A 68299-nucleotide genomic window follows, 5' to 3' on the forward strand; every position below is an offset into this window, starting at 1 on the left:
TTTAGCGATGCTAGATAAGTTCCGTATGAACCTGCGTTTGTAGCCAGCGAGACCTAGAAATTGATGAATTTATGTAGGTGTCTTCGGAGCTGACTAGTTCTCAATGGCCTTGATTTCGTAGGGTCCACATGAATTCTCTTCTCGCAAACAGTGTGGCCCAAGAATTCGACTCTTCGAATCCAAAACTCGCCCTTAGAGAACTTCACATAGAGCTTCTTCAATCGTAATGTTTCTAAGACTCTTCGTAGGTGTTGACTATGCTCCCCTTACTACAAGAGTAGATAAGTATGTCATCGATGAAAGCAATGACAAACTGATCCAAGTAAGGACGGCACACCCTATTCATTAGATCCATGAATATAGTTGGTGCGTTGGTTAATCTGAACGGCATCACTACAAACTCGTAGTGTCCATAACGAGTTCGGAAGGTTGTATTGGGGACATCCTCCTCTAGCACTCGTAACTGGCGATTTGGCTACTAGGGTAGTCTCTGGGACTAAGTCGATTCAGAACTCGACTTGACGCCGTGGTGGTAATCTTGGTAGTTCTTCTGTAAAGATGCCAGGAAAGTCGCGTACTTCTGGAATGTTCTGAATGACTTTCACTTCTTGGCTCTCATCGACGATGTGTGCAGGGAATGCGTGATATTCCTTTCGCAAGCGCTTCTGAGCTTGAATACACGAACTGATGTGAAGTTTCGTACTTGACTTGTCGTCGTAGATAACTAGAGTTTCGTTGTTATGGTAACACGAGTGCCCACCATGTCTTCCAAGTAGTTAAGCATCTCACCCTTTCCTATCAATGTACTTTTCATTGATCAAGGTGCTTGCGTTTTATGTGTTCAAATGAGAACTCATAAAACTCACATGCATAATTAACTCAATTGCAACGGCACAAAAACAAGATAGTGTCAACACGATAGGTTGTGAACCTCAAGTCGTGTGTTAGTGATGATCGATAAGGTTTATTCTTGATTTGCTCTTGAACTTTTCAAGACCATTAAGACTCCCACTGACTCCTTGACATATAAGATTCTCTTGTCAATAAACATTTCTCGACAAACAAATATTCAAGAGTTAGTGTAGCTTTTATCAAGACAAAACACTTCACAAAATTGGTCCTAGTTGGTCTTTGTCTTATCCAAGACATCACAACTTTCCACATTTAATGAATGTTATAAACCTTCCTAATACTTGTCACTCAATGTCACAATCTTAACTCTAAGACTTGTTTTGGAACGAAGTATGATTGACTTCTTGATTTAACCATTTCTTCAATTCTTGATTCCTCTTCTCAGACATACAATTATACTAAGACTCATTTAAAGGATCAATTGAGATATGGTTCTTAATCATTAAGACCTATCATAAAACATAATAAAACGTACTCCCTCTTCTTCTTAGAATAGAGAAACTTTTATCTTTCTGCCTACTTGATTCTTCTTATCCGTTCTGCTATTGATTGAAACTCTTTCAATCAACTCAAAATTACACTTAATCTCATAAGTATAATCATATTTACTAAACCTTTAGTAAATCATGACGAATATCTTTGTCACTCTTGTGGTGGACTTGATCAACACATAACTTGGTGTACTCGATCTCCTAGTCCTTCACTTGACACTTTGTCAAAGAATTAGTCTAATTTCCAAATATAGAAGTTTTCAATCGTCATACAACACTTGTTGCATGATTCCAAGTTTCTATCCACTTGAAACTTGGGCGATGAGAAACTTTCCCCATTTGGTAAATTCTTGACCTTTCCACATAATTAAGAATCAAATCCATTATTGCTAATATTAGAAACTTACAAACATCAATTTTTCATACACGCCATTGCAAGGATAAATAAATAATATAAAATCAAAATTTATTTTATTGCGGAAAAAATTTGTCCTTACAATGCAATTTAATTGAAAAACTATGTTAATACATATTTCTTAGCAATCTTATTCTAACTCCAAGTAGTAGCTCAAGATTCTAATCTTCAAGTAATGCAATTGAAATCCATTTCTTCACGATTAGATTCCGCTCACTTCTTCCCTTAAGCTTCCTCTCTTTTCTTCGATCCTACAAGGCATCGAAATGTAATCTTATCACATCATGTATTAAGAATCTAGAATAGGAACTTAAAAGAGTTAGTTGATGGATTTTACCTAAAGCAGAGCCATACGTTTTGACTCTCCCATCTCTTAGATCTCTTAGGTAAATAGGGCAGTTTTGTCTCCATTGCCTCTTCTCTTGGCAATAAAAGCAAATTGACTCTTTTGGAACAGTGCATGGAATTACTTGAGACTTTGCCTTTCTCTTATGATCAAACTTTTTGATCATGGCATGCCTTTCGTTGCCATTGCCTATATCCATAGAGGTCTGGAAGGCAGATCCACCAATCAACTTTGCTTTTCCAGTGCGCCAAATCATTGCTGATTCAGAAGAAATAAGCATATAGGTGAGATCGATGAGGGTTACATCATGGTTCATCATATAGTACTCTCTTACGAACTCACTATATGATTCAGGAAGTGACTGAAGAACCCAGTCAACAGCCAGCTCCTCATAGACAACAGATCCCAACATTATTAATCTATCAATGTGTGACTTCATCTCTAGGATGTGTGCACACACTGACTTTCCTTCTTCATGTTTACTTGCCAAAAGGGCTTGAGTGAGTTTGAAATTTTCAATCTTTTGAACTTGTGGGTTATGGAGAATAAGGGAGGAGGTGGAGGAAGTGAAGCATGATCTCGTGTTCCTCGATCAAATCGCGGAGTATCATCTTCATGTGAAAGGCTTGTTCCACGGGATTTGGGAAGACCATAGTTGTCATACTTTAACATCTACAAAACGAGAGAAAATTAAATTCAGTTTAGTTGATTGATTGAGTCCTTAATAAATCACCCAAATGAGATATTAAGGCTAGGACCCAACACAATACTCTACAACCTAGAAAAGGGATGTCGTAATCTAGTTGCAGAATATTTGAAGGTAAGTGAATGACGATTCACTAATTTCCACCATGAAAAATGAAAAGGAAATTTAAGTTTTAAATCTATTGAAAATTCCTAGATCTTTTGAGATTCATTGAACTTTTCAATGGCATGTTTAAATCTCGATATGCCCCTCTAGTTTGTGACTAGGATATCGAGGATCACAAAGCGGGTGTGAATAACCATGCAAACTTACATGGTGCCCCCACGTGTTACAGTCATCTATTCGATGTGCCGGTTAACCACACACGCTCCACCAAACTATGACAAACATTGAGTCACCCTTTGCTTACTTTGCTTAGAACCATTTAGTGTGTCGGTTAACCACACACGCTCCATTAGCGTCTTCACAAGGGCACAAAGTGTAATTTCATGGAATTGCATCAATTCACTTTTGCCTAAAGTAACTAAGATTGGGAATTTTATGAAAGCATTTAGTTACTTTTGTACTTCATTATACTTATAATGGAAGGTTTCTGTCATATCCTACCCGTTCGGCTAACGACCCTCCACTAGTCAAGAGTGCGGTGGGTAAGATTGGATACCTATTCAATCGCCATTTTATTGGCAATTTCCTTAAACACCCCTTATAGACCAGCTTCGTGAATGAGGCCTACTAACGGTAACACTAACTTTTACTCATACACATATATATAATGTTAGACTTTTAATGTTATATATAGTATATGGTGTATTTTACACTTTTAAAATACTAGGTGGTCTAATTTAATAAATTACACTTTTAATTTAACTAAATGTGAACCTAAACTTTATGGATTTATTAAATCTCCTTTAATTATACACCTTAATTAATTAATAAAACCATAAGGGTGTGATCTGAACTTTTCAAAACAATACTAGGGTTTTAGAATTTAACATTTCTAAATTAAACTATCAATCAACTTTTAAATTCCAAAACTTGAGGGCAAGTTTTGAAACATTTCAAAACATTAGGGTTTAACTTATTTAAATTTCAAAAACAAAACTTTTAAGTTCAAATTTAAACTATAAAACCTAAAGGGATTAATTTGAAACTTTTCCAAACTATGTCAAGAATATTCTAGATCACATAATTCAAATGAGGCAATTAACTATTAATTGGTGGTTATCTAATTAGATCTAGTTCAAATTCTTGTAAGATAATGATCAAATAATTCATATAATTTAACATTTATCAAATAAGGTAAGAGTTATCTAATTAGATGACCAAAATCTTTTATTTTTGACAAGGATAATCATAAGGGATCAACAAAATTCGAATTTTATTAATTTTAAACAATTATGGCAATTATCCTAAGTCAAAATAGGTAAAAATCCCGAAACTACCTCCTTCTGACGCTCGAACTCGCTGAGTTCCTCTATGGACTCGCCGAGTTGGAGCGACTCGCCGAGTTCATCAGACAGGGGGCCAAAAAATCGATTTTTTAAGCTTGAACAAATAACCAAGGCATCAATACAAAAGAAACCAATCAAGGCTCTGATACCACTGATGGGTTTTAGCCATAAGAACATCATATGTGCTCATGCAACCCTAATCAGAATGATCGAGTGCAGTTTTGATCGTCTTCGGTTCAATCTTGGAGACGAACGAATTAAACATGCAAAATTCAATTTTAGAGAATAGTGCAGTTTGTTTCGCTTTCAGTTGTGATAGTGTGAGAACTTTTTCTGATGGTGCACCAATAATTTGTGTTTGAGGATGATTTTTGGTCCATTTGGAGAGTAGTGGGTAACTAGGATCACAAGAGGGATCCAGTTCAGCATCTATTTCTTCTTCGAGTTCTGATTGAATATCATCATCGTTTGAATTCGCATTCTCCCACTCAAACGATGATACTACCTCATCTTCAGGCTTAGAATTCTCCCCATGTACTTGACTTTCGGTTGGTGTTGATGATGATGGACTCTCCACTTGGGATGATGAATCTTGGTTATTTGGAGGAGACGAACCCTCCCCCTAAACATAAGAACTATATCTTGGAGGTTCGCTTGAGTTAGGTTGTTCGGTTGCAGGTGGTTGTTCTTCTGCCATTTTCTTTGCAGCATCATCGATTATCTTCTTCAGGTTGTCGACCTTGTTATCTGTATCTTTTGATTCAAAGTGAATAGCTTTTTTTGGTTCATCGAACAGCTGCATGTATTGCTCAAAGAGGTTTGAGATTGGTACCGTAGCCTGACCAGATTTAGGAAAAATCTCCTCCACAAACCTTCGGTTGTCTTCAGTTTCTTAACGTAGTTATCATCGAAGGTGACATAGTAAGTCTCTTCGATTTTCTTCGAACGCTTGTTTAAGACTTGGTATGCTTTGGAGTTTCACGAGAAACCCAAAAAGATTCCTTCATCTACTTTGACGTCAAACTTGTTTCGGTGCTCTTTTGAATTAAAGATGAACCGTCTGGAACCGAACACATGGAAAAACTTTACATTAGGCTTTCGGTTGTTCAAGATCTCATATGGAGTGATGGAAAAATGTTTGTTGAGATAAGATTTGTTCTGCGTGAAACAAGCAGCAGCAATGGCATCTGCCTAGAAATATAGAGGTAAATAGGTGAAGCTAAGCATAGTTCGGGCCGCTTCACATAAAGATCGGTTTCGCCTTTCGACAATTCCGTTCTGTTATGGAGTATATGGAGCAAAGAAGTTGTGAGTGGTTCCTTTTTCTGCAAGAAAATTTCAAAGTCTTTGTTCTTGAACTCCAACCCGTTGTCGCTTCTGATGTTTCGAACTAACTTTCGCAGTTGAACTTTTACCTACTTGATGAAGAGTCTAAGCTTGGGAGTAGCCACTGATTGTTGTCTCAAAAAGAACACCAGGGTAAATCGAGAGAAATCATCCACTATAAAGAGTATATACTGATGGGTTTTAGCCATAAGAACATCCTATGTGCTCATGCAACCCTAATGCTTGGATCTAGGTTTCTCTATTGTACATGCAATTCATCCACTTTAAACCCTAGTTCTAGCATACAATTAATCATATTAACATGTGGAAGGGTTTTAGAACTCACCTTGATTGTTATGTAGAAATAACAATCTCAAATCCTCCTTGTAATGACTTTAGAAAGCTTAGAGTCACAAGTGTCACTCCTCTAATGGCTTACAAACACCAAGAGCAAGAGGATGAAGAATAAGGAGAAAGGAGGCTGCCCAAAACGTGTGGAAACCCTAAGGAACAAGTTCACCACGTTTTTGAGTCTCAAGGGTCCTTTAAATAGTGAGGCTATTAAGGTTATCTAACAAGGAAACCCTAATTTGGATGCTTAGGCCCTAAGCAACCCATGGACTCCTTCCTTAAAGGCCTAGGACGATTTCTAATGGGTTTCCCCATAGAATTCGTTCACTCCTCTAATATGGAGTCCATTAGCTCAATATTCAACTATCACACAATTGACAGTTCTAGTCCCTTAAGTTTAATTAATGTCTTTTAGCCACAAACTTAATTCTTATTAATTCTTTGACTAATATTAATTAAACAATATGATTTCTCCTTTAATATATTATTCTCATAATATATTAATAAATCATAATTAATCCTTTCTCTCCATAATTCATCCTATCAAGTTGCTTTGGTGAAGGCAACCCAAAAGGACCATGCACCATCGGGTCAAGTACATACCAAAATAGTTATGGACTTAGACACTAATCCAATATATATCTGTTACCACCAATGCTCTCGATTTAAGATGGACCACATAGACCAACGTGAAGTAATTCTAGTGGTTTAATAATCTTTGTATTTACTCGAGAAAGGTGACTTTGTCGACTTTGTTTTCCCATTTCACAAGCATCACACAAGTGTTCTTTGTCAAACTTCAGAACTGGAAGACCTCGAACATGATCCCCAAGCACTAGCTTGTTGATGTCTTTGAAGTTGAGATGGGAGAGTCTTCGGTGCCAAAGCCAGCTTTCGTCTGAATGAGCCTTCGTTATCAAGCAAACTGCTAGTTTTCCTCGTATGGGATTGAGATTCAAAGGATACATCTCTCCTTTTCGCTTCGATTTCAGCAGAATATTATTCGTCTTCTTTTCAATAATCTCTAAGCCATGGTCATCGGACGAAACCTTTAACCTGGTACCGACCACCAGTTGAGAAATGCTGGTGAGGTTGTCTTGTAGACCTTCAACGTACGCCACTTTTTGTATCGAGAAATCACCATTTGTAATCATACCATAACCTTTGATTGTGCCAAACGAATTATTACCATACTTGACACATCCATCATCTTGAAGGGACCGAAACTCCCTCAGCTCTTCCTTTCTTCCTGTCATGTGACGCGGGCAGCCACTGTCTATGTACCATTCATCATCGAACTGCTCGTCGCGCATACCATGCAAAAATTAAGCAAATTTAGGAACCCAAAGTTTCTTGGGTCCTTGTGAGCCTTTTACATAACAGGGAATTGTAAGAGAAACGTTAACCAAAAAGGTTCTTTTTATTAGTGTTGTTTCGTCTTTTCTTTTTATGGTGAAAACTTTGATTTTATTAGATTTGAGTATTTTAGGTTCAGTTTTTCATCCGATGTTAGCAGTCTTTCGGTTCTCCACTTTGGGTTCAAACGCCGTCTTATTTTCATTTTCTGGAAAGAGCTTTCCTTTTCCCTTTCGATCATTCTGTGAGTGAGAGTGAGAGTGAGAACTGAAACTACCTTCCCTTCGGTTCCTCTCAGTGGTTGATTTAGGATCGAAACCATCCTTTCGGTTTCTTACAACGAGGTCTGAAACTTCTTTTCCGGTTATCGTCCGTCTGATGACCGAAACTTCTCTTTTGGTTGTTGTGCCTTTGTGGACCGAAACTCTGTTTTCGGTTATCTTGATTTTGAGGACTGAAACTCCTCTTTCGGTTGTCTTGATTCTGAGGACCGAAACTCTTCTTTCAGTTGTCTTGATTCTGAGGACCGAGACTCTTCTTTCGGTTGTCTTGATTCTGATGAACATGAGAAGCTGAGTTTGCTATTGTTTCTTCTTTTGACTTAGAAGCCTTTTCATAGCGAACGTAACTAGGATTTTGAGATTACCAAAACTGCTTCCTTTCAGTAAGATTCCTCTTGTATCTCAAATTTCGTTGATGCTTTCTCTCTAACACTTGTTTTGGAGTTTTACGGATGTTGGCCTTTCGCTTCGGTATTTGAGCATGAGTTTCGCTCTTCAGCGAAGAGTTTTCGCTTGACACTCTGACTGGTTCGCCCGAGTCAATTTTAGTACCACTTGTATTTGGCACATCAAATCGTGTTGGATCATTAAGTGGTTCTGCCACATACCTACCTTTCACTCTCCCGGATATTTTCTGAGATAGACCTTCTATTTCATCAACGTTATCTATCGGTGCTGACTAGAAAAACTCATCACACCCATCAACATTATCTTCTTTTACTAATGTCGTTAGTTCGGCTGTCTGTTGCTGTGTAACTCCTTGAACTGTATAAACTTGATTTGGACCTTTTGATACACAATAGCCTTTGCCTTGAGAACTTTTGTCTTGTCTTTTGATGAGCGAGCGAACTCAACAGAGTTTTCAGAAATAAGATTTTTAATGGTTTCGGGTTCGCTCTTGACAAATTCAGAACAGTCCACCTCATCTTCTACAGATATTTCACTCGTATCATCGTTCTCATTAAATTCAGAAGTGTTTTCAATATCAATTTTATTTTCTGAACTCGACTTGGCATTCAAAGAGTCAAATTTCTGTACAATTTCGGTTTTGATTTTTAGTTTGTCATTTTCATCCAACAAATTTTTGAGCATGTCCTTATGGTCTTTTGACTTTATGAAGGACTCTATTTTGTCAAGACCAATTTTGTAGGAGGGAGAGATATCATCAAAAGAAATAACGTTTTCACAGTTATACGCATCGGCATCGATTTCATTCTCCTTGAACTCAAGGAAGGGTAAAATCATACGATGTATCTTCTTTCCTATATCACAATAAAGATGCAGTTGAGTAATGTTGGAATATAATCTTTTAGCAATCAAACAAAAAACATTTCGTTGTTTAAAAAGATTTAAATTATCTCTTTGCAAATAAATTGTTTCATCCCTAGACCTAATCAACTCCTTCTCCTTTTGCTCTATTCACATACGCCTCTCATCACTCTTCGATGATACCCTGCTGATTTGATCAGTTAGGTTAGAGTTTGTGACACGAGTTTGAGTTAAACTACCACTTATACTAGAAAATTTAGATTTTAATCCATTTAGTTCTTTTTCATAGTTTGTTATGGGGATATTTAAAGAAACAAGAACAGATTGTACCTTCTTGATCAACTCATCGCATTCATTGATCTGCACACTGATAGGTTTCGCTGCAAAACACCTGTTTTCACGCTCTTTCGCTTCATCTAGTCCCCCATCTGTAGGATAGTCTCTCATTTGTGATACGTCAGAGGTCACCATCAGACATCTTCCTGTAACATTCTCTTCTTTTACCAACAAAGCCCTGCCATGAGTGGGCCTCCTCACTTCTTCATCTTCAAAATCAGTCGACCAAACTTCAACATTGCCAAATTCATCATCAACAAAATTTCCCTGCACAATTAAAGCATTCATAGTGTTATGAGATCCAACTTTCTTCTTCTTGATTTCCTCCAATCGTCGTATGAGGTTTGCTTCCTCGTCATCATCGTCATTCTTTTCAGATTTCTTTCTTAACATACAATCTTTGGCAAAGTGATTTTTGCCTCCACAATAGTGACAATTAAAGCCTGAGTCACCACCAAGTTTTTCTTCCTTCTTTGGTTCTTCAGACTGAGGAACACTCTTCGGTTCCTCCTTCACCTTCTCAGCATTGTAGCTTCCCTTCCAGTTTCGGTTCTTATTGACTGGGAATCTTCTTTTGATGAACTTCTTGGGATTTGACACCATTAAAGAAAAATCTTCCTAGTTAGATCATATTCATAAAGATCTAAATCTTCTTCTTCTTCAACAACATTCTTTCTTTTGGAGATAAGAGCTAATGACCCCATGCTAGAAACCACGTTCATTTCCATAGTCACTACACTCTCATGTGACTTTAATATTCCCACTAGATTTGCTAGAGAATAAGCCTTGAATTGTTCGTGTGCCTTCACAGTAGACACCACAGCCATCCATTCGGGTCTAAGGCCATTCATAAATGTGACCTTTTGTTCAATGACTTTCTTTTCTATCCCATGCTTTATCATCTTACTAAAGAGATGATTAAAGCGATCAAAAGCTTGAATAAGCTTCTCTTCAGGCTTCTGGTTGAAGTCACCAAATTCTGAGAGCAATAAAGTTTGGATCGAATGCTCAAGATCTTCATCCGTAGAATACAGTTCCTTCAACTTGTCCCATATTCCTTCGTTGTTGTGCAAGAACTTACCAACTGAAACGTGTCTGATTGTAAAGCAAACCTAATCATCCTTAAAGCTTTGATATTGCACCGAAACTTCTCCTTCTCATCTTGGGGTATGTCTTTCACATCATTAACGAGTTGATTGTACTCCTTTTGAGTTTTAACAAATCTTGAAGTGCTTGAGTGAGCGAATGGACCAACTGTAATCGCTTCCCAGATCAAGTATCTATTGTCTTTTGAACCAATCATGTAGTCTTCGAAGTGATGCGTCCAAACGTCATAATCTTGAGTGTACAATAATGGAATCCTTGTCGTCGATCCAATACTATTGGAGATATTGATTGGGTTTGACTGGGAATCATCCATGGACATGATAATGTTCGTTCAAAAACCTGTTTAAGATCAGATTTGTAAATAACGTTAGGGTAAGATCGACTATTAAAGAACTACGTCAATAGTGAATGATGGCTCTAACAATATCAATCAAAGCGGAAAATCCCTAAGATCTTCTTCAACAGAAGAGATGTGTATGGATTACACAGTCTCCTGCTCTGATACCAATTGATGAGTTGAAAAACTCTTAGATCGATTAGATCTTTAACAGGTTAATTAGTAAAGCAAACAAATAAACACAATAAACACGAGATAGAATCAAAGTAATGCTTAATGATTCAAATGTAGTCATGCCTCAGCAAAGCTCGACAAAGAACTTCCACTGTAGAGGCGAGGTAGGGTTTGTAGTATAATTACTATGAATAATAATGAAAGCTATATTAACTAAGGATGCATGCATGCACCTTAAATACTAAACCCTAATACCATAATCACGGTTGGACAGGCCCAAACTGGATAACAAAATTGGGCTAAGGACCGAGCCCAAAGACGCAACACTTCTAGACCCAACAGGGAGTGAGAGAGTGAAGGAATTAGCAACTATGGTCGGCTGCCCTTCGATTTCTATTTATAGGGCCATTTTTCTGGATTCACGTCGTGGATCTCAAATATTCACGTCGTGAGTTCAGTAGTCATCAGGTGTGTCATCGCAACTTGTGTCTATCAGGCTCCAGAAGTCATAAATACTGAGTTCCCATCGTGAATATTGTATTCACGTCATGAACTCTGACACAGTGTCGGGGTTCGCGCCCCAAACTTTAGAAATTCATATCTTTCGCATACGAGCTCCGTTTTCGACGTTCTTTATATGCACGCGTATGTGAGATTATGCTCTACAACTCTCCTTTAGACTCTATTGGCTAATTTTGATTTAATTTTTATTAAATTATTTTTAGTAGGCCGGGACAGGAAAACTCCGTTAAGAATTCACAACTCCTTCATCTGACGTCCGTTTTCATCATACTTTTTACCGTTGAACTACTATCGACGAGATCTTCGATTCTCGTTTAGATTGTTTCGGCTAGAAATCCCTCGATCTCATATTCGAACTTCGGGCTGCATACCGCTAAGTTGAAACTTTGAAAAATCATAACTTCCTCATACGAAGTCAGATTTAGATGTTCTTTTTATGCACGCTCTCGATTTAATGTATTCTACAACTTTCGTTTAGATCACTAAGGCCAAATATCGCTCTATCGTAAATTAACTATTTACGTTGTGCTGTGTCGTGCCGGTTCTGTCGCGAAACTTCGACAGGTCATAACTTCTTCGTTATAACTTGGATTTCGGCGTTCTTTATATGTACGGAATCCATGTAACATATACTACAACTTAGTTAAGATTACTCCTTCTAAATAATCTTCCGTAAAAAAGTCATTTTTGATGCTCATTGTCTCTAAATTGACTAGCCCTGATCTACGGGCGTTACAATTATCTTCCCCTTAGGATGATTATGTCCCAGAATCATCAACGAAAATACGACTTGTATAATGATTCCATACGTTATCTTTTCATCCTAGGTAATAATCGTAACTTCTATGTTTCTTCAAATGAGTATCTAACTTTTGGACTTCTTGACCGCAGACGATGATCAATCTTGCACCTTCCCTTCGTACTATGTTGGACTTTTAATCGTAACCTACGAGTTACAAAATAAATCCTTATTAAGGACTCCTTCTTCTTCTTAGGATAAGTACTTTCATTTATCCATGTAACAGACCGATGAGTCATGTTCTAATGACCTCTCATCGTATGATGTAATGCTTAGACTCAAGTCTCTTAGAGTCAAATTCCAGAATGGAATATACCTTCCTTCATATTCTAATGTGATATAATCACATTTTAGCATGTAGCATTTCTAGCTACTAACTTCTTTAACAACGAGCGTGATACAATTGGTCGCATTGATTTCAATCTTCTGACTTAAGTCAAATGCTACATCGAACTCGATTCTCGGAACCACATAACAAAATCATCGTAGTCGGACTCAATTTGATATGACCACTAGGGACAGAATATCAATCACCTTCTTAGTCATTACCGAAACAATGGTAACGACATACTTGAATAAAAATGGAATCAATCACTAGCTTCTTGGTAACCTTGTGACTTTCCCTGATCCAAACGTAAGTCATGTGCTTCCAATAGTATAGATCTCTACTACTATTCACACCTACTCATAATAGTCCCAAGTATTGTCTCGCATCGCAGTCCCCAAGTCCTAAAATCACAAAACAATTTAACATATACGAATGTTTCCAATAAATCATACAAATTTTCCTAGACTCTACTAGGACTTCTTCCATGCGCATCTTCACTCATCAATTCTACTTCAACTCGGTTGGTGATGGAAATTTCAGACGGTGGGACAACTTCAAGAATTACACCAATCGTTCCATCATCCTGCCAACCGAAGGTGTACTTCAGACGTACTGTACCTCTCTAAACATTCTGTTATTTTATCAGACATATACTAAAGGCAAGATACCACCTTCGACATCTTCCGATAGGTGTCATTCACTATCATAATCGTTTCATTTCCTCCATTTACTCACTTCTCTACGAGTCTTCACCATAATGTTTTATACATCCAAGCAGAGGTTCGGTGTACCGGGCGAGAATTTAAGATAAAAAAGCTTTATTTACGATAGACGTATAAATCTCCTTATCACTTAGAAACATTTACATGCTAGTTCTAATACCGTAGTCGTACGCTTAGAATCCTAAACACATAAGTTTTCCAAACCCGGTCGGAAACAGACCATAGATCCGAACAAATAATATCATATATGGCAAACATATAACATTTAGCACATAAAAGTATTTTAGGCAACTTTCCTAAAATATACTAGTGATTGTGTCTTAAAATATGTTAGACACTCATCTCACAATCATCGCTTAGCATTCTAAGTTTAAGTCTAGAAATCCTACAAATTCCTAGTTCGCTTAAACTAATGCTCTTAAACCAACTATGACATCCCCTATTTCACGGCCAGAAAAGACCGATTTATTTATGCTTTGTTTTACATAATCAGAGTAATCCTTTGATTAAAAGACTTGCGGAATTTTTTCCCAAAATAAAATGTGATAAGAATTTATCAAAGCATTTCTTTAAAAAATGTATTTTCATTAAATAACAAAATCTCGGGATGTCATGTTCCGATACAGACCAAAAGCATAAACAGTATAAAATAGACCTTACAAAGTTATTTGTAACTACTGATCTATAATCCAAAATCTCTCGTCAAGTCCACCAACTTATACTCTTGTGCCATTACCTGTAATGCAAAGAAAACTGAGTGGGTTAGGCTTGGAAGCCTGGTGAGCATATAGGGTTTTCAACCCACAATCTAGTGAGAACATGGTCTTTGTAGCATGAAGGGGAGTCTTTCGCGAGATAGAGCTCATATGCAAAGAGGGTGGTGGGAGCACCATTGATCTTGAAGAAATTCAAGATTCAAACAATAAAGTAACTTCTGAAAATGCTAGCGCTCAACCTAAGGAAGAAATTCTAGTTGAACCGATTGACGAGTCATTGCCTCTTAAGCGTTCCAGTAGAGTTAGAATGCCACCTGAGTTTTATGGTTTCCATATTGCTATAGATGGTGATACGTTTATCAGTGATAGTACACTAGTAAATTTGGATGAACCTTCTAACTACAAGGAAGCAATGGTAGGCCCTGAGTCAGCCAAGTAGAAAGAGGCAACAGACAACGAGATCAAGTCCATGTATGAAAACCAAGTTTGGAATTTGGTTGACAATGTACCAGGTCGTAAGACAGTTGGGTGCAAATGGATCTTCAAGAAGAAGACCGACATGGATGGAAAGATGCACACTTTCAAGGCTCAAATGGTTGTGAAGGGCTTCATTCAAACCCCAGGGGTTGACTATGATGAGACCTCATCACCAGTAGCTAAGATTGAATTTATTAGGGTAATGCTAGCCATAGATGCGTTTCATGACTAAGAAATATGGCAGATGGATGTCAAAATTTCTTTCCTTAATGGGATGTTGGCTGAAGATGCTTACATAAGTCATCCAGAGGGTTTTATGGATGCTAAGTACCCCAATAGAGTGTGTAAGCTTGAGAAATCAATCTATAGATTGAAACAAGCTTCTCGCAGATGGAATCTTTGCTTTGACGAGAAAGTTAAAGAGTTTGGCTTCTATAGAAGTGCGGATGAATCTTGTGTATATGTCAAAGCTAGTAGGAGTATACTGACCTTTATGGTATTGTATGTTGATGACATACTTCTTATAGGAAACAACATTCCAACTTTTCAAGAAGTTAAGTCTTGGCTTGGAAAGTGTTTCGCTATGAAGGATTTGGGAGAGGCTACTTATATTCCAGGGATAAGGATTTTGAGAGACAAGAGTAAAAGGCTAAATGGACTTAGTCAAAGTACATGATTGGATAAGGTACTAAAATGTTTTAGTATGGAGAATTCCAAGAAGGGAGAATTACCAATACAAAGTAATCTATACGAGGAAGAGGATATCGGTTTTTGACAGTCAACTTGTTTAATTCACGATAATCTATACACATTCGAAAGGATCCATCCTTCTTCTTGACAAACAAAACCGGAGCTCCCCAGGGTGAGGAACTCGGCCTAATGAATCCTTTGCTAAGCAATTCGTTAAGTTGACTGGATAGCTCCTGCATCTCTGCCGGAGCTAAGCGATACGGAGACTTCGCTACAGGAGTAGCCCCAGGAATTAGGTCAATATGAAACTCGACCTGACGCTCGGGAGGGATTCCTGGAAGCTCTTCGGGAAACACATCAGGAAAATTGCAGACCTCGGGAATGCTCGCGAGGTTTTTAACTTCTTGATTTTCGTTGATTACGTGAGCCAAGAATGCAACATACTCCTTACGCAGGAGTTTTTGAGCTTTGATGCAGGAGATGATACGAAGATTGGAACCGAGTTTATCGCCATAGATCACTAGAGTTTGACCAGAAGGAAGGTTAAGACGGATGGCTTTTTCGAAGCAAAGGATATCTGCATGATTGGGGCTCAACCAATCCATGCCAATAATGACATCAAAGCTCTTTATAGATACGGGCATAAGATCGATAGGAAACGAATGGTCGTTTAAGGTAAGAACGCAATCTACGAATACTTCACTCGCACTCTCTTTCTCTCCGTTTGCCATTTCGACGGTAAATATTTCGGTTAGAGGTTGGGAATTATGTTTTAGGTTATGTTTGAATGCATGACTAACAAAACTTCTTTCAGCGCCCGAATCGAAAAGAATATTAGCATACGAGTTGTCGAGAAGAAACGTACCCGAGACAACATTGGGATCGGCAACTGCTTCTTCTCGTCCCATAGCAAGGACTCTTCCTGTGTTGCCAACGGTATTCTTCTTGGGGCAGTTCCTTTTAAAGTGTCCGACCTCACCACAGTTATAATAGGCTTGACCAACGCCTGTTCCAGATGATTGATTTGCTGATTGAGTCGGAGCTTTGCAATATCGAACAGTGTGTCCCTTCTTTCCACAATTGGTACAGGATAGTTCTCGACAGGGACCAGGATTGTGGTGATACTTGCATTTTTCACAAAGAGGGAGGTTACCAACATATCGGCTGGTAGGAGTTGAGGTTGTGGATCCCATGACAGAAACTGCAGTAACAGGAGTAACAGTAGCAGCATGGACTGCTACCGTCTGTTGTTTCTTGGAAGATCCTTGAGAAGATTGACCCTTCTTTTTCTTCCAGAATTTCCTCTTTTCACCACTCCTTTGAGTCGGCTCAGAAGTGGTAGTGATTTCCTTAATGTCGTCGCTGTGATCAATCAGAATTTGAGCTAAAGTCTTGGCACTATCGTAAGTATTCGGACGAGCAGCCAAAACATGACTCTTTGTTGGTTGGGATAATCCCCAAACGAACCTTTCGATCTTTTTGTTTTCAGGAGTGACTAATCCCGGACAGAGAAGTGCGAGATCATCGAATCGGGAAGTATACGCAGCAATGTCAAAACCTTTCATCTTCAAATTCCAAAGCTCGTGCTCTAATTTTTGCATTTCGCCACGGGGGCAGTACTCAGCAAGGAGAAGTTCTTTCATGGCCTCCCAGCCCATGGCATTGGCTACAGGTAAGGTCAGAGATTTGACTCGGCCATTCCACCAAGTCAAGGCTTTATCTTCGAAGGTACAAGCCGCAAACTTAACTTTATCAGACTCTGTACAAGCACAGATTTCGAAGATGGATTCGATTTTCTCGAACCATCGGGATAAGGAAATGACACCTCCAGTGCCATTAAAGGATGTTGGTTTCGCGTTCATGAAATCCTTATAAGAATTTCCTCTTTGGTGCCCCTGACTACCTTCAGGGTTTTGAGATTGAGAACCACCTCCTGAACCATTAGAGTTCATTTGCGACATAGCTGCTACCATTGCAGCGGTCATCATCGTCTGGAGTGATGCTAGGTCAAACTGAAGAGGGGGGTGGCGGCGAAGAGGGATCGTCGTTGTTCTTTGAGCTGGGTCTTTTTCTTGGAGGCATCTTGATCTAAAAAGATCAGAAAAGAGAGGATCATAAGTCCTCTGAATTGAATCAAGAGATATGGGACAGGAGATATCTCTTCAAGGCAATTATAGCATCATACTAAGCGATAAAGCAGAAAGGAGTTATCAAGATAGAACATTTTATCACTAGAGTAATTATCAAAGAATAACGCGTATACAAGAACTCCTACAAAGGATCGGCTCGAGAAATACTCCCATAGTATTTCATGGTTCACTGCAGCGACGATTTGTTGTTTGGGATATTGGGTAAGTTTTAGGCTTGCCGTATATTACAGTCACTCCCAAGCACATGTTGGCCGTGTCTCGAATGAATATAGTTGGCCAGGCTATATTGACCCTAGACACGACTACATAACTGCCCAGGTTTAACTGCAATACACAACACCCATTTACTTATGTTTTGTTCTACTTATAGGTACGAATCTCGACGGTTCGGTATACTTGTATATTTTTGAAAATACTTATAGTCTGAAGATACTTTTATTTCAGAGCACTTAGGCCCTTTAGTGTTTATAGTTTTATACCATGTAAGGTTTGGTATACTTTATTCACTATAAACAAGGGCTCTGATACCAATCTGTCACACCCCGAAAACCGAAGGCGGAAACATTTCCGGGGTTGACTCCACGTTGAGTATCAAATCCAATGCACATAGTAAGTAAAGTAGAACAACCATTACATTACATAATAAAGTTTTACAGTTGATTCAAAAGTAAAGTTTGCACAGTTGTGATACATAGTATATATAAACAAAATGAAACGGATCTTCATGTACTCCATCTTCTGATCAAAAGAAATCTCCGGGTACCTGTTCTAACGTTGACCTGAGAACACAAGCGGTTTGAAAATCAGCATAAAGCTGGTGAGTTCATAAGTAGTTTTGTTTTGTGAAAATGTTTATGTTTCCTTTCTGTTTCTGAAAATGTATCAGTATATTCCCAGGAAAGTCCCATACTTTCCTGAATAGTTGGTTATTGTAAAAGATGTAATGATATACAATTGGTTACACTTTTCTGGTTATGTGAATGTTACCCAGGAATGCCCCATGCTTTCCTGTATGTTGGTTTTTAATGTAAAAGATGTTTTCTGTCAAACCTGGTTATGTACAAAGTTTTCCCCAGGAAGATCCCATACCTTCCTGAATGTTGGTTATCATATGTAAAAGATGTAAAAGATGTAAAAGATGTAAAAGATGTAAACTGAATCCTGGTTATCCGAAAAATGTAGTATATGGTTCATTATTACTGTAAGTAAATCTCTGTTATCCTAATTGCGAGTTCCATAACCATGCTAAAGACTGAACCTGTGGCAATAAGTAGTCCACAATTTTCATGACTTTCGTCACCCTTGAACCATTTCGGTTCGGCTGTAGCTAGCAGCCAGGTGTGGGGTAGTCAACCCCGTATAGATCTATACACTCAAGTCACGCTCTCTAAATTCTAGAGATTCTGGTTACGGGTGTAGTCCTCCACTCGCGTATCTCTGTGGAGTGTTCGCCGAGGACGTGTCTCCAATCATACGGAATAACAAATTTACTAGTAATAATAGAATAATCCTCCATTCGCGTATCTCTGTGGAATGTTACCGAGGACAAGACAGTGTACGAATTATATTGTTCATGTGTTATAATGTCATGCTTTTAACTGATAAAATGTGGAAACCATTTGTGAAATATATATATAACATAACCATTTATAAAATCCATTTCACAAATAAATGTTTAAGTGAACTGTATGATCTACTGGTTATCAGTTACGTATATCAGTATTAAAAGCATAAGAAATGTGAAACACACACACGAAAAATAAGTTTTGAGTACAAGAAAACCCTTGTACTTTGCTTGTGTTCCCCCCCTGAAAACAGTGAAAAACAGTGAAAAAGGTAGGGGTATGAACTCACCGAACTCGGAAACGTGTCGGATTTGAATGCTAGACGTTGGTTCGGGGTTTGATTATTCGCGATGACCCTATGTAAAATGAAATAATGTCCATATATATACAATTAGGGATACATTCACTAATCATATGGAACATTACACTCCAATGAGGTTAAACACCTTAAAATGAGCGTTTGGAGTGACCCGGGTGGCGTTTAAGGACTTGTAATGGCACTAGGGACTTGGGACATGAGTTTTCTCCCCATAAGTAAACATTTTAAAGAGTTCACAACAATGGAACACCCACATACATGAGTTTACGGCCGTAAACTCATGTGGGTGAGGTTTTGGTGTTTTAAGGACTCAAATGGACTTAGGGATTGCTAGGAATGATTATCTAGACACCTTGGAACACTTGGAATGGATTTAAAACATTTAAAGCATGAGTTTACGGCCACACTCATGGAGTTTACGGCCGTAAACTCACCAAGGCTAAGAAAAATTGATTTGAGCTATTTAGGGCAATCACATGTGATTCAAACTAATTTTCTAAGCATTGTTATGAATTTAGAACATCAATTAAGACATTTATTGGAGTTTACGGCCTAGAGGTATGTTCTAAGGCCGTAAACTCTCCTTTACAATTGAACAAAGTAGTTTTTGGTGCTTAAAACAATCACATGTGATTCTAGAAATTTACACAAAACATTTGAGTGTGTTTAATGCCTCATAAACATTATTTTATGAGTTTACGGCCAAGAATATGTTCTTAGGCCGTAAACTCCCATAAATCATACTTTTGTTGTGTTTTAATCCTTTAAACCATTTTTAGATGCATCTAGATTTTACCACAAAGCCATATATTGAGTTTGGAAGCATTTGAACATGTTTAAAGGCCTTAAATCACTCTTTTAGAGGAGTTTACGGCCCAAGAGAGTGTCTTGGCCGTAAACTCTTCTTTGTTACACAAAAATCAAGTTTAAAGTGTTCCAAGTCTAGATTAGCAAGTCCAAGGTTCATGTCTAAGTCTCAACTAGGTTTTGGAAGGGTTAATTGGCTTAAATATCCCTTGTATATGAGTTTACGGCCCAAGAATGTTCCTTGGCCGTAAACTCACTTTTGTCCCTCTAAATCCATGTTCTACATGTTATAATTTCTTCCCTTTAAGCCCTTAAGTCATATCTAGTGTCCAACTATGCAAAGGAAGGGTTTTAGGGCTTAAAAACCCTTGAAATATGAGTTTACGGCCCATGAATGATCTATGGCCGTAAACTCATGAATGTTAGGCCTAATTCATGTCTTAAACTCGAAATTGGATGTCAAATATGTTATAGGTTAAGGCTAGGAAGGTACCTTAGATATTAGAAGCCTTAATTTGAGTTTTGGTCCCTTAAACTTGGATTAGGAGAGAGGTGGGAAATGTTTAGTGATAATTTGGCCAAAGGCTTCAAATGGAGTCTTAAACATGTTTATATAATGTTCGGGAATTGGACACGATAGAATTCTACCCGATGCCGACGTTAATTGAGGTTTTTGGTCGTACCCGATTGATTTACCGTAACTCGATATGGTAGTTTCTAGAAATATTCCGATCACTAAAGTTGGGTGTTTAAAATGATTTCTAATATATTAAGACACCTATTAAGTCATTTTAAGTCAATATAAATTAATGACCTAATAAAATGGCGAATATTGGGAACTAAATTGAGAATGACGTTTGGTTGATCGAATCGAGTTACAAGTTGTGGTACAGGAATTTACATGATATTTCGGGTTGTTACAGGAACCAAGAGATCATGGCCGATCAAGGCATATCGACAGAAAATACCATTTCATTAGACATAGAGTAGAAGAATGTCACCTCGTCATTAAGAGGTTATCGTCTGAAGAGAATCCAACAGATCCCCTCACAAAGGGTCTGAGTAGGATTAAGCACATGCAACATGCTAGGAGCATCGGTCTGAAGGATGATATTAGTTTTAGTATTTAGATAGTTTTTTAGAAACTTGTAACAAATAAATGTAATTGGCATTTGATGATTAAATAATGGAGAATTATTTATGAGTATTGTTTACTATCTTTTGTCGATTTTTTTTATTATTATGCTTCAATTTTGCATGTTTTACTTCCATAATAATTAGATTATTCAAACATCCACAGGCGTTCATACTTTTGGAAGTAGGTAGTGAATCAAGATTGTCATGAATTGGATTGTAGATTGTCTAAAGACTTTAGACATAGCAATGGTTTGCTACAACATTCATGAGTACTTTGAAATAAAGATTTAAGTATTGGATTAACCCACACTTAGGAGATACTTGCAACACGAATGTTTAGGATTTTTGGCTTATGTTGTTGATACTCGGACCGAGGATAGGAAGTCTATCGAGGACGTACATATTGTTCGGGATTTTCCTGATGTATTTCCTGAGGATATTCCGGGAGTGCCTCATGAGAAGCAGGTAGAGTTTCGGATTGACCTAGTCCTAGGTGCAACTCTGATAGCCAAGGCACCCTATCGTCTTGCACCTCCTGAGATGCAAGAGTTATCCACACAACTTCCGGAGCTGTTGGACAAGGGGTTCATCAGGTCAAGTAGTTCTCCTTATGAAGCTTCTATCTTGCTTGTGAAGAAAAAAAGCAGGTCTCATCGGCTGTGTATCAATTATAGGTAGCTGAATAAGCTGACAGTGAAGAACCTTTATCCACTCCCACGGATCAACGATTTATTTGATCAGATTCAGAGCGCATCTTGGTTTTCCAAGATTGATTTGTGATTAGGTATCACCGGATGAGGGTCAGAGATGAGGATGTTTAGAGGATGGCCTTCAGGACTCGCTATGGGTATTATGAGTTTATGGTGATGCCTTTTGGGTTCAACAACGCACCGAAAATGTTCATGGACCTCATGAACCGGGTTTGCATACCTATGTTGGATTGATCAGTGATTGTGTTTATTGATGATATCTTGTTCTATTCGAGTACCAATGAGCAACACACACATCAGTTAAGGGAAGTTCTTGAGACTTTGATTGAGTTTCTTTATGGGAAAAAGTGTAGGACCCCTATTAGTTTGGGTGAGTTTGGTCAGTGAGTGATAGGAAGCACTGAGGTGGCGCTCAAGACTACAGATTTGATACAAAAAGTACATGGTAGAATGTGGACCTCGCAAAGCGGACAAAAGAGTTATGTTAACCGACACCATTTTGATCTCGAGTTCCTGGTTGGGGATTTCATGCTTGTAAAGGTGTCACCATGGAAAGGTGTTATCCGGTTCCAAAAGCGGTGCAAGTTGGACTCCAGATACATCCGTCCTTTTAGGGTTATTGTCCGGGTGGTCAAGGTTGCTTTTTGCTTGGAACTTTTTGCAGAGCTTAGTCAGATCCACAACACCTTTCATGTTTCTCAGTTACAGATGTGATTAGCTGATGATTCCATAGTGCTACCCTAGGATGACATTCAGGTTGGCGAACGCCTAAATTATATAGAGCAACCGGTTACCATTATCGACAGGAAGACGAAGACCGATTGCCAAAAAAGTAAGAAAAAATGAGAGTTAGATCAACAATGAACATACTCTTAAGGAATATAAACTAATAAAGGAAACCCTCGACCAAAGTGCATGAGTTGGTTCATTAATGTTAACCAATTGTACCAATATTTGTTGGTAAACTTTGGAACTAGCGTTGGAGGAATAAGCCCAACCGACTACTTAAGGGGAATTTTAGAAATAGATTTGAAAAGGGGATTATTTTCGTTGTCAAAGTAAATTATCTATAACAATGTTTAATTTTGAAATATTTTTCAAGTAAGCACTTTTTAACACAAAAGCATACATTTCTTTTTATTTTGAACTTTAATTTGACCATATACTATGTTGAGAATAACTATGGAAGTTTTTGATTTTGTTGAGTCTTTCTCAAGACTATAGGTAGGTTTGATTGGTTGTTTTTTTTTATCACATTTAATACTTATTTGTACTAAATTAACTACAAAATGCCTGAGTATTCTTAAGAATAGCTCTACATTGATGTGCTTTTTTAAAATTTGTGTAGGTGCAAAAAAACGATGAAAAGATAACAAAATCTAAGTTTATAAAAGTTACGGGTAAAAATCAAAATACGAAGTCAAGGTTTGAGAAAAACGTCATTTTCAAGACTCATACTCTAATATTATTTGGAATTTGATAAAAAAACATTTAAATGCCAAAGATATAATGAAAATACAAATCCAATAAACCAAGGGTCAAGGGTGTCATTATGTGTGGTCACAAATGTTAAGAAGCATGAAAGTTTACTAAAATGCATTTACCAACATCATCAAACAAAAGAAATGTAAATGTCAAAGATATGTAGAGGGGAACTACTGTCAACATATTAACTGTCTACACAACTACATTTACATAGAAACATAACAAAAGAAGAATGCAACAACTGCCGCTCTCTCATTTCATTTTGTCTACAAATAAGAATTGCAAAAAATAAGAATCTTCGATGTTAAGATTGTCCTTATATTTCTCCTTCATGGAAAAGACCACCAACTTCCATTGAACCCACCCCTTCAATTCCTTTAATCATGACTATAAATGATTAAAAAGAAATGCACGCATAGGTGTAAACATGAAACAGAAAAAACATGCAAATTCGGAGAGTTTTAAGCAAGTCATAATCCTCAATACAAAGCATGCATCACAATCATCATCCTTATTATCAACAAGGACTACAAGACCCAAATCAAAGAACCAAGACTTTTAATACCTTGTTAATGCAAGTTGGTGACCCTTTTTGATCGAGTATTAAAAAGCTTCCACACTCTCCATCACCATTAGATTATCAAACTAGAAATCAGATTCCAATGTTTCCGACTTGACATATGATAAACTACTTTTGATATTCAAAAAAATATACTTAATATGGTAAGGCACTTAGAATCCTTTTATGAGACCAAAAAATGATGAAGCCACTAAAGATTTTTGTCAAAACATATTTATGTATGTAAAAACCATTACATGTTATTCAATGGACAATTACTTGATGTGAATCCTTAACTAGTATGTAACGAAAATAGATAAAAGAAAAGAGGGAATAAGATGCCTTATTTGGTCATAACCTACATGCTGATTGGAGTGAGACTTCATAGATTGTTTTACTCAAAGGAAACAACCTTACATTTGACTTGGCACACCTATAAACCACGACAACTATAAAAGATGATACATCCTAGATTCCCAATGATGGTCAACCTCGTCCTTTGTTGAGTATGCATGATGATAATAGTGAACATACTTATTTTATAAATGTATTATGTTTTTATATAAGAAAATAAAATATGTTGCTATTATGTACAAAAAGAAAAAGTAAAGTAGATTGCCATTATAGATCATACTTAAAGTATGTTGCTATTAAGGGTAAAAATAAAAATACATTTTCAATATTGGTAATATAAGAATTAAGTATGATGCTATTATAGATTAAAAAATCAAGTATGTTGCTATTATGGATAAAAAAGAAAAGTATATTGTTATTATCAATAAAAATTAGTGTATGATGTTATTATAGATAAACATGTATTTATATAATGTATATTTGTAAAAAGAAAAAAAATGTTGCTATTATAAATAAAAAATATGAAGCTATTATGTATAAAAAATAAAGTACATTGTTATTATTGGATAAAAATTAAAAAAAAAAAAGTTGCTATTATGGATAAAATGATAATATATATAGTTTGTTTAGTAATTATATACGTTTGTTTTAACATTTTTTCTTTAGATAAAAGTGTTGTGGACATAAATGAAAAACTCAAAAACATACAAAAGAAAAGAGAATTAGAATGAAGAACACAAGAAGAGATGCAACAAAGGTAAGCCAACTTGAACAATGAATAAGTTTATTAGATAATATGGTAATCCTCGCGATAATTGGGAAGGACACATGTGATTTATTTTTGTAGATTCGTCTTAATGTTGATTATGTTTTGGCTAGACAATAATACTTAATAATACTAGTTCATTTTTATCATTGAAAGTGCTCGACAAACTAACTAATTGTTGAAGCATTTAATTATATAGAAGTGTTCGAAAAATTAGCTTTTAACTTTTAAATATATAAAATTAGAAAAAAAAAAAAAAAAAAAAAAAAAAAAAAAAAAAAAAAAAAAAAAAAAAAAAAACTAAAAGCTTCCAAAATCTTTTAGCTTATGAGTTTTTTTGTTTAAAATAAAAACTAGAAGATCTGACAAACAAAGTTTTTTTTATAAGTTTTTCCTATAAAACTAGAAGGTAAAAAAAATTAAAATCTTTTAAAAACTCTGGCCAAACATATCATCGGCTTACATTTTATATTCATACATGCTTTGTATTGGTTCCTATGTAAGTGTTGTCATCGATTTGTGACTTATTTTGTAACTTTCATATGTGTTTAAACACATGGGACTACTATACATTCACATTGAGATATACGTTTGTTGTATCAATGACGTACTTAAGAAGATTAATTATTTAGCTAAGTTGGTGCTCTATATTTTATTTTACAAGTGCAATGATACAAAAAGGGACTTGACAACTTCGAGGGCCCAATTCCAAAAAAGGTAAATATCATGGTCCCATTTGCTAATTAATACAAAAATGTGATTCCAATTCCAAGAATAAAAAATCCATCAATGTAGGAAATTGTACAAATGCACACTAGCACATATAAGTTTGTTGTATAAATGACGTACTTAAGATGATTAGTTATTTAGTTAAGTTGGTGCTCTATATTTTATTTTATAAGTGCAATGATACAAAAAGGGACTTGACAACTTCGAGGGCCCAATTCCAAAAACGGTAAATATCATGGTCCCATTTGCTGATTAATACAAAAATGTGATTCCAATTCCAAGAATAAAAAAATCCACCATCGTAGGAAATTGTATAAAGGGATATTCAGTTGAAAGGTAACAAACTTCAATTTTGTTCGTATTTAATTTTTTTTTTTTTCATTTTCTATTTGTTATTGAACTATTGAAACTGTTTATATTTTACTTTTATGACCGATAACAACCAGTCATAAGGATAAAATGTAAACAATTTCAATAGTTCAGTGACAAATAGATAATGAAAAAAAAATTAGTGACTAAATATAAACAGAGTCGAAAGTTCGTTTCCCTTTAAAAAAAATCAATGTCCAAATTTAAACAAACTTCCTCTTGTATTATGTTTTAACAAATTATTTATTTTTGTTAAATTCTAGTAACATGAAGAAATCTATGAAATAAAAAAACAAAATCCCAAAAAATATATTAAAAAAAACGAAAAACCGAAACCGAAATAAAAAACTAATGGTTTAGTATTTTCCAAAATAAAAATCAAAAATTCCAATCTGATTTTGGTTTAACAAAAAGGTAAATCATTCTCACCCATAACTATTAAGAAATTGTGTTTCATGGTCAGAAATTACGTTGTATTCTGAAGAAAAAATTATAAAAAACCTTATTTTTTAAAAAATAGTTATTTAAATATGAATTGTTTTTCTAAAACATTTTAAAAGTATGAGCGACTTTTTTGAAAGAAAAAAGAAACAACGTCGTTTTAATTGTTGAATATATAGTTATTTTTTTTCTAAAAAAAATATTTTTGTAAAGGTAATATAGATGGGGTGGTTTGGGCACAACACTTCATAAAACATGCTAACGGTTTTACTTAACTTTATATGTCTAGTTAAATAATCATAAATTTCAATAATTATTCAAACTTTTTAACAAAATACAATCTCAAATATAAATCAATTGTCCGGGTAAATTAAAATGTCTAAATTCTAAACAACTTGACTTTCATTTTTTATATCATTTTTAATAGTAAATATATATACTAATATGATGTATGTCAATACATGGAGTATAACAATATATATAATGTATCAATGTACGTATGTATTTTTTATAAACAATGTATATGGTTTAATGTATGTCAATTCAGATGTTGCATAATTTTATAACACAAAATTCATATATATAATATTAGGATAATTTTTATACATATAATATTGCATAGTTTTATAACATAAAATGTAACATCCCAAAATACGGTCCCGAAAATTTCTTTTTAATTAAGTAACAAAAACCATAATAACAAATCATATCCTTCATAAACCAAAGTTATTATATTAAATCAGAGTATCATCTGGAAACATGTTCTTTTATCAGAGTATATGCCTCCCAGGCTAAAGCTTCTTGGTGTGTGTGTGCAATGCAGTCATCCCGAGCTCTTCCCTCCGCGACCGGAAGTACCTGAAACCAAAATTGAAAAACGTAAGCACGAAGCTTAGTGAGTTCCCCAACCTACCACATACCATATGTAATCACATATTGCAAACACTGGGCCACGCCCGCTACTTCGGGTCTCGCCCGCTACATCGGGCCCTGCCCGACCCCAGGCCCCGCCTGGCTTCGAGCCCCGCTCGGTCTACAGATCTGTTTCTCTTAGGCCCCGCCTGTCTCTAGGCCCCGCCCGCTAAACACATACAAGTATATAACTAATTCATAACGCATAAGGTAACTGAGTCTGCTATATTCCTACACTAAGGCCTTGCCTATCTTGGGCCTAGCCCCTGTCCTGCTACTGGTGAGTCATGAACCCCATCCATGCTCCTGTTGTTAGTGAGATACGAGCCCCCGCCCTCACTCACTCCTCTCCTATCTCGGGTCTCGCCCCTGCTTTGCTACTAAAGAAGTATGGAACGTCGTCCATACTCTGCTAATGATGAGATACGGGACCTCGCCCACACCCACCTCCCTACCAGGTACATACAAGTATCACACAGACAACAAGTATAATCTAACATGCAAAACATTCCTTGGGCACCCGCCCGACATCGGACCTTGGTCCAGAATATCATACTAGCATACATTGCCTAGGGCTAACCCCCGGGTCTTCCTACTTATAACTACATGAGCCGACATTGTGGCCGTAGACCCATTCACACAGTGAGGAGACTCACCTTGCACTGTTGAGGCTTCTGCTGATACCCTCCTGACTGCTATCTGACAACTCTCCGAACCGTTGCTCCTCTAGTTCCCCGAGCTACCAAAACCAATATAACACTTAGTCCTAAATTGTCCTTCTAAAGTTAAACTAAGTCAATTCTAGTCAAAGTCAAAGTCCTGGTCAAAGTCAACCTTCCAGGTTGACCCTACTCGCCGAGTCAGCCTAATGACTCGCTGAGTTCATAACCTTAGAAACCATGCAACTCACGACTCGACTCGCCGAGTCACTCCATGACTCGTCGAGTCCTTCAATCTACGATTCCTAGTCATGTCCAACCCACTGAGTCACCACTCAACTCACTGATTTGACTCATAACCAGAAGGGATTTGGGTTTCTGACCCGCCTCGCAGAGTCCACTTACGTCATCTCTATTCTGTCGATTACAGTCCATTTCATTGCTTCCCACTTGTAGATATGGACTCCTAAGGCTAGCATTACACGTTAAGTTGCCAACTTTACGTGCATGCAAGGTGCTATGAAGCTTGAACACCAAATCCAAGCTAAAATTGTCACACCCCAAAACCGATAACGGCGGAATACGTTCCGGGGTGGAGGACTTCATGTACAGTATCATAACAATTGCATAATAGTAAAAACAAGAGACAACAACCATTTCATTTACATAGTGAGTTTAATTACAAGCATGTTCTGTAAAGTTTCAATAGACACCAAAAATATATAAAAAATAAGAGATGAGTCTTGTATGCTCCATCTTCTCCCAAATGATGCACCTGTACCTGTCTATCTTTGACCTGAGGATACAAGTTATTTTGAAAACGAGTATCAGCATAAAGTTGGTGAGTTCATAAGAATTTAGTGTCTTTGTTGTATAAAAGTGTTTTCAACTTATAGAATTAAACTGAAATTTATGTTTATAAGTAGTAGAAATCCCTAGAAAATCCTATATTTTCCAGAAAAGTACTTTGTAATTTAAATCCCTTGAGTTGTGTGTAAGTATTATCATTGAAAACCTTCAGTTGTCAAAGTACAGTAATAAATCTCATGTAAGTAACATAGATGAAGAAAAGTTATGCCTGTTAACAGTAGTAGTGATGCAAACTTCCATTAGTAATAGATATTTACTTACTTCGGGATGTTAGCTTAGACTTGAGTCTTAGTGTATTATGTAGGTTAAAGGTGTAACCCCTCAGGTGACCAGACTGAAGTGATAATAGAGAACCCGATGACCTTCCCGGTCATGTATAGTGTAGTGATGTAGTGCCACCCCTGAGCCTAGTCGGCTCGGACTGTAGCTAGCAGTCGGGATGTAATAGTGTCTGTCCCGTATAGATCTATACGTGTAGTGATGCCTTCCATTCGGAAAGCCCTGGTCACATAGTGTAAGCGTAGTAGAGTGTCTTATAGAGGGATAGTGTGTTATACTCTGGATTCGTGTATTCTTCGGTATTATAGTATAGTAGTCCTTTATATAGTTCTTAGAGTTTTCTCTTATACGTGTAATAATTTGTCGTAATAGCCGTTATAGTGAGTATAGCAGTAGTAGAGGTAACGAGTAGTAGTCTTAGCTATACCTATTATAGCTAACTAGAGTGTTTGATTTCCAGCCTTTGAATAATAAAGGTATTGTATGGGATGAAGACTTTCATATCTAACACTAATATACATGATATATAACTAAGAAATCAACGACAATCGGTCGGATAACCGATACCCTAAGACCACATCAAACAAGAACAGGAAATAAGGCGAGCTATCGGTCCTAAGTCCTTCAAGCCTTACTTATATAAATATATTAGTGTAGATATATTTTAAAAAGAAAAGTGAATTTAAACACAGTTTTAAAAGCAGTTTAATAACAATTTTATTTTAAAATGCAATTGACAATCAACTAAAACAGTTTTATCGGAAAGCGGTTAAAAGTGTGGAGAAATCCCTTTTTGATGAAAATTGGTGAATCACATATGACTTAATAATAAATCCTGTAGCATTATACTTGTATCCCCCCCTTAAAACATGTAAAAACAGTTGAAAAGGTTCATTAAGGGGTATGAACTCACCTGTAGCAAGTGGATCGGGTGGAAGTGTCGGATAGGGGTTAAGTGTCAGCTCGGGACTGGAGAACACGCGAGGTTCCTATGTAATATGAAGAGATATATAATTGTATCTAATTAGACATTGAACTACTAATTATTTCAGTATATACACTTCTAGTCGCGAAAACACTTCAATTCAAGTGTTTGGAGTGACCCGAGTGACATCTATGGACGTATAAGGCTTGGATATGGAGTTTACTCTTCAAGAGTAAACTCCCAAGAGAGTTTATGGCCCTAATAACTCACTCCCCATGAGTTTACGGCCGTAAAATCATGGTGGGGCATTCTAGGGTGCCAAATGGCCTAATAACATTTGAGAGGTGTTGCTAGTTTTGGTTCTAGGGCTTTGGAAAGTAATTTGGACATTCTAAGGACCATTTGAGGAGTTTACGGAAGTAAACTAGGATTTTAAGGCCGTAAAATCTTATGTGTCCATTCAAAATGTGCTTTGGTGGTCCTAAGTCAATCACATATGATTCCAACTCATTTTACAAGCAAAGGGGTGAATTTAGGGCACCATTTAACCCATTTATAGGAGTTTACGGCCCAGGAACCCATCCTTGGGGGGTTTACGGTCGTGAACTCCTAAGGGAGTTGTTTTCATCATGTTTAAGGCTTCTAATTCGTTTGTGGTTGCTTCTAGATATTAGATCAAGGCTTATGAGGTGTGTAAATGGCATTTTAACACCTTAAAAGGAGTTTACTACCCATGAAAGGGTGTTTACAGCCCAAGCATGTTCTTGGGCAGTAACCTCATGTTTACTCACTAAATGATGAGTTCAAGGTGTTCCAAGTCCAATCCAATAAGTCCTTAAGTCGTATCTAAGCTCTAAAGGTGGTTTGGAAGAGTTTTAAGGCTCAAAAACCCCATTTACATGTGTTCACGGCCTAAGGATGTTCCAGGGCCGTAAACACATGTTTATGGTCCCATTCCACGATTTGAACACGAAATCGAAGGCTAAAGATGTTATACTATGAGCTAGGATAGTTGTCTTACCGATTTGGAGCTTGATTTGGATGATTTTTGGATCAAACTTGGCTTTCTAGTGAGAGAGTAGAGAGAGAGTAGAGAGAGGGTGAGAAAATTCAAAATGAAGTTATATTCAACTTTAAATATGGTTTAGGTTTGACACACGGTGAAATTCTACCCGATACCGACGTTAAACGGGGCTTATGGTTGCACCCGATTAAATTGTCGCAATTTAATGTTTTTGTAACTAAAACTTCTTAAAAGTATATTTAGGGTGTTTCCCGTATTCTTAATTTACTCCTACCTTTACGAAGTCATAGTAAAAGTACAAATTTTATTTGTTTGATCCCGATGTTAACGGAAAAGTTAAATAAATACGAGTTCTATTAACGGAAAACGGTTTACGGTGACGGAATAGTTTCGGGTTGTCACAAAAATGGAGGCCTATGCCATGGAATGGAGCCATAGCGGGGTAAAGCTAGCAACCCTGAGCCTCTAAAGCTCAATAGTGCCCAAATCTAAAGTCCAATACATCCTCAAAGGCTTAATACTCGGATTAACCCTTGAAATGGCCCAAATATGACAAAATACAAGCTAAGAAGAGGATCTAGATGAATAACAGCCAAGGCATAAGCTTTATACCTCCAAACATTCTGAAATGCTACCCAAGATCTAGATCTACTGCCTCTTCTTGAATCACCAAGGGTTTCCTTCTTTCTTCTAGCTTCAAATCACTAAAAAATGGCAAGGAAAGCTTAAGAACACTCAATGGATGCTTAGGGTTTCGAGAGTAGGTGAGGGGAGTGATGGAGGCTGGGGTGGAGGCCTGAAATGATGTTTAAATAGGGCACTAAGTCCCGAAATTAGGGTTTTCCAACCCATACCTGACTCGCCGAGCCAGTCTCCCCGACTCGTCGAGTCGGTTACTTAATCCGCAACACAGGACATGCTCCGACTCGTCGAGTTCTCCCTTGGACTCGACGAGTTGACCCTTTGACTTAGGGTTTTTCTTTCCCCTTCTTGGTGTTGCTAGATTAGGGGTGTTACATAAAACTTATACATATAATGTTGATTTCGTTTTTCATTTTTTATACATTTTTTGGGGTTTTGTTTTGTTTTTTTTTTTTTTTTTTCATAGATTTCTTCATCAACAAATGTTGTTAAAATTTAGCAAAAATACATAATATGCTAAACCATAATAGAAGATGAAAGTTTGTTCACATTTAGTTATTGAACTTTTTTTTAGAGGGAAACGAACTTCGGTCATAAGGTTAAATGTGAACAGTTTCAATAGTTCAGTGGCAAATAGAAAATGAAAAAAAGTGTAGTGACTAAAATGTGAACAAAATCGAAAGTTTGTTACCCTTTCAAGTCATTATCCCTTGTACAAAGGTTGCAAATTTCCTCCCCATGGTAAATATGTCTCCTAAGAGACTTGAACCCATGACCTCTCATTTGAGATGATCACTCCTTACCGCTAGGTCAAAGGCCTTTTGGTTTTCTTTTCTAATTAGATATTGATTTGTTCACATCAGACTTCAAAAAGAACTATTTTATTTTTTAAAATTATTTTAGGTGTTTAATCTCACACACACAATCACGATACAACGTCTGTCGCTACTCCTCCAAACGACTCTTATTGGTAGCATGCAAAAAATCAAATTGTGGCATATGAGTATTCAGAAGAAGGCAAAAGACAAATTTTAATTCCAATTTAAAAGAATAATAAGACATTTCATCATTTAATAGGAAAATTATACAAATTATACGAATGCATACTAAAAATAGAAAACTGAAATTTTGGTCCATATGTGTTTCCTATTACTCTTAGTGCATTTCAATGACATAAAATTGTTGATTTGGTCTTTTTAATCAAATTTAGTTGTTGGTTTTGTTGTCATCAACATATATATATATATATATATATATATATATATATATATATATATATATATATACACACACACAGAGAGAGAGAGAATCAATATCAAATAAGAAGGAAATTTTTGGTAGGAAGGTAAGAAGTTTTTTTTCTACATATTTTTTTCGCGAACAAACAAAATGAATCATTAGATGATTCATTTGTAAGATGATTCACAAAAAAACATCTCGATGATTCATTTATACAATGATTTTGTTGTTATTCACTAAAATTGTCACAAAAGTGAATTTTTTCTTAATTTACTTAAAAATGAATCATAAAGATGTTTTTTTGGGAATTTTTTCTTGTGAATCATCTTACAAATGAATCATCTAGTGATTCATTTCTTTTGTTCGTCAAAAAAATATGTAGAAAAAAAAACTTTTTACCTTCCTACCAAAAAAAATTTCTTACCGGATCTATATCCTATATCCTATATATATATATATATATATATATATATATATATATATATATATATATATATATATATATATATATATATATATATATATATAAAAGTCATCTCTTCTAATAATAAAAGAAAGTGGAGTTTGAGATTTACTGTTGATTTTTTGGTGAATTTTTTGAATTTTATCTTGAAAAAATACATGACACTATATATGAAAAACTCTATAAAAAATTAAGAGGAGATGACCTCACTTAAAAAATATAATTATATTTTTGGTCCTTTTTTAAGAAAGAATAAAACATCCATCCTGGTATTTTCCACTAAATAGACTCAACTGTTAAGTGTGTTTTGGTTTCTAATAATTGACAGATGTCCTATCGAGTTTAGGTGACTCATATAATGTAACTGACACGATTCTTCTACATCGACTCTACACTCCTTGGAACGAGACGATTTAGCCTCCCTTTTCTTTTTATTCTATGTTTTACCTTCACCGCTTATTCCATTATTACTATATAAAAAACTGACGTTCTTCTCCACCACTTTCTCTACCGACCAACTGCATCCACGATTTGGTATAACTATTGAATATTGTTCGCCACCGTCTTCTTTACCACCAGTCGGTTACCTCCACGCTTGGAATGAGTCTATATCACCACTGCTTACTACTTTGTACTATCTTCGTATACCCATTTTTTTTTCACCGATGTTTCTTTCGACAATCCCTATTACATCCCGTCTTCCAATAGCCATATGTCTTCTCTCTTCCCCTTCATCTTTCCTTCTCTACAAACATATCGGGTTAGGAGATATCAACTCATTTCCACCAATTTTAGGTCAAAAATAGAAAAATATAATATTTATATTTTTCTTTCTAGTACGCAACTTCCTTAGGTGTGCGACAACAGTGGTTTAGCATACAACAATTTTACACAACATGGCTAAGAAAAATACATCTAAACTGTCTTCCACAATCCTCACCACAAGCTCTTTTAAAACAAAACCCTATAAATCTCGTCATTCTGCATCATAAGGTTAATTGCTAGTACGTTTAGTCCTAAAATGATCTCTTCTTCAACTTCAATTTCATGATCCTAATTTCGACTACGTTCGTGAACCCTAATCCAGTAAAGCAAAGCAACATGTGCCATTTAGGTTTTGAATTACGATTTTCATAAATTTGAACCCTCTTGTGGAACAATTTAAGTAAGTTTTGGGATTTCGGAGGATTTCAAATACTCAACTATATGTTTTTTTTTTCAATAGCATGTACAATTTTTTATTTAATGAATTTGTTAAATTGTGGTTATTTGTTGCATATAATACCAATGGGTACTTGGAAAGTGGGAAGCTATTAGATTTGTAAATTATTTATGGTTTTGTGTTGGGTAACCATAATATGTTTGATTTTTGTATAAATGGTGCTTTCTATGAAATTTTAATAGGAATTTGAGCCTCTTGATTTAACAAGTTTCAAAAAAACTATTTACACAATATCCAATAGCATTAAACTTTGTCTTTGGTTCTGATGTTGGCCAAAAGATATTCAAAGCTTAAAGATTCCTTTATTTTATATAAATAGTTGCTATTATAACTTAATATTTTCAAATATGTTTGGCATGTATTATTGCTTTTTTTTTTTGAACCAACAAATACAAATATACTAATCTACTCCTAAACTAACACCTAATTCCACCTATGTCCACGACGGGACTTGAACCCTCGACCTCAAAGAGGGAGGACACCACCCGATACCGCTGGGCTAGAAGCCATTTGGTATGTGTTACTGCTTTTGATTTGTATTTGTAGAAGTGTTGATGCTTCTTTGATGACTATAGTCATCATACATTTATTTTCTTGTCTTAATTAGGATAGAAGGTGTGATAAATTCAGGTTAGCATTCATTATTATAGAAAAAAGTAACTACAATACCACATTATAGATAAATCATTTAACTCTATCTATATGAAATCTTGACTTAATTGAATTAATTATGGAATTATAATATATCACTCTCGTTTTATAATGTATATAAGCACAAAATTATTTTAAAAAAACTTAGCATTGAATATTTTTATAATGTACTTCTATAATATTTATTTTTATAGGGTTTAGGTCATTTTTGGTCACTTAACTTTTGATTTTGTACTCATTTGGTTACTTAATTCTTTTTAAGTTTTAAAAGGTTATTAAACTTTTGAATTTGTGCTCATTTAGTCACTTAACTTCTGGTTTGGTCACTTAACTTTTAGATTTGTACTCATTAAGTCACCTAATTTTTAAAATTGTGCTCATTTAGTCATTAAACTTTTGAAATTTTTTAAAAGCTTAGTGACTAAATGAGCACAATTTTAAAAGTTATGTGACTAAATGTGACAAAACCAAAAGTTAAGTGACTAAATGAACACAAAGCCAAAAATTTGATTACCTTGTAAAACTTAAAAAGAGTTAAATGACCAAATGAGTACAAAATCAAAAATTAAATGACCAAAAATAACGTAAACCCATTTTTTATAACATAAAGTTAATCATTAAAGGAGTCTTTTACCAAGTGCAAACCACATAATAAAGTTACGTTTTTTTTTTCTTTTTCTATTGCAACTTGTTAATAGAACAAACCTTCCACTTTTATCAAACCGTACTTAGCAAACCACATAACTGCACTACTAAACGAGCTTCTTTCTTTAATACAATTTTCTTTCTCTCATATATTGCTAAAGAGTATCATTGATTTCATATAATAAAACGTACTTTTATACATGTTTTTTGAAAGTAAAAAGCTTAATAAAACATCTGACAAGAATAGAAACGATGATAAGATGTCATATAAATGAATGAAAAAGGACACCAATATCATCAGAATACTAATCTGGTTTTATGGGTGTGAATCTTTCTCTCTTTTTCTTTTCTCTTGATGTCTTTTTGTTGTATAGTGGCGTTGTAGTTGTACTCTTTTACTAGTCTTGTTCTAGGGTTTTGCTTTGCTCAATGTGAAAAGGACTTGTCTTTTTCTCCACTAAAAGCCATTTCGGTGTGTTCTTTTTACTTCAAAGTTCAAAGAGTCGACCTTTCTTTACAGGAGAGCAAAATACGAAAAGGGTATTTTCTTGTTCAAACAAAGAAATGTCTGCAGAGACTGGCGTAACATTCCCTTACTTTCAAAGTTTCTCACCTGATGTTCAACAATTCGATGATCTATGTTACTCACACAAATCCAATTCGTGCTTGGTAATTGACTAATTTCACTTTTACTACTTCTATTCACATTTAATTCTTCTATTTGATTGTATCGAGCAATTGGTTCATCTTGTTGATTTCAATGGTGACGCTTTGGGCTTTTTCAGAATTAGGGTTTTCGCAATCTTGAATTGTAACTCATCGTAATTGATAGGTTTTTTCCTAATAATTGCTCGGTCCATTTTCTGTTTCTAATACAGGGGAGTGTGGTTCAGAGCTCTGTTATATCAGATTTCGATTTTGGGGGTGAAGGAGATCTTTTCAAAGCTCAAGAACCGATGATCGAGCAACCATTGGTTACTGTTGACGCTATGTCGGCGATCACTTGTGGAGAAGACGACCTTTCTTCACAAGAACTCAGTGTAACAGATATCCAGTCGTTTCAAAACGATGCATCTCTGAATGAAATATTCCATGAATTCAAAGAAATCTTGGCAAAAGAAGCAACCGAAACTTCACCGCTTTCAGAGGTCTTGAACTATAAATTCCCAGTTAGAACAGACGAAATCCCGATTGTGAAAGAAAACGTGCATCCACCTGGACAGATCGTGAAAAGTGTGAGCTCGGATTGTTTAAGCTCGATGGAATGGGTTCAGCCTGGTGTTTTGAACACTATGGAAGTGAACTTTGCAAATGTTTATGGGATGCGAAGGGCGTTTAGTGAAGGAGACATAAAGGTTTTATTTTTTTTTGTTTATGTTTCTGCATGTAGTTGGAAAAACCATGATACATGAATCTCAATTACTCGAGTTTTCCATGACAGACTCTTGATAATGGCAATGGAAGCCATAGACAGCCACATCTCATGAGTGAACACACCATGGAAGACCGTTGGCAGAAGCTCTCAAGATACAGAAACAAGAAGACAAAGAGGAATTTCGGTAGAAAAATCAAGGTATACTTTTTCTTTTTATAATGTTATATATTAACCATGGTGCAGGGTATAACATATTGAAAAAATGGTTTCAGTATGCATGCAGAAAGGCATTAGCAGACAGTCAACCAAGGATCAGGGGAAGGTTTGCCAAGACAGAAGAAACTGAAATCTTGAGAAAGTTTTAATGTAGAAAATGTAAAGAAGGAGATGTAGCCAACCTGGTCAAAGTCAAAGCAGGTTTTGTTAAATAAGGTTCTATTTTAGTTTAATTGTATGTTGTTATTAGATTAATTTCTTGTATATCCCAAATGTTAAACCCCAACTAGTTCTTGATATTCTCTTTACAAATTAGACTAGAACTAAAAGTACTTGTGTTGTTATGTATATATGTGATCTAAATGTATAATGTCACCTTGTAATAAAGAGGTATGTAATTTTGGGAGTAATAAGAGCAAGTATATTGATAGAATGATAGTGAAAGGTGATGATTTGAGTTTGCATTGATCAATCGGATGTATATGGGGAGGTTTGAGGATTAATGAAGAATATTCCATAGATGATGATAAATTATTCCAAGTAAAATATCTGGATGATAATCATGTATATGCTTTAAGGAACTACTACATGGATTTGAAACGTGATGTCAAGGAATTAATGATTAAGCCCTTACTTACACTTAAAGAAATGCAAAATGAAATACTTAAGAAATAAGTAAAGCACATCTTGCAAATAATGTCACACCATTTTGTGAAAATGTGTCTCTGTCCGCGAAACACACACATATTAAGATATAGGGTAAATTACACCATTTGTCCCTCGGGTAGGTGCCAAAAAGCACGTTTAGTCCCTATTTTTAAAAATTAACTCGGACCATCCCTCGTTTGCTTAAAACTTGCACACTGCGTCCCTAATATTCTTTTTTGTTGCAAATGTAGTCCGCACACATTTAAAATGACGATAATGCCCTTGGATATTTATTTTTTTAACTAATATAATACTATTTATAACTTACAGAAAAGAAATTAAATAAAACAACCCTCTCTTATCTTTATTTCTCTCAGTTACGCTCCACCTTCGACGTCTCTCTCTCTCTCTCTCTCTCTCTCTCTCTCTCTCTCTCTCTCTCTCTCTCTTTCGACATTCATTATCAACACCTACTCTCAGTTTCCCCAACCGATCTGCCCCATTCACTTCCAAACCCTTACGCTATTGTTATTGATCGAAGATAACAGAGTAACCCAAAACACCCACACCCACACCCACATGTGTTTAGATGCGACATCGAGATAGAATCCAAGTGAGATGGAGATGTAACACGGTATAGAGAGATGGGAGACAGAATTGACGAAAGGGAAAGAGGATACCAGAGGAAACAGGTGAGATGAAGATGTACCACAATATAAAGAGAAATACTTGATTTCAATTTTGATTTTGTGTTTCCTCCTTCTTCATCGTAATCAAATCTAGAAATTGAATCTGATTCCGATTTTGATTTTGATTTTGAGTTTCAGGTCATGTTAGGTTTGATTTTATTTCGATGGATTCATCTTGGACTTAATTTCGATCGTTTACTTGTTTCGACTTTGAAGATGAAGATACGTTGAGAGTTTGATTGCAATGAAATGTCGTGAATTCGTGCTTTTGATTGCTTATGGGTTTCATTTGTGTTGATTGAATCTAGTTGGTATTTTAAGGTTTCAAATATTGAATTGTTGTTTCGATGGTGATGGATATGATTCATTGAAATAACTTTCTATAGGAGCAGTTGATGGATCAATATGATCATTAGGATGGTATTGGGTGTTACCAAGAAGGCAGACAGGTTGAAATTGGTGATGGTCTCTAGTGTTCTTAAGGCAGATGGGGAGAACGAAGATACAGGATGGTGGTTTGGGGTCTGATTTTGGTTCACCGATTTGGGGTTTTGGATGGCTGTCAGGAATGGGTGAGAAGAGGGAGACGAAGGTAGAAGAAAACTGGGGAAAAAGAAGGGGAAGGTGTTTGCGGTGATAGGATGTGGTGGCATAGGTGTTGATATTGATAGGCGGTGGTGCCGGAGGAGCTGACGGTGACATGTGGTGGTGCTTTCGGATCTTGTTGCAGAAGCTGGGGAAATGGAAGGGGAGGGGGAGGGGTGAGGATATTTGTTTCATTATTATTATTTTATATTTAAACTGATAAAGAAATAAAAAAATGTAAAAAGAAATTATTAAGGGCAAAATAGTCATTTCATGTCAATAGGGATGAAGTCTGTAAGTTTAAAACAAACAAGGGACCATCCGAGTTAATTTTTAAAAATAGGGACTAAACGTGTTTTTTGGCACATGCACGAGGGACGAATGGTGTAATTTACCCTAAGATATAAGTAAAAATGCTGTGATTTGTTAGTTTTGATTGTGTATATCGATTAGCATGTTGGTCTAACATGTAAATTATCAAAGCTCAGCTTATTGAGTTTTATTCCTGTTTCATAGTAAAATTTCGATTTCATTCTTTTTTTCCAATTGAAGTATCTTTTGGATTTTATAAGCTTTTTTGTTTAAATTAAAAATTAAAAGCTCTTACTGCTGAATATTTTTTTTTCAAACTAAAAGCTCTCAAAAACAAAAACTATGTGTTGCACATGTCGATATACTGAGATTTTAGGATCCTGGCTAGGATCTTAAGATCATAAGTCACTCATATCCCACAATTTTATCTATTAATCTCGAAGGCATACCGTGACACCCGTGGTCCATTAATCTTCAATCAGATAAAACATTGTGACACTTATAGCATTCTCTTTGAAATTTTAGACCTTTAGTGATCACAATAACATTGTTTTTTTTTTCTTCTGCTTATATGTTTCTTTCTTAAGTTCTTGGATTTACGGCATCTAGATTTATTGTGCATGTTTAACTAATTTAGTTTATTCCATCGTCAATATCTTAACCAAAACATTAACTTATACCAATAAATAAGACCCTGTTGTATCTTTCAATCCCCATATCGTTTGATCTCAATTTGATTTTACCATGACAAACGTAAAAAAAAAAAAATGATCCAAAGTAATTACTTTTTATTCTTTACATTATGGCCTAATTTTTCTCCGGTCTACGCCTCATTTCTCTTGTCGGCCTCTCCTCTATCACAGAGAGCAGACGCGATCGGCGATTAGAGCCCTAACCGGACTATCGCAGCTGCCCAGCTCCACCATCGTCGGACCATCGAATTATGTAAGTTCTTTCTTTCCTTTAATTCTGGCTTTCGGTTGTGTCTTACGATTTTTTATTTCTGTTTCTAGTGTTCCTATTTCACGAATTCAATTGTGTGTCTTCCGATTTTTGATTCCTGTTTTCAAATGTGAACTTTGCAACCCAACAACAGCGACAATGTTTCTAACAAATTCTGTGCTGATTTTTGTTTCCAAATGTGTTCATATTTCAGAAGAGGCGTCAGTTCAAGACTCCTAAGAGAGAACTCTGCTAAATCTAATGAGATCAAACAGTATCTAGATCTTCCAAGATGAAGGCTTCAACTTCAAAAGAACAACAATAGATTGTCGTCAACATCGAATCCGTTTTAGAAAGCCTAATCTTTAACTCAGTTTAGCCATATCAAGGTAATCAGATGATCGTGTGAGCTAAATATCAAATTAGGTTGTGTAATTGGTAGATTTATCTTTCCAACTAATTTGAACATTGGTGGATTTCTTTTCAGTTGTATGATTTTATAATCTAATTTAACTTTTTAGGAGGGGTGTTTGTATGTAGGGTTTCAAAGTAATCATCAAATGAAACAAATAGTGAAGATTATGACATTGTTAGTGGCCATAACTGCTATGTGGATTAGCCTATTGCAGACTGCAATGATTCCACGAAGTTACACGTGGTTGGTGAGCTTCTTTCTTTTGCTGAAATATTTTAAGGCTGTGTTTGGCACTCAAAAAGCTTGTGTGCCAAACACAACCTAAATCTTTGTAGCCCACAGGTCTTGACAACGTTGTAACACTCATAAATCACATGTTCTTTATTTGGCAGCTGCCTTTGTATCTGATTGTGTCGCTAGGATGCTATGGCCTTTTAATGGTTGGTATTGGTTTGATGCAATTTCCAACTTGTCCTCATGAGGCCCTCTTGTTACAACAGGTAATAATTTACCTACATTTTCCTTATTTGTATTTTGTTTTTTCTTTTCAAAACCAGGTAGCTGGGAAAATTAGTTTTCTAAACAGTCATAAATATAATATATGTATCTATATATAATGGTTTAATTGCTATAGGATGTAATTGAGGCCAAGGAGTTCTTGAAGCATAAAGGGGTAGATGTGGGTTTTGATTGACAACAAAGGGATAATAACATTTTTACACTTTTTCTTTTATATTATTCTGATTCTTGATGGATTGCTTGAAGATCTTTTTAAATAGAAGTGTGGTTGAATTATTCTTCCCAATTGATATATACATTTGATACAATCATACAAAATATTTATATAAAAACTCATTGATCCAAAGTAATGTGGTGAAACCTTTAGTGGGTGACAAAGTAATACGGGTAACTATATCCTTACATTCTAAAAATATTTTTTTTATAATATTTATTAATTTTAAAGTTGGGAGGAAACAAGAAGAGCAAATAGGTAAATACTAAATAGTATGTGTCTTATTACATAAAGTTATTTTGGTTAGATTAAGTAAAAAAAATTGGATTAAATGCTTAACTCATTAAGCACATTAAGTCTAGAAGAAACCACCTCTAAAATTTGAACCAAACCTAAAAGTTGGTAACTTGGTATCTTGAAATAGTCATTGTAGTCTGTCCTTTTATGACTTTGGTTTTCCAGTTTCTAGAAAGAGTAAGGGGATTGTTGGCAAGATCTGGATTTTTAAGAGGTCTGAGGTTTGAACTTTTAACATGTTGTATTATTGGAACCTCCGAATTGTTGTGTTGAATCATAAAAATGATCATTTTATTCTCACGTTGAATTCAATGTTTGTATTTTAAAAAACAACTAAACCAACTTCTTGAATAATTATAAAAAAATAGACAAAAATGCAAATTTGGTCATTGTGGTATGTAATTTTTTTTAGATGTGGTCAAAACTACAATTTTCTTGGATTAATGGTATTTTTTTATGAGGTTTGTACGTGGTTTTAGTCAATGTCCAAACTGAAACGATTATTATATTATTTTTCTTTATTTTTTAAAGATTTTTTAAATATTTAATAAATATTAAAAAGAAACGCGCCCATTCTCTCTCTCTCTCTCTCTCTCTCTCTCTATATATATATATATATATATATATATATATATATATATATATATATATATATATATATGCTGGAATTTTTAATGTATTTTCGAAACACGATCCTTTTTTATACTAAAATGCAAAAATTAAAAGGTACAAATGAAAAATTAAGAGATTGTCTTTGTCTTTTGATTGAAAATTCAAGATGTCAAGATGCTGCCAAACAACTCATATTCTTTATACATATTATGATATAATTGTATAATGACCACCCATAATAGCTATGTATAAAACCTTTTTTAACCTACAACATCAATTTATAACTAATAAATTACATCAATTGTATTGATAGCAACATGTTGCTATTATATACAAAACAATATAAGTAAACAATTAGAATCGACAAAAATAAGACGCAAAACAAAATAGATATCATGTATGATTGCTGCAACTAGTGACCAATAAATTTAACAAAACACCGCCACCAATCCTTAAACACAAAGCTCTTTGAGTAAAAAAGCATATCGAGCAGTAGTGAACCTGAATGAGAGATACCGATGGGAAGAATATCTACACAGATCACAACAATAATAAATATCAGAAAACTGTAAAGGATTATATTACACTAGATAAAAAAGAGGGCGGAGGATGAACCTGAATTAAAGAAATGATCATGAGAACCATAATGACACCGAACAAGAATGACCCCAAGAAGTTGTGGTTGGAACCTCTTTTTGTAGCCTAAAAACTGAACATAGTCAATCTAACCACCACCATCACAGTTAAAATAGCAGCTTCCAGAATCACCTTGCATGCAATATTATCTGATCCATTACACATTCGCATACTTGGTGCAAAAAAATCATCTACTTTGATCTTTTAATTAAGATATTAGGTTTTGAGTGACATACTCAATGTAACATTGTTATAATTGTGTAATAGATATGATAATTACGGTGCTAGAATCAGGGGTGGATTTATGGGGGTCACCAACAACCTCTAACTTTCCGGCCGCAATGGAAAAATTTTCGAATTTTTTTCAAAATTTTATTTTTTCTACTATCATGCAACTCTTGACTTTCTCGTGCACCCACTATTGTGAAATCCTACGTCCGCCCCCGGCTAGAATTACCTAAGAAATATGTTTACATGGAATAATGGAGACGATGCTTAACGCTAGTGAATGCGCATGTCAAACCGATTACAAATGCAAGAGAGATGGTGAAGATCACATGAAGAACATAGTTGATTAGATGAAACTGATGATAGTAATACAACGGGCACAAGGTTGTACAAACACAAAACCGCAATCAAAGTTACAATATCACGTATTAAAAGCAAAATGGAAGTTACACATACATCAAATTAAATAATCACATAAACATTTCATTAATCGACGATTGACATAACCAAACAAGAACAAGGTTAATATCAAATTGTAACTAAAAAAAAAAATAAAATAAAAAACTCACCATCAATTCACGCTTGCAATAGAAATGTTACAAAGAAATAAGATGACATTGATTCTAGAACTTATGAATGGTGTGATGATGAGAACGGTGTAACAAAGGAACAAACTGTTCACTGCGAGTAGTTGTCGTGAAAGTGACAATGGGATGATAAGAGACCACATCAAGCACAAGGTTGTCGGTGGCGATGGTGGCATTGAAGAGGCATTAACCGGCTGGTGGCGGAGAGGTAGTGGTGGAGAGGGGAGCAAGGGGTCGATGTCGTGTGAAGAGGAAATAGAAAAAGAAAAGTGTTGTCTGATTTTTTTAATTCAGATATGCATCCATCTCTTAAAAATGAAGAGGCAATTGATTTATTATTACCTTAAACATCAGCCCCTCAACAAAAGTTCGGACATGTAACAACTTTTGAAATTCTAATCATGTAAATTTACCCTAAATTATAAATAAGATGTATTGTGTTATAAGCAACCATCTCTTAACCACTAGCTATAATACCTTTGTCATCCGTGTCGTATAAATTAATCCAAGTTGCATCATCATACTTCTCAAAGTTTTTCATATTCATTTCAATAACACTAGTCGTTTTTTTAGGTTTTAATAAAAAAAACTCAAAGTGTTTTAATCATTCATTTCAATAATACTATTCAATTTTCTAGGTTCATCTAGCATTGCTTTCTTTATTATTTGTCCTTAATTGATAACTCTCTTGAGTGATCCTCTTCACATCTAGACTTTAATAATACAATCAACCATGTGACAAATGATAAAGCCAAATATCACTAACATTGATAGATTCTCACTAAAATGTTACGAAGTATTCAAACTTTCCCTACTGAACTTATCTACACCAACGAAGGTTTATAGTCTCAGGTTGGATCCGAAACCGCTAAAACATTGGTTTAGACAAACAAACAATCAAACACACATATAAGAAATAAGTCACATTTCTCAGTTCATGCATGTATTAAGATGAAATAGACATTCTTAATTTTTCTAAATGCCTAATAATGATATCCTAATCCATTTGTTCAAGCTAAAAAGACATACTCAATTTCTCTAAATGTTCACATCTCAAAAACGATTATATGTAACCTTAAGTTGTTGAGGGACTGACCTTCAACGTAATAATAATTTAGGAATAATGACATAGTAACAAATTTTCTGTAGTATTTCAAAAATATCATTGGACTATAATGCCTAGTTCCCGGGTTTTAACAAAGAAAAAAGAAGAAGGGAAAGAAAGTAAGGAGAGAAAAGAAGATAAATGAAAGGAAAATAAAATTGTATTTTGTGTTCCCGAGTTGGAGAAAAGTGAAAGAAAAATTAAACATTTTAATATTTTCTTCTAAATCCTTCGAAATTGGACGGAAAGTCAGGAGAAAAGTTTTTATTTATTTTCTTTCCACTACCTTCCTTTAATGAAACGCAAGAACACAAAATTCTTTTATTTTCTTCTTGCTTCTATCAATTTCCCTTCTTTTTTCTCGTTAAGTTGAACTCGGAACAATATGTAAATGTTGTAGAAGATAGTAAATGTTTACTTTTGTATTTAAAAGACTATTGTTATCGAGAAAACCTACTAATCCCGGTTAAAACTAATTTTTAAGAACAAAAATAAAAGTTATTTATTTCTAACAACTTTTATTTAATTCAATAATATTTTATAAAGTTTATTACATGTTTATATTATAAATATATACCCTGCTTTCATCATCTCCTATGTAAATCCTTTTATTTCGAGATGAGACAAAACAAGATATTCATCATTCAAAAACAAACAAAACTTGGAATTTCCAATAATTTTATGAATAAGCTGATAAATACATTGTTTAATTTCTATAGTAATGAATCTCATAAATATAACATTGCTATTTCGACATGCTAGTAATAATAATTTAATTGGAAATAATATATTTAAGTATATATATCAAAGATCGAAACATAATTTATTATTGTATTATTTTTACAATAATAATGGTATGAATGTAATATGTATGGTAGCCTATTTTCTTCGGTCAAAGAATATTTCTTTTCCATAAAAAAAACGGTAGAAAAAGAAAAAGATACTTGTTTTATATTGCTTCCACGTCACAATACCAGGACAAAACAGTCATTTCACTAACCTCTCCAACCATATTTATACACATGTGTCCATCCCGTTGCACCATTTTCATCGTCTCCATTCCAACTACGAAAAAGAAACCCCAAGACGCTACGACCAGAAAAGTGCGCGACTGTGCGCTTTTCTGCACTCTTTCGGTTCTTTTTTTTTTTTTGGTTCTCCCCTTTCCTGAAATTTTGTATAGATTACACATATTCATACACATTTAGATAATCAGAACTGACGCCATCACAGGTATATACGATTTCATCTATGGTTTCGCTTCAAACGGACGTTTTTCGTGTATCGTTTGCCTTTTTCATCTCTTTTAATCGAATGCTTATGGTTCTGTCTCCGTCTCTGTTTGATCGATTGATGGGGAAATTTAAGTATCCAGCGCCTTGTTTTATCCTCGTAGTCATAATTTCAGTCGTTGTAGTCGCTTTTCCCCTTTAATCGTTTAATCCCTAGCTATTTTTTCAACAGTCTGGTAGTGGTCAAGAGTAAAGTTTAAGTACTTTGTTTTATTATGGATAAATTGCTTATGCATCCAAAATGTTGGTATAGTTTTCTCTCTTTGACACGGTTCTTGATCTATAGCTTCAATGACACGCTGTTTACATGTGCCTTCTTGTTAAAAGTGGAGAGTTACTTTACGTAAATACTTATACATTCATTGTGATATTAATTGCAGATTTTTTTTTTTCTGTCTTACTTTTAATGGAATTACCTTACATAAATATCAGATGTTGTATCTGTTTTTCATACAACTTACACTAGTAATCTGTCCTAATTAGTTAATATGAATTCAATAGTATAAGAATGCCATTGGTGTGTTTTATCTGTTTCTGGTTGTTTGATTCATTTCTTTCATGTTCATGTTATTATATTATCATTTTTTAAAGCATCATTCATGTAATAAGTTGAAATTCTTTTGGTTAGAGGCTGGAGCTGGACAAGAAAAGGCGAATATATGGAGGGAGACGCAGGAAGAGATTTGGGATGCCAGAAGACTATGGATGGGAAGGTGAATGAGGACAGGTGTCACACTGATATCCCTTCTTGTTGCCTGAAAGCTCAGGCATACACCCCTGACCCTGAGCTTCAAGCCAACTGCCATGCAACAGTTGTTTCTGGATGGTTTTCTGAACATCAATCTTCTTCTGGTCATTCGCTCATTCCCTTTCTTTCTTCACTTATTTGTATACATTTTGTAATTTGCATTCCATTTTGACCCTTTTTTCCATTCTCCTTTTCAGATAATAAGGCTAAAAGAATGTACTTCCACAATCCCATGTGGCCAGGGGAAGCACATTCATTGGCTGTAGAAAAGATTTTGTTCAAGGAAAGGTCAGAATATCAAGAGGTCCTGGTTTTTGAGGTATCACATTCACATAACACATTTCAACATTAACAAATCCTGTATTTGAATTTCTGTATTATATATTATTAATTATTTATTTGATTTGGATTTGGATTGCAGTCTGCAACATATGGAAAAGTGCTTGTTCTTGATGGGATTCTTCAGCTGTCTGAGAAAGATGAATGTGCATATCAGGAGATGATAGCTCATCTTCCCCTTTGTTCCATCAAATCACCCAAAAATGCAAGTTCTTGTTTATTTCTTTTCTTGTGACACTGATATTTTCTCTAATTTATAAAACTAAATGTATATTGTGGTGTTGTGTTGTCTATCTACAGGTTCTGGTTGTGGGTGGTGGTGATGGAGGGGTACTTAGGGAAATTTCTCGCCACAGCTCCGTAGAATTAATTGATATATGTGAAATAGATAAGATGGTTATAGATGTATGTTATGAAAAAATAAAAAAAATAAATCTTTTGTTTCTTGTTTGATCTATACAGATTCTCATTGTGAAATTTAATTTTCTTGATTGTAGGTTAGCAAGAAGTTTTTCCCTGAGTTAGCTGTTGGATTTGAGGATCCTCGTGTTCATCTTCATGTTGGTGATGGTAATATTTTTTCAAGAATGTTTATATTGCTATTTTATTATAATTGTTTCTTTGGTATCTAATTTTTATATATATATATTTTTTTACAATAGCTGTTGAGTTTATAAGGAACATACCAGAAGGAAAGTATGATGCTATTATCGTTGATTCTTCTGATCCTGTGGGTCCCGCTCAAGAACTTGTGGAAAGGCCTTTCTTTGAGATGTTAGCAAAAGCTTTAAGGCCTGGTGGTGTTCTTTGTAACATGGCTGAAAGCATGTGGCTCCACACTCATCTTATTCATGATATGATTTCTGTTTGCCAAAAAATATTTAAAGGATCTGTTCATTATGCATGGGCCAGTGTCCCCACATATCCAAGGTACCATTTTTCTTTTTTTTTTTTTAAACAGAAAAAAAAAAGATATTTTAATAATTTAATGCAAGTAAGTTATTTGGTTATGCAGTGGTGTAATTGGATTCATTTTGTGCTCAACGGAGGGCCCGCCTGTTGATTTTAGGAACCCTGTAAACCCTATTGAGAAGCTACAGGGAGCACTCGAGCATCAAAGAGAACTCAAATTCTACAACTCACAGGTGTGTTTGAGTTTTTTTATCACTTGATATGTTATATACTTTTTTTTTTTTTTTTTTTATATTAAGAATTTGATATAAATTGTTGTTACTTTATATGACAGATGCATAGAGCTGCATTTGCCTTGCCATCATTTGTTAGGAAGGAGGTGAAATCTCTTTGATTGTTTTCTTATTATGTCTTCTGTCTTGTGTTAGTGATACTCTTGTGGGTGTAGACTTATGACATATTGGAATTAAAATAATGGTGGGATTTGGAAAAGATTTCTTTGTCTATTGTATGTGAATCCAATTTACAATTGAGATTTTTCTTGCATCATTTGGTTATGGTTAGAAATTAATGTTTGATGATCCTATGATAAATGATTCATGTAGCTGGTTGATGTTTTTTCCATGGATATAGATGTATGTTCTTTGTTGTTTGTATGTGTTTAGATGCTATGACATGATATCATGCCACACTAGGATTTGTTGAGAGGCAATGATAACATAGGATTTGTTCTTGAGTTATGATGATATTAAGAAAATCATAAAATCCCCTCCAATTGGCCTCAAATTCCCAGTTTGAAGTTAGGGATAACTAACGTTTTATAGCCTTTACATAGCTATCTGAAATCTAATTGGTTTGATGGAAATGAGAACCAACTTTTTACCAAGTTCTTAACTTCAAGACAAAATGTAATAGTTGTTTTTAAAAGTAAACACACACATCCTATAAAATGATGTATTTGTCATTATGCATTTGTGTTTTTTCTTTCTTACAAAACAAAACAACTTTTTAAAAAAATTATTAAAGTGCGACTTGGATTCTATTGACCTGAACAAGTGACTTGACCCGAAACAAAGTGAAGAAACATGCACGTCATTTCGAAGGGATAAGGTATGAACCTGTTTAGTTATTTCTGATTTACTTGTATATGTATTTGGCTTAATAATATTCATAACTAGAATTTCTAATGTCTCACTTTGAAAACAATGGGTAATATAAGTGTTCCCTAGTTTATGTCCATTCATGTAGAATTGTAGGTCACATCAATTGAACCACATTAATTATCTATGTGATTTTATTTTATTGTTTTTCCTTGATTGCTTGTATAACAAGAATTTTTAAATCTACTCTAATAAATCAAAGTTTTTTTTGTCATCATCACACTCTCATTCAATTTGTCAAATGCCATTTTGTGGTTATTTTGAATTAATTTCTTTTCCACATTTCATTTTATGAGTTTTTCTATTTTGATAAATTCCACATAATCTTTAATGTTATAATTACAATAAATGTAGTAATAAATGAAATATTAATTTCATTAATGGACTTACCTTTTTACTTCAAAATTTCCAAATTAAAGCTTATTAGTTTATTTTGTTTATTTATTTAAAATTAAAAGATAAAAAAATCAATTTTAATAATTCATTATTTTTCTTATTTTCTTATAAATCTAAAGTTCTTAAATATTTTGACATTTATATATATACTAGTTGTGAAACCCGTATATTATACGGGTTGATTAAAACAAAATGTTAAATAGAAATGATTAAATGAGAAGTTTATTTGAATTTGAAATTTGAAATAAATAAAAATTATGAGAAAAAAAACATGCAAAAATAAATAAATTAAAATTATTGTTTAGTTATCAGACGCGTATACTAAACAGGTTAATTGTAATAAAATGTTAAAGACAAAGGTTTAAATTGTAAATTTATTTGAAATTTAAATTTAAATTTAAAATTTAAAATTTGAAATTAATATCATTATGGTAGGTTTAATTTATGGAAACTAATTAATAATATATTAGAAATGGAAAATGAAATAAATGACAAGTGGAAAATAAATATGTCTCTAAATTATGACAAAATGACATGTGACAAATTGAATGAGAGAAGGACATGTGGCAAAATCATTCTTATTTATTAGGGTATATATATATATATATATATATATATATATATATATATATATATATATATATATATATATATTAATACATGTAATACATGGGTCTTATATCTAGTATATATTATTTTACAAGTTTAGAAATGACAAAATGAAAGAAGTAGGCTTTGCTCCCATTCTAACCTATAGCAACCTAATACATTTTGCCTTTCTTATTATATAGTGGGATCAAATTACTTGATCTCTACTCTTTTGACATCTCTGCAGTCTTAAATATAATGTTAAATGTAACGCCCGTAGATCAGGGCTAGTCAATTTAGAGACAATAAGAGTCAAAAATGACTTTTTGATAGAAGATTATTTAGGGTGAATAATCCTAACTAAGTTTTAGTATATGTTACAAGGTTTCTGTGCATATAAAGAACGCCAAAATCCGAGTTATAACGAAGAAGTTATGACCTGTCGAAGTTTCGCGACAGAACCGACACGGCACAACGCGACGTAAAAAGTGAATTTACGTTAGAGCGATATTTAGCCTTAGCAATCTAAACGAGAATCGAAGATCTCGTTGTTGGTATCGAAGCGATAAAAAGTTAGGCGAGAACGGACGTCAAACGAAGAAGTTATGAATTTATAACGAAGTTTTCTGTCGCGGCCTATTAAAAATAAATAATAAAAATAAAAGTCAAAATTAGCCGACGGAGTCTAAACGAAAGTTGTAGAGCGTAGTCTCACCTTCGCGTGGATATAAAGAACGTCGAAAACGGAGTTCGTATGAAGAAGATATGAATTTCCGAAGTTTATTAATCAATTTGTATTTAAATTTAAAAGGAAATTCGGAAGCATTATCCGAAGGAGTCACCGGTCTGATCCGAGGTACGCGCCGCGTACTCGAGTACGCCCCGCGTACTCCGAAGTGTCGACATTCGCAGCAAGTGGCTTCGGATGACGCACACAGTGACGTTTTTCGGACCAGTACGCCCCGCGTACTGGCGTACGCCCCGCGTACTCCGAGGCTCCAGCCTCCTATAAATAGGATGCGAGGGCAGCCGACCCAATTGCTAATTTCTTCTCTTCTCTCTCCCGTTTTGCATCGTTTTGCGTGCCAGAAATATCCCGAAGCCCCGGTATTATTCTCTAGCCCCGAGGCAAGTCCCGAGATCCCGAAGATCCCGAGAAGTGTGGTTCCCGAGCCGAAGCTCTGCCCGCGAGAAGTTTGATTTTTGTGGAGATCTTCCAGATCTGCGGTGGATTACTATTTCTGCAAGCCGTAGTGCTATCCGATCATCTTCTGATCAAGTGAGTGTATACTACCTTTCATAAACACGATAATAATACAAGTATGGTTTGAGTGTATTAAGTATATTGTTGTTTATATGTGTGGGTGTGTAGTTGTTTTCTTCTAACACATCAATATGAAGTATTTGTTATGAAATACGTGCTATGTGTTTATATGTTATTTGTCTATTTGAGATGGACATGGAAATTGGAGTTTTATACAGGTGTTAAATGATTTAAACTGTGTAAGTATTTATATCTACAAAATTATTGGGTAGAACAAGGGTAGATGGGATAGTTGGTGACTATGGAGTTAGCGCCTGATGTTAGATAAACCTTGGTGACTATGGAGTTAGCGTCTGCTGTTAGATAAACCTTGGTGACTATGGAGTTAGCGCCTATTATTAGATAAACCTTGGTGACTATGGAGTTAGCGCCTTTTGTATAAACCTTGGTGACTATGGAGTTAGCGCCTATTGCATAAACCTTGGCGACGATGTGACTTCGTGCCTATTTGATGAACCTTGGCGACTATGGAGTTAGCGCTTGTTAAGTAAACCTTGGCGACTATGGAGTTAGCGCTTGTTATGTGAACCTTGGTGACTATGGAGTTAGCATCGCTTGAGTAAACCCCGACGACTATGGAGTTAGCGTCTGATAACTATGGATTTAGTACTCGTTAGATAAACTTTGGCAGCAATGGATTTCGTGCCGATTCCTTAGGAATAAGTGAATGAAGGATAGTTGGTTCTTAGAGTGAAACCTTAAGAAGATAATGGGGATGGGTATTTGGGTTGATTGTTTGATAATTGAATATAACAAATGTATTATTGTGGGTTGAAAACCCTATATGCTCACCAGGCTCCCAAGCCTGACCCACTCAGTTTTCTTTTCATTACAGGTAATGACACAAGAGTATAAGTCGGCAGACTTGACGAGAGATTTTGGATTATAGATCAGTAGTTGAATAACTATTGGAAAGTCTATTTTATGTTGTTTATGCTTTTGGTCTCTAACGAACATGACATCCCGAGGTTTTATTATTTAATGAAAATACATTCTTTTCGAGAAATGTTTTGATAAAATGGTTATCATATTTTATTTTGGGAACAAATTCCGCAACCGTTTTCTTTAAACGATCACTCTGATTTTGAAAACAAAGCATAAACAAATCGGTCTTTTCTGGCCGTGAAATTGGGGATGTCACATTAAATAAGTTAGTTAGCCACTTAACTCGTTCTTTTTGAGACATTGCCAAACCCTAATAAGAATTTGATTCAAACTAACCACTTTGTTCCTTCCTATCTTCCCCAAATCTCTCTTCACTTCGCCACTACTAATCTTCGAGCAAGAACCTAGAAAAGAAGTTTTGAGCATTTTATTTGTCGATGATAAAATTTCTTTAAAAAAACCCAACTTAACATAAATAAAATAAGTTTTTTAGCAATCTTTTGAATAATAAATAAAACACTATTGAAAACATAAAAGCTTCCAACCAATAAGTAGTAGAGGTTGCCTCTACCGCCTCTCTTCTCATTGGTTGTTTAACTTAAGGGTTTGCCAAATGAGTACTATATGGTGTTAATCTGTTGAAAATCTAACAATCAATATTTTTGTTTTGTATTAATCAACCTTAGTGAGTATATACACTTGATAATCAAGTATACTTAGTTAGGTATAAATATGAACAACCTATGGTTGTATTTGTTTATCTAAGTTGTTATAATTGGGCCAATGGCTTACTAGGGATGAAAAAAAAATTAAATTATAGTTTTTGCTTCCGTTGCTTGATCTTTAAATTGTTTATGCATCAATCCGCAACATGATCTACCCCATATTTTCGATTCGGTCCCACCTAAACAACCGAGACACTACAACATTTCCATAAACGAGATTTTGTTCTTATTTTGTTGACAACCCAAACTAAAAAAACATACAAAAACATAAAATAAGGAATAAATGCCATAAAGAGAAGTCGTTATGAAAATGAGAGTGTTAGGTGCATTTTGGATAAAGATCCATACGAGTCGTGTCAAACCATTGCAATTCGACATGGGGGCTGTCTAGTGAAGATTTGGGCCGATTTCAAGAATGTACTTTGGAGACGGGTCATGGGAACATACTTTCAAGCCACACATGGTTGTTTCAATAAAGGCATAATTGACACAGGGTTGTGTCAGTCGTGTAACTGCATAGTTTTCTTTTATGACCTATTTGGGACTTTTAGCCCTTACACATATTATCTCTCATTCCAGGAAACCAAGGGGCAATTTTTACCGAAGGTTTTTATGGGAAATCATTTGGAAAGATTTTTATTTTAATTTTAAGTTGAATTAATCTTGTGATTTCTATTTTTAGACTTTGAATTTCATGCTTTAGCCATGCCCGACTAAAGCCCTTTCATTTCCAGTTTTATGGATTACTTGATGTCGTGCTTTTAATTCAATGAATTGATGTTATATTTCATCTACCAAGTTTCTAGAACTAGTACTTGATATCTTTAACTCATTTGTCTTGTGTTGGCGTCTAATACCAAGCAGCAACATCCTTTCGTTTTTTTTTACCCGCAAACTAAAGAGCTCCACTTTGTGAATGCTATTGGTCCATGAAATCTGATTTTAGCTAAGTCTTAATGTTAAAAAGTATAAATTACATCATGCATTACAAGTTTGGTTGGTTACAAGTGTTTAAAACGAGGATTAAGCCTCGGTTTAGGGTTATGTGTGTTTTTGGTGTGTACAAACCTAAGAATAAGTTGGAATCACCGAATCATTCATACCTTAATGCATGTATAAAAAGATGTATAAAAGTGTGTGGTTTAATCCATATATAATCTTATAAGAGAAGGTGTGTGTACAACATGATTTGAAATAAAAGTATGAATAAAGTATAATATGTGGATTATCATAAAATATTACACGATCTAAGTAGAGTTCACTACTAGAAAAACAACATTTTACGACACGCAATGCGTGTTGTAAAATGCTCAGACGACGCGCAAATGCGTGACAAGGAAGGCCTGTCATAACGAGAGATGACACGTTTTTGCGCATCGTCTATTTACGATGCGCATTTATGACACGCATTTACGACGTGCAGTTATGACACGCAATGTGTATCAAGGAAGGCCCTGTCATAAAGGAAGACGACACGCATTTGCTTGTCGTAACCTTACGACACGCGTGTTTATGACACGCAATGCGTATCAAGAAAGCCCCTGTCAAGAAAGGCAATGTCATAAATGAAGATGACACACATTTTTGCGTATCGTAATTTTAAATGTTAAAAAATATTATTTATAGATTTACTAATTTTCGAATTAAATTTACATTTAATGTCTCATAACAAAAAATAAAATAGTATATACAAAAAATACAACCCATTGCATAAAAGTTAATATCATACAAATAATCAATCCATGGAAAGATAAAACAAATCAATAGAAGTTGTTTTCTCCCTATACATGATTATCACATACCAAATAACAAACTTTATTTCATATTCATACATATGATTACATTATTCAATAAAAAAACATATACCTACATCTTCGCCTAAAATGTTATTACATGATGCAAGTTGTCCACTTCATTGATGGATCACCAAGAGGAAGACCAACAACTGCCCTAAAATGTTCCATGATGTGCCCATACTCATGTCCTGTAACTTTAAACATTTAATAAAGTAAAATACCTCCTAAAAATAAAATTGCACAAGAAGACATCATAATGAAAAATTACTAACATGAATGGAAGAAGTACACTATAAATTTATTATACCAAGAGTGGCATGGACGATTAAGTGCTACATGTTTGTCCAAGCTGCCAAACAAAGACTGCATGCAAACTAAAACATACATACACTATAAATTTAATTACCATACAAATCATATTCATACATACGAGTTTGTTTTACCTTTTTTTGCCTCATGTCTTTATTTTTTTATTCTTATTAGCAATGGAGTGTTGGTGTTTTCTTTTCTCTCATTCAATCAACCCTTAACCCTTTTTTAATTATGATGAGAGGTTTCTCTGGAAAATTGAAATCTTAAACGAGCAGTGATTCTAATCCCACGCAGAATGCGAGCTGAGTCAAATAAATGCAAAGAATTATGAGAATCAATTTATTACTATCCAAGCTTTCATAAAACAAAAACCATAACAAAACAATATCTGTAAATACATACCTATCGAAGCTATATATCAATGTACTTGTCATTAAAAGCATACATATTGACTGCAACTTGATACATTGTAACTATGATGATTGAAATAACAGTTTTAAGTTTGCAAATTTAGGGATTGCTTTTTTTTTTTGCAGCAATCAAGGAACTTCACCACTGCTTCTCCAACAAAGGAGCCAAATATTAAGGTAATTGTGTTATTGAAATGGTTTTTTGTTTATTGTAAATAAGTAAATATATATAATTTATATATGTGGTTCAGGTGCCAGTGGCGACGTTTGGGGGTCTGGAAACTATGCAGCTGCAAAAGCCAAAACATTGGAAAAAGCTGAAGCAGAGCTTCTTGATCTTGTTGCAGCCTTTTAGAAATCTCCAAAATTTTCACAGTTCATGAAGGATTTGGCAGTGCTTGCAGATAGCTCATGGGCAAAAAGGTAATTTGACATAGAAAAATGTAGCATGCTTCTTTTGCAGTGCGACATAGCTCAGGGGCAAAAAGGTAATTTGACAGAGAAACATGATCATCTTACCATGTATGAGCAGAAGGCAAACGATCAGAGCTTCCATAAACTTTGTGAATCTGATTGGTGGTGCTAGTCTTTGGTGAAGCTTGAAATCCATTCCCAAATCCAGGCATCACCTCCCTTTCAGACAGCCACTAAACATGTTTGTATCAGACATAACTAATAAACCATGTTAATTCTTCAAGAAAAATTAAATAGATACACAATGGGGGTTATTCATCTTACTAAATATAGCTATTTGGAATTCAGACAACCATGCAACCTATCTTACAATGGGGCTTACTCATTTCTAGAAAGAGACCTTGAAGATTCCTCCTTGTGAATCGGCTAATTAGAAGTGGGACATGTTGATCAAGATTCAAAAGCATATATATCAATATTAGTAAACTAAGATCAGGACTTACTCGTATTTTCTAGAAAGAATTCTTAGCACAAACAGAGCTCGAAAAACTTGCTGCCCTTGCAAATTAAGTGTCACCCAATGCAAAAGACCTGACCATTGCTCAGGATAATCAACATGTATGATTATCTTGAGACACTCGCCCAACTGTGCCCTGTAAAGTGTAAAAAGAATATGATGATTTGTTGACAAAGAACAAAAGAAGCAATATCTAAAGTAATTGTCTTTACCTCAACAATGTAGGGACTTGTTCTACAAAAACAAGGGTGTTCTGCCTCACCAAATCCTTATCACTTGGAAAAATCTTGGATTGTTCATCTACGTTAGCAAAGAATGTATTAAAGGATATTTAGAAGTTGGTAGGCTTTCAAGCTAAATTTTCTCCAAAACAGGAGGCATTAAATTGTATGGATGCAGTTCAGTAGGATCAAATTGAAGTGTATTAGAGAAAACATTTACCTGGATCATGAGGTGACCAGTTTTCTGCTATGAAGTTCTTAAAATGAATGCTTGCAACCTACCTCACTACCAAATCACAAGTTCCATCTATTATTATCTGCAGCAGCCTCACCAAATGCTGAGGAGTATACTGATACTGAAAGGGAAAATTATTTCCAAATTAACATATTAAACTCGCACAAAACAAACGAAAAACTAAAATTACATGACTCCTTCACTATAACAAACTGTTCAATTCATCGTGAAAGTAAGATTCCATCCACAAACACAAAATTCGTGAGATAGTCTTTTAGCAAGTTAATTTATATTTCATCTGTTCAAACTTATACACAAAACCTTAGTTATCTTAGTTCTCTTACTCATTTGTATTGTTTTGTAGTACGTTTGGCTTTATGATTCTTCATATTAGCCACACTTAGATTTTTACGTGTTCAGGTATTCAAGTTTTACTTTTTTATGTTTAAGTTGTTTGACATTAGTTAAAAAGAAACGAGCCTTTAGTCAACTTACCAATCTCATTTCCATGTGCCATGTCAGCAACATTAGCCTGGTCAACAACAGTCTTTTTGTTTAGTTTTCTGAATTGCTTTAAAATATCAATATTAAGTTCTCTAACCTCGTCAGTTCAACCTAAGTGAAACAAGGAGTTAAAATGGTGTCCCAAATACTTGTACAAGACATATATGCTTTGTTTTTGAAGATAATAGGGAACAAATTTAAAGTATCAAATCTAGAATTCTCTCCTCCTTCTACAAGGTCACGATCTGGATTCTTGTGATCATACTCATAGCTCACTGTTGTTATTGGTGTCTCCTCCACCTGATCCTTTATCATTGACAGCAACAAGCTCCGTATCAAATATAAGTGTAGCCCCACCTGTTTTTCAAAAATTAATTTCTTCAATTTATTAATATTTTTCCCCATTAAATCCAAACACATTTTCCCTATAAAATAAATATGCTAAAAAAGGAGGAGTAATCATTACGTACCTGGGATAGTAGGTGGTGAACCCTGGTCTCCATACCCCAGCTTTGAAGGTGTCTTCAAATTACGTTTCTCCCCAACACACATTCCCAATAGTCTGTGATCCCATCCTGGAATACACTATTTTTGTTAACTTCCATAATATATATAAGAATTGAATTTCACAAGAATCAAATTAGGTCATATCATATGGTTTTATACCTTTTATCACCTGACTAGTACCAAGTTCGAATTCAATTGGGTCACCCCTTTCAAAGTTGGAATCGAAAACAGTTCCATCAGTAAGTTTCCCCTGCAAAACGAGAGCTTAAAAGAATGTTCAAAGATATACATACAGATACAATCATTCATTAAGTGATACAGAAAACTGAGATAATAACTCAGAGAAGAGGGGGATGGGATGGGATGGAGAAAGAAAGGAAATAGCTATGTAGATGTATCTACTAACTCACCCGGTAATGAACTTTCACCCTATCACCTTTATGTGCTTGGATTTCACAAGATGCTGGTTTGAACTGCAACAACAACAACAAATGGAGTTTCAGGACAGAATAAGCAAGGTTAAAGAGTGGGTGGTCGATACAGTTCATGTTCATAGCTCTTTTTAAACTCATAATACATCAAATCAACAACTTGGCATGAAAGTGAAAACCAAAATCAATAAACTAACTACATTACTCTCTAGATGCATCCTCCGTGTAACCAATTATCCATACTATGTCTTTTTCTAGCAAAATCAAATGCATTGCACATAAAAACAACCCCTAACTAGGAAAGCTAAGACATCTTCAGATCCAGATTTTCCCCAAAAGCGTATGATATTGTCAGATAGATTTGGGGGGTTGATGAATGTAAGATTTGCAAGTGCTCTGAAAACAAGAATAATTCAAGAGCCGGGGATCATAGGGAGAAATTTGGGAATAACTTTGATCGTACAATGCAAATTTGAATCACGAGCTTAAAATAACAAATTTGGGGGAAATTCAAGAAGAAGTGATCATTTGATATCAGAAAAGAACCCTAGCTTTGATCATACAATGCAAATTTGAGAAATGCGTTAGTGAAACTTTGGAATAACTTTTCAGTTATCCGAGTTGGGCAGCATCAAATGCTTGTTGTCTGGATTAGATTTGGAAGTAATAGAAAAGAACCCAGTCGCATTCGTTTTCTCCGCCGTTGACGGCGGTTTGTGGAGACGATGATGTCATCGTGTACTGCGATGTGGTGTTCCGATCTTGAACCGACATCTTGAGATGGCGAAAGTGTTTGCTTAGGCACTTCGAAATCTTAAAGATTATGAGGTTCGATGTTGGTGGTGGCGGCTTAGGGCTTGCACACACACACATATAGAGAGAGAGAGAGAAAGAGAGAGAGAAAGAGAGGAAGATGAAATACTTAAAGGATTATTAGGGCTTTTAGGTAGAGGATTTTAGAAGAAGAAGAAGGAGATGTATCGACGGGCTGTTTAATTTTTTGGTATTTCATTTCCCCCTAGAGAACGTGCCTTCCTAAAGAAAAATATAAAGCGACAGTTTTAGACGACACGCTTTTTTATGATAGGTGCCCTCCGTGTTTTTAATGTTTTTTTTGTTGGACACTATTTTTAGGGCACACACAAATGCGTGCCCTCTATCCTTCAAATTTTGCAAAATTGAAATTATTTTTTAGTGTACGCACAAATACGCGTCCTCTATCAGCGAGTGTCATTGTTTGCGCGTCATTAAAATGTTGTTTTCTAGTAGTAGTTCAAGCTCGTAGGGCAAGGGGTTGGCATGATTAGGATATTTGGACATTCTTGCAGGGGAATGACATCTAGTTTAACCATTCTATTGTGACATCCTCATTTTCACAGTCAGAAAAGACCGAATTGTTTATGATTTATTTTGAAAATCATAGTATCTTTTAAAGAAATATGTTGCGAAATTTGTTCCCAGAAAAACATGATAAATATATTATCAAAACATTTCCAAATAAATGTATTTTATTCATTTTTAAAACATTAGGATGTCATTGTCAATACAGAAACATAAGCATAAACAGACCTTACATTCATTTACACTAGTGATCTACATCTCCTTAGTCTCTCAGTGTAATGTAGCTTCGTATCGACACTTGTGATACAAATAAACTGAGTGAGTCAGGTTGGGAAACCGAGTACATAGGGGTTTCAATCCCACAGTGTTATATGTATATGTATATATATATATATATATATATATATATATATATATAATTGAGAGTACAATTTCACCACACACACACACACATATATATATATATATATATATATATATATATATATATATATAAGCAACTCTTACCCCACCCTTCCTCGATCCTCACAACGACACTATCCATACTCTCGGACCTTAAAAATTATCTGTTTACATAATCCATACTCCCGAATCTAGTCCATGCTCTCGGATCAATAATTGTGTCCATTCCATACTCTCGAACTAGGGACAAATGTCTAAATCCATACTCCTGGATTAATGTCAAATAAGTATGTCCTATCCATACTCTCGAACTAAGGACAAATGACGATGTCTTAACCCATACTCCCGAATTAATGACAACTGACTATGTCTTAATCCATACTCGCAGATTAATGTCAAATAGTTATGTCTATCCGTACTCCCGGACTAAGGGCAACTGACTATGTCTTAATCCATACTCCCGGATTAATGATAAATGACTATATCTTAATCCATACTCCTGGATTAATGAAAATTGACTATGTCCAATCCATACTCTCGGACTAGGGACAATGACCGTGTCTAATCCATGCTCCCGGATCAATGACATAACTTAAAGTTCTATTCTCTGTGTATAACTCACTCATACTCATAAGAAGATACTACCCAATATTCCCTATAATTAATTTAGGTTTACTCTATCATCATATATAATCAGGTATGTTCTTTAACACGTATTTCATGCAACATCAAATAACTCGCACATAAACATATTTTTAATAATTTAATCAATACTTGTATTAAAACCATGTTCATGAAAGGGACTATGCACTCACTTGTCAAAGTGATGATTCCAAACTCGGGCAACACTTTGCTTCTAACGATTCTATTTTCCTTCGACGAAACCTATCATTATTATCGCTAAGTTTTAGTCTAATCTTTATTGTGACTAATTATTAGTCTAGATTCATCATTAAATCAAAGTCTACTTCATGATCTATCAAGTAAGGAACAACCAAGTAGGATCATATCAAAGGTAGGGTCCTTTTGGTATACGAAGTATACTGTTTGGAAATCCCACTTTAAACACCTCACTCGATCACAGCCTAGACATCATCCCCGTAAGTTGATCAATTAGTATAATGACTATGAATCACTGATAAATCTTATTTATAGGTTCATAACAACGATATTATATTTAATATAAGTTATATTTAAAGTAGGATAGGCGTATCTCACTTACAACGGGTTTTGCTAAAAACCGGGTTCCGCTGGAGCAGAGCTTCTGAGCCAAAAAGCTCTTTTTCTCGGAGCCTTCGGACGCTCCGGGTCTTTCCTCTAGAAACTTGAGGTTACTAGGGATTCAGAGGGGTTTTAGGAGTCTAGAGAGAAGTTAGAGAGAGAAAGAATGGTTTAGGAGCCTTCGACGCTCCGTATCTTCCACGTATGAGCTTTATTTTCTAAATTCTTTATATCTACATGTTGGTATTTACGAGTACTACAACTTTCATTTAGACCCCGTCGACTAATTTTCATCCTATATCGGATTTGCAAAACTGTATCGAATTTACCGCGCTCGAAGAGTAGGGATTAAGTTTCGTCCATATCTTTAACATACGGGATCGATTATCGACGTTCTTTATATCCAAACATTGGTATTTACGAGTACTACAACTTCCATTTAGATCCTGTCGGCTAATTCTCATTTTATCTCAGATTTACAAAATTGTATCGAATTTGTTGCGAGTGGAGAGTAGAGACTAAGCTTCGTCCATATCTTTCGCATACGAGCTCCGTTTTCGACTGTCTTTTTATCGTTTAACTCTTATTAACGATATCTTCATTTCTCGTTTAGATTATTTTGGCTAAAAATTGACCGATCTAAAATTCAAATTTCAGGTTGTGCATTGTTGTGCTAAATCTTAGAAAAATCATAACTTCCTCATACGAAGTCAGATTTGGATGTTCTTTTTATGCACACTCTCATTTTAACATATACCACGACTTTCGTTTAGATTGCTAAGGCTTGAAAGTATTTTATCGTAAATTCACTTTTTACGATTCCCGGTGTCGTGCCGGTTTTTCCGTAAAACTTCGACGGATCATAGCTTCTTTGATTTAACTCGGATTTCAGCGTTCTTTATATGTACGAAACCCTTCTGACATATAATATAACATGGTCAAGATTATTTATTCTAAAAAATCTAAATAATCTTATATAAAAAAAAGTTGTTTTTGACGCTTATTGTCTCTAAATTGACTAACCCGAATCTGCGGGTGTTACATCTATGTTACGTTATGGTTTTCAAAACAAAACTTAACTTCCACATTTTTACTATGAATATGTTAATGTGACATGAAAAGATGATCTCATGATTTAGTAATGAATATGAACGAAACCTTTTAGGAAAACCGATACTTTGATTTTTGAAATTTTAGGGTTAGATTTTGAGATGTTACACTAACAAAGACCATTCCTCAGTATGGAAAACAACCACTTCGCATTACCACACTAAAAAATAAACAAAATGAACGTTTTTCATATTGACTATCCCTAACCTTGGAAACCTCCCCATTTCAATTTTCTACAAATATGAAATGGTGATGACAACGAAATAAAAACATTTCTTAGTATGAAAACCGGCCATGGTACTATTGAAAATGGTCATTACGATATATACACTTAGATATATGTTTAGCGCTTAAATTTACAAATTATAGATACCATTTCCTTGTAGTGAATTTAAGAAATTTACATGTAGTATACAAAATTTAAAGCCATGTCCTCTTTTACATGTACATTGCAAAATTTTAAGAAGTTTTAAATATATTTTTGATATAAAATAACATTTAAAATTAAATTTTTATTTGGAGAATAGCCATTTCTTAGGCCTTCCGGTATGGGCATATTTTGACACGTTAAAGTTGAGGTGGAAGGGGGTTTTCACCGATGAACACCACCCCAAAACCTAGTGATTGTCTTGTGGAGTGGAGACTTCCACAGGTCTTCACAAAAATGTTATCTTTTGTTTACTACTTATTCACCAGTGAACGCCATTTTCACACCCTAATGAAATGGTTGTGGAATGGTTAGATGATGGTGTGGTTTGCCCTTCACTATATTTTCACTGGTGAGCATACCCCTTAGCCTTAAGGCCCACTACGAAATAGTATTCGTTGGGATTATGGCATTACTTAAGCATAGTCGTATGGGACATTGGCTAAGTAATTTTAGAATAACTATTATAAATATTTAAAAATGGATAATGACTTAAAATGGTAACATATTTTTTGATTTGTACACATTTAGTCACTAATTTTTTTTATCTAAATGTTCAAAAAACATACTTATGACCTGCTATCGGTGGTTTAGCCAGTTTTCGGCGTATTTGAAAGCTCTGACGAGGCTACAATTATCTTCTCTGGCGTTCATGATTTTTTTGACGAACTCAAGAACTCGGGTCTATTCTCTTATTCTGTCTCTTTCTTAGATCTGAACAAATTTCAAACATAAACCCATATGGGCGTTCGATTTTCAAACTCAATAGCTCAAACCCAAAAAATCAATTCTTCATCTTCATCTTTTTATGTTCATACTCAAGAACACACACATCATAATTTCTCACTCCAAAAATGATTTTTGAGTGTAAGGTGTTTGATCTTCAAGCTAAAACACGGTATAAAGTTTTTGTAGGATGTTCAATCAAAAATTCAAGATCTATCAAGAATCTCAAGAGCTACTGATGGGTTTGTTCATTGTGTTCTTGAGATCTTTATCTGGTTCTTCAGTTGTTCATCGTGTTCTTGAGAGCTTCTTCATATTTGAGTGTGTGTGTGTGTGTGTTAGATCAAAACACAATCCTAGATCAGAACATGAACCTATCTCTTCAAAATCAAACATGAAGTCATTTCAGAGGTATTAACACAAATCATATATGTAACGCTCGTAGATTCGGGATTACAATTAAGAAATAATAAACAATAAAACGACATTTTATAGAAGGTTATTTAGGATAAAAAATCTTAACCAAAGTTATATTATGTGTGACAAAGATTCCGTACATATAAAGAACTCTAAAATACGACTTTGTATGAAGAAGTTATGTTTTTTCGAAGTTTCGCGATTACGTCGACACGGCTATGCACGTCGTAAAAATTGAATTTTAGATATGTGGCTTATTAGCCTAAGAAATCTAAAATAGAGTCGTAGTAATCATAAACCGAGAATGTGCATATAGAGAACGTCAAAATCTGACTTCATATGAGGAAGTTATGACTTTTTGAAGTTTCAGCGTAGCTATGCGAACACAGATCCAAAATTCAAGTCAATTAATTGTTATCTGAAACAATCTGAACAAGAATTAAAGATCTCGTAAATATGAACCCATCGATATAAATACAGATAAGAACAGAGTCCGTACGAAGGAGTTATGAATTTTGCACAGAATTTAACAATATGAACCAGTCCAAATATGAATTTCAATTAAAGTAAGAATTAGTTGTTGAGACATAAGTAAAGTTGTAGATTTCGTCAAGAGGATTACAAGGATATAAAGAACGTCAAAAAGGAAGATCGTATGTGAAAGCTATGGTCCTTCGAAGATTCGTGAAAATACCCGTCAAGGGTGACATGACAGCACCGGAGAGCGCCACGTGGCATGTCGGGAGACCGTCTCTTCCAAGATACAAGGTAACGAGGCACCACGAGATTTAGACATGTGGCACCACGAAATGGTGATACGTGACATTGTTCTAGAAGAATGACGCGGACGAAGGAACGACTAACATGTAGCACGAAGCTGATAGAGATATGTAAGCACTGAGGTGTGGCGCACCTCTTGTCTGGGAACGGCGCGCCCCCTAGACCATGTATGTATGTATGTATATATATATATATATATATATTGGGTGAATGCTCGCGCGTTGCGCAGAAACACCTATATCGTAGAAATCTTTACAAATATATGTTTTTTTTAAATACAAAAATAACGTTGTTATTAAATTAGATATAATATCTCGTATACTAAATTGATATAATATATTATTATTTTGAATTATATGATAATATATACATCTACTATAACTGCATAATCTCAATCGTTTGATTGACTTCTACCGCGAGTTACTCATAAATAAAATTCAATATATTATATGGTTTGATGTTATTTATAGTTGTTGTTTTTATTAATTAGTTTTTAAAATTTATTTGTTTAACGTTTTAATTTCTATCATTATAATTATATAAAACATCAAACATTGTTTTTTTATTTTAAAGGTAACAATATTATCATTTATATAGAGTTATTTTTAACTATTGTTATTGTAAGTTATTTTAAACTACTTATTTGAAAACGTTTAACGATTATAAAAATATCATTAGGAAGTATTTTAGTTAAATTGAGATTACAATTTAGTTTTTGCATTTATCACTACAATTTATCACTTTTAACTATTCACAAAATATTATTTGGGTTTTTTAAATGGAACTGAAATTTATATTTAATTTGACACTGTAATGTTATATTTAAATTAACAATTTAAGTATTTTGTCTAAACTGTTAAAAAGTTGTAGCTTTAATTGATAATGATTTACATACAACATATTAAATCAAATAAATTAAGTATAATATGTTAAAAGTTAAAGACATAACTTTATAAGTAGAATTAAAGATATTATTTTAATATTGAAATTTAGTTTATTTATGATTATACTTTAGGTTTGATATTTATTTAACCTTATTAACCAACTTATAATTATTATTAGAGAGACACTATAATTTATCATTTGTAACCATTTATAAACTATTCTTTTGGTTGTTTAAGTTAAACTAAAATTTATATTTAAGTTGACCATGTAATGTTATATTAAAATTTATAATTACAGAAAGGAAAAATGTTTCCTTTATAATGATATAATGAAATGATAATGATATATATATATATATATATATATATATATATATATATATATATATATATATATATTTCAGATTTCACTCATATCCCTCACAAATTCATTTGCAATCTCTAAAAGATCATTTTACCCCTCTATGGTCTCCATTACTCATGTTGACCAAACCCTAAAGTCAACAGAAGTCAAACTCGAGTCAACAGTCCATGTTTGACCCGACTCGTCGAGTGCACTTATGCAACTCGTCGAATCCCCTCGTTTCCTCATAAGTCTCAAGAATGTCCAGCTCAACTCGTCGAGTTGACCCTCCAACTCGCCAAGTTATCGCATGCTCAAGCTCATCGGGACAAACACTAACTGACTCGTCGAGTCGGCTCACCGAATCGGCGAGTCCATTCTAACTCATTTCTTATTCAAATGATTCCAAGGCAGAAAACCTTCCCAAACTCTAGATCTATACTCTCAAGTCTTGATTACCACGTAAAGCCACGAGCTTTACGTCCATGCATGGCACATAGGGTTAGAAATGCCAAGAACATGCTCTAAAAAGAGTTTTTCACTCAAAAGCTCTATTATGGCATAATAAAACATGGACCTTTGGACTCTAGGGACCTCACAAGGTCAAGATCTGAAATCTAAGTCTCTAAATGAACTCAGTATACTCAAGGTCCCAATATTAGATAGAAAAAGCCCTAAACTCCAATAGAATGAGATTTACCCAACCAAATGAGAAAGGTATGGACGTTTTACCTTTCACAGAAGCTCTTGGATGAAAAGCAACTAATCTAACAACCTCTTATCATTCCTTGCTTGAAACCCTTTTCTTTTATCCCAAAGATGCACCAAAACACTCAATATTAGCTCAACACTCTCTTTTTAGCTCGAAGGCCGATTAGGATTTCTCTTAGTGAAGGTAGGTAGCTGATGAGCCGCATATAAGGCCATAAGTATCCTTAAATAGGCCCCAAACCCAGGGATTTAGGGTTTCATCACTCAACGTCTAGTCGGCGAGTCGACTCTCTGGCTCCTCGACTAGGTTACTAATCCCACGTGGCCAAACACGACTCTACTCGACGAGTTGGAATCACAACTCGTCGAGTCTCTCAATAAATCTCAAAATTAAACACATAAATAATATACCTGGGTGTCCGGATGTTACAAGTAATCTTCTCTCAAGTTATTTCAATTGTTGGTGGTGTTGTGTGAAGCATTTGAGGCATCGCATTTGGGGTGCTAGGCTCACAAAGTCTTAAGGAGTCCAAGCTACAAGAGAGGTATGTCATTCTACTAGTATTTATATTACATATACCCCATTCATATGCTAGATAGGATGAAACCTTGGAAAAAAGAAATTTTGCAAGTATAATAGAGAAAACATAGATCCAAGGTTTCTAGGGTTGCATGCACACCATAGGAGTGTTAGAATGCTCAAAACCTAACATTAATGGTATGATATAAACTGTAGTTTTGGTATGAATACTTTGGTATGAATACATGTTTGGCAGTTACCAAAAAAACACCCCCTTTCATTAACAT

General features: G+C 34.8%; 4 protein-coding genes across 5 annotated transcripts; 3 read left to right on the forward strand and 1 right to left on the reverse strand.

Annotated features, from left to right (window-relative positions):
- The first annotated feature begins 36344 nt into the window (after positions 1 to 36344).
- On the forward strand, positions 36345 to 38058 carry LOC111876291 (zinc finger protein CONSTANS-LIKE 16). The gene is made up of 4 exons (XM_023872845.3): positions 36345 to 36703; positions 36913 to 37389; positions 37476 to 37607; positions 37682 to 38058. Exons 1-4 carry the CDS (start codon positions 36599 to 36601, stop codon positions 37772 to 37774), a joined length of 807 nt encoding a protein of 268 aa, XP_023728613.1. The 5' UTR covers positions 36345 to 36598; the 3' UTR covers positions 37775 to 38058.
- A 2591-nt stretch (positions 38059 to 40649) lies between these two features.
- LOC111876301 (dolichol-phosphate mannose synthase subunit 3) lies at positions 40650 to 42021 on the forward strand. Of its 2 annotated transcripts, none has more exons than XM_023872857.3 (5): positions 40650 to 40804; positions 41016 to 41190; positions 41323 to 41463; positions 41609 to 41716; positions 41851 to 42021. In XM_023872857.3, the coding sequence occupies exons 3-5, from the start codon at positions 41362 to 41364 to the stop codon at positions 41908 to 41910; spliced, it is 270 nt and encodes an 89-aa protein (XP_023728625.1). In that variant the 5' UTR covers positions 40650 to 40804; positions 41016 to 41190; positions 41323 to 41361; the 3' UTR covers positions 41911 to 42021. The 2 variants fall into 2 exon arrangements, with proteins under 2 accessions (XP_023728625.1, XP_023728619.1); XM_023872851.3 differs by having other exon boundaries at positions 41342 to 41463.
- Positions 42022 to 46455: 4434 nt separating this feature from the next.
- Positions 46456 to 49254, forward strand: LOC111876315 (spermine synthase). The gene is made up of 9 exons (XM_042897502.1): positions 46456 to 46647; positions 47335 to 47558; positions 47652 to 47773; positions 47876 to 47998; positions 48094 to 48198; positions 48291 to 48363; positions 48456 to 48723; positions 48809 to 48938; positions 49040 to 49254. The coding sequence occupies exons 2-9, from the start codon at positions 47366 to 47368 to the stop codon at positions 49097 to 49099; spliced, it is 1074 nt and encodes a 357-aa protein (XP_042753436.1). The 5' UTR covers positions 46456 to 46647; positions 47335 to 47365; the 3' UTR covers positions 49100 to 49254.
- A 9083-nt stretch (positions 49255 to 58337) lies between these two features.
- Positions 58338 to 59904, reverse strand: LOC111876792 (FK506-binding protein 2). Its single transcript, XM_023873374.3, has 5 exons — positions 59809 to 59904; positions 59110 to 59172; positions 58859 to 58949; positions 58663 to 58767; positions 58338 to 58549 (listed from the first exon to the last, which is right to left on the reverse strand). The coding sequence occupies exons 1-5, from the start codon at positions 59902 to 59904 to the stop codon at positions 58458 to 58460; spliced, it is 447 nt and encodes a 148-aa protein (XP_023729142.1). The 3' UTR covers positions 58338 to 58457.
- Positions 59905 to 68299: the final 8395 nt, after the last annotated feature.

Source organism: Lactuca sativa, chromosome 8 (assembly GCF_002870075.4).
Source record: "Lactuca sativa cultivar Salinas chromosome 8, Lsat_Salinas_v11, whole genome shotgun sequence".
Taxonomy (NCBI): Eukaryota; Viridiplantae; Streptophyta; class Magnoliopsida; order Asterales; family Asteraceae; genus Lactuca; species Lactuca sativa.

Coding starts and splice junctions, on each gene's coding strand:
- LOC111876291 (XM_023872845.3), top strand. CDS start 36,599: ATGTCTGCAGAGACTGGCGTAACATTCCCTTACTTTCAAAGTTTCTCA. Junction 36,704..36,912: donor ACAAATCCAATTCGTGCTTG/GTAATTGACTAA, acceptor TTTCTAATACAG/GGGAGTGTGGTTCAGAGCTC. Junction 37,608..37,681: donor ATTTCGGTAGAAAAATCAAG/GTATACTTTTTC, acceptor AAATGGTTTCAG/TATGCATGCAGAAAGGCATT.
- LOC111876792 (XM_023873374.3), bottom strand. CDS start 59,904: ATGTCGGTTCAAGATCGGAACACCACATCGCAGTACACGATGACATCA. Junction 58,950..59,109: donor GGGTGAAAGTTCATTACCGG/GTGAGTTAGTAG, acceptor CTCGTTTTGCAG/GGGAAACTTACTGATGGAAC. Junction 58,550..58,662: donor TTCACCACCTACTATCCCAG/GTACGTAATGAT, acceptor TTTGAAAAACAG/GTGGGGCTACACTTATATTT.
- LOC111876301 (XM_023872857.3), top strand. CDS start 41,362: ATGAAACAAATAGTGAAGATTATGACATTGTTAGTGGCCATAACTGCT. Junction 41,464..41,608: donor CACGAAGTTACACGTGGTTG/GTGAGCTTCTTT, acceptor TTTATTTGGCAG/CTGCCTTTGTATCTGATTGT. Junction 41,717..41,850: donor AGGCCCTCTTGTTACAACAG/GTAATAATTTAC, acceptor TAATTGCTATAG/GATGTAATTGAGGCCAAGGA.
- LOC111876315 (XM_042897502.1), top strand. CDS start 47,366: ATGGAGGGAGACGCAGGAAGAGATTTGGGATGCCAGAAGACTATGGAT. Junction 48,199..48,290: donor TAGATAAGATGGTTATAGAT/GTATGTTATGAA, acceptor TCTTGATTGTAG/GTTAGCAAGAAGTTTTTCCC. Junction 48,364..48,455: donor TCATCTTCATGTTGGTGATG/GTAATATTTTTT, acceptor TTTTTACAATAG/CTGTTGAGTTTATAAGGAAC.